The sequence below is a fragment of the Zalophus californianus genome, chromosome 6, assembly GCF_009762305.2.
Source record: "Zalophus californianus isolate mZalCal1 chromosome 6, mZalCal1.pri.v2, whole genome shotgun sequence".
Classification (NCBI taxonomy): Eukaryota; Metazoa; Chordata; class Mammalia; order Carnivora; family Otariidae; genus Zalophus; species Zalophus californianus.
The window spans coordinates 58222000-58294088 of record NC_045600.1 but is presented as its reverse complement, the minus strand read 5'-3'; the positions used below and the strand labels follow the sequence as shown (position 1 = coordinate 58294088).

Here is a 72089-nt window from a genome sequence, read left to right as displayed (position 1 = left end):
CATTCATGATAAAAACCCTCAACAACGTAGGTTTAGAGGGAACATCCTGCCACATGATAAAGGCTGTATATGAAAACCCCAGAGCCAACATCATCCTTAATGGTGAAAAACTGAGAACTTTTCCCCTAAGGTCAGAAACAAGATACAGATGTCCACTCTCACTGCTTTTATTCAACATATGCTGGAAAGCCTAATCACAGCAATGAGACAACAAAAAAATAAAAGTCATCCAAATTGGTAAGGAAGTAGTAAAACTTTCACTATTTGCAGATGGCATGATACTATATATACAAAGCCCAAAAGACTCTACCCAAAAATTACTAGAACTGATACACAAATTCAGTAGAGTTACAGGATACAAAATCAATGTACGGAATCTGTTGCATTTCTATATACCAATAATGAAGCAGTAGAAACAAATTAAGAAAACAATCCCACTTACAACTGCACCAAAAATAATAAGATACATAGGAATAAACTTAACCAAAGAAGTGAAAGACCTCAATTCTGAAAACTATAAAACACCAGTGAAAGAACTTGAGACAGGAGTGCCTGGGTGGCTTAGTCAGTTAGATGTCTACCTTCAGCTCAAGTCATGATCTTAGGGTCCTAAGATAGACCCCTGCATCAGGGCCCCCTGCTCAATGGAGAGTCTGCATCTCCCTCTCCCTCTGCCCCTACCCCCACTCATGCTCTCTCATGTGCTCTCTTGCTCTCTCTCAAATAAATAAAATCTTTTCAAAAAAATGTTTAAAAGAGAACTTGATACAACACAAATGGAGACACCTTCCATGCTCATGGATTAGAAGAACAAATATTGTTAAAATGTCCATATGATCCAAAACAATCTACACATTTAATGCAATCCCTATCAAAATACCATTTTTCACAGAACTAGAACAAACAATTCTAAAAGTTGTATGGAACCACAAAAAAACCTGAATAGCCAAAGCAATCTTGAAAAAGAAAAGCAAAGCCAGAGGCATCACAATTCTGGACTTCAAGTTATACTACAAATCTGTAGTAATAAAAACAGTGTGGTAATGGCACAAAAATAGACACATAGGTCAATAGAACAGAACAGAACAGAGAACCCAGAAGTAAACCCACAACTACATGGTCAATTAATCTTCGACAAAGCAGGAAAGAATATCCAAATGGGAAAAAGACAGTCTCTTCAACAAATGGTATTAGGAAAACTGGACAGGTACATGCAAAAGAATGAAACTAGACCACTTCTTAAACTACACACAAAAATAAATTCAAAATGGATTGAAGATCTAAATGTTAGACCTGAAAGAGACCTCAAAGAGAGCATCGGTAGTAGTTTCTCTGACATCAGCCATAGCAACATTTTTCTAGATATGTCTCCTGAGGCAAGGTAAACAAAAGCAACAATAAACTATTGGGTCTATAGCAAAATAAAAAGCTTCTGCACAGCAAAGGAAACAATCAACAAAACTGAAAGGCAACCTACAGACTGGTAGAAGATCTTTGTAAATGCCATATCCAATAAAGGGTTAATATCCAAAATATATAAAGAACTTACACAATTCAACACCCAAAAACCAAATAATCCAATCAAAAATGGGCAGAAGACATGAACAGACATTTCTCCAAAGAAGACATACAGGTGGCCAACAGACATATAAAAAGATGTTCCTCATCACTTACCATCAGGGAAATGCAAGTCAAAACTACAATGAGAGATCACCTCACACCTGTCAGAATGGTTAAAATCAACAACACAAGAAGAAACAACAGGTGTTGGTGAGTATGTGGAGAAAAAGGAACCCTCATGCACTGTTGGTAGGAATGCAAAATGCCACTGTGGAAAACAGTATGGAAGTTTCTCAGAAAGTTAAAAATAGAACTACCCTACGATCCAGCAATAGCACTATGGGGTAGTTACCCAAAGAATACAGAAATACTAATTCAAAGGAATACATGCACCCTGATGCTTAGAGCAGTATTATCTACAATAGCCAAGATATAGCAGCTGAAGTGTCCCTTGACTGATGAATGGATAAGAAGAGGTAGTGTGTGTGTGTGTGTGTGTGTGTGTGTGTGTGTGTGTGTGTATAATGGAATATTATTCAGCCATAAAAAGAATGAAATCTTCCCATTTGCAATGACATGGATGGAGCTAGATAGTATTATGCTAAGCGACATAAGTCAGAGAAAGACAAATACTATTTGATTTCACTCCTATGTGGAATTTAAGAAACAAAACAAATGAGCAAAGGAGAAAGAAGAGAGAGAGAGAGAGAGAGAGAGAGAGAGAGACAAACCAAGAAACAGACTCTTAACTACAGAGAACAAACTGATGATTACCAGAAGGTATGTGGGTGGGGGGAGATAGGCAAAACAGGAGATGGGGATTAAGGAGTGCACTTGTTGTGATGAGTACCAGGTGTTGTATGGAATTGTTGAATCACTATATTGTACCCCTGAAACTAATATTACACTGTATGTTAACTAACTGGAATTTTTTTTTAAAAAAGGAAAGAAAGATATATACTGGCACAATTTATGCATAGAATTAAAATTAAGTGAGTGATTAATGATAAACAATAGATAGATGAGAAATATTTAGCCGATAATATTTATACAGACATTATATAAATTGAAATTTAAATAAGAAGGAACTAGCTGTGAAAAGATTAGGGATTACAAACATAGGGAACCGAGAGCAGAGATGTGAAGTAGTGAATTCGATATACAAGCCTGGATTTCAGGGCAAAGGCCACAGTTGGAAGTGTAGATTTGTGAGGTATATGGATGGTTTTTAAAGCCATAAGCCTGTTTATGCAGAGTAATTAGAGTACAGAACTGAGTTCTTGGATACTCTAGGTTTTCAAGGTTAAGCATCAGAAATATCTGCAAAGATACCTGAGAAGGAATAGCAAATGAGCTAGAGGAAACTCCATTTTAATTCTACTCAACAGAAGCCTAAAGAAAACATGTTTCAAGAACTGAATCATCAGTGCCACTGAGATGTGAAAGAAGATGAGAACTTAGTATAATGTTATAACTTTAGTTATAATGTTTTGAATCTGGCAACATGATGGTCAAGAGTGACCTTGACTGGAGTGATCTTTGTAGCATAACGAGGACTACAGCCTGAATGCAGTCAGGTATGGAAGAAAGCGAAGTGAGGCTGTAGAGATGGTGACTTGAGAAGTTTTGCTGTGAAAGAGAGTAGAGATGGACAGTGTGGAGTAGAAAGAAATCTATTCGAGTTTAGAAAGCCTCATGGATGAGCAGCACTTGAGTCAGACCAGGTGAGGATTGTATGAGAGAAGACAGAAGACCTACTTGAATACAGCCAGCCCCCCTCTCCCAGCAGTCTCAGGCTGGAGCTTCCTTCCTCTGAAGTGGTAGTGTCCTGTCTTTGAGGGAAGACGTGGGCCATCATGTTCGTTTCTTTATTTACATTGTGGAGAGGGCACCTTCGCTTCTCAACATTAGGAGATCTAAGCAAATGTAATGTAAAATTTGTAGGAACAACCAAAGTTTCATTACTAGCACCAATAAATGATTCCAACATCTAGCTCCAATTCCCATTTGGGGAAATTGGGGGAAATACAGGATGCCATCAGCAGTAGCATAAGAATATAAAGGAAGACCCATTTGCCTTTCTGTAGAAGGTTCCCCCAACCTCTTTCAGCCAAAGAAACATCACAGACTCTCTATTTAATTCCTTGCCTAAACAGGAAAATAGCAGGTAGTAAGGGAATAGTGTCTGCCATGCCCTGAGTTCTTAAACTCAGGAAAAAAATCTCTTCTGCCTCTACAAGCTTTGTCTCTCATAATCTGTATTAGTTAGGGTTCTCCGGGGGTGGGGGGGGGGGAACAATAGGATGTATAAATGTATAAATGGATAGATGATAGATAGATACATAGATAGATAGTGATTTATTTTAAGGAATTAGGTCACATGATTGGGGAAGCTGACAAGTTCAAAATCTGCAGAGTGGGCCAGTAGGCTGGAGACCCAGGGAAGAATTGATTTTGCACTTCAAGTCCAAAGGTGGTCTGCTGGCAGAATTCTCTCTTTTTTTCAGAGTGGTCAGTTCTGTTTCTATTAAGACCTTCAACTAAGTGGATAAGTCACACACATTACTCAAAGCCTAGGGATTTCAATGTTAATCTCAACCAAAAAAATATTTTCATCGACACCTGAAACTAATGAACATTGTGTGTCATCTATACTCAAATTAAAAAAAAATTGAATATTTTCATTGAAACATGTAGAATAATGATTGACTATTTAGGAACCATGACCTAACAAACCTGATACATACAATTACCTACCACAAGTCCACTCCTTGTCAATTTGGCACCATACAGATCTCCTTCAGCCATGCGTAATCTCCAAATAAAGACAACAACAAGGTCGTATTTCCACCTGACATGATACAACTATCCTACATACACCAGAAACGCACTAGCCTTTTCCCCCCAGAAGAGGATGCAAAGTCCTTGGGTGAAGAACTCATTCTGAGGGCAGATTTCAATTCTCAAAACAGTGCCCAGGGAGGATCCTCAATAAAAAGAACAGCAATGAACACATGGTCTCCCACAGAATGTCAATTTTATGGCTGCTATTTTAAGAGGTCTTTTAATTACTTGTTTTCTGGGGCAGTAGGTTTGCCACATAAAACTGTTTTCTTTTAGCTGGTGAGTATTCTAAATTAGATTTTGTTTCTGACTCTGACACAAATACTATGTAAAAGAAAAAAAAACTCATGTATTGGATTCAGAACTCATCTTGCATTTTCTTCCCTTTTCCATGTGATATTTTCTCCCCTAGGGGAAAGCAACAGAAATTTGCATTATACAAAAGATACTTTGTACAAACAGAATTAAGTATTGATAGCTGATTGGAGGCTTGGGAAAAAGCAAAACAGTTGATACCAATGAATTTTCCACCTGAAAGACTTTGGTTTAATTGATAATAAATTCAAAAACCCAGTTTCTTGGAAGAAACTTACCAATAAGAAAGGTAAATTGTTGATAATTTTGCACATTACTGACCATAAGGATATCCAGATCTCTTGCTTGGTAAATGTAGTTCTAATATTGCTTTTATTTTTTTTATTTTTTTCTAATATTGTTTTAAAAAGAGTGTTTAGATATTCCCTATCCCTTGCAAATAGCAGGTGCAGGATCATATTTATAGAATAAATTTAAGAAATAAGGGAATTAGAAATAGCAAGTGTTAGTGAGGATGTGGACAAAAGGAAACCCTTGGGCACTGTTGATGGGAATGTAAATTGGTACAGCCACTCTGGAAAACAGTATGGAGGTTCCTCAAAAAGTTAACAATAGAACTACCATATGATCTAGCAATTCTACTTCTGGGTATTTACCCAAAGAAAATGAAAACATTAACTCAAAAAAAAATCGGTATCCCTTTTTCATTGCAGCATTATTTACAATAGTCAAGATACAGAAATAACCTAAATAACCAATGAATGAAGGAATAAAGAAAATGTGATATATATATAATATATACATATTATATATATATATATAGAGAGAGAGAGAGAATATTATTCAGCCATAAAAAAGAATGAAATCTTGTCATTTGCAACACGGAGGGATTTTAAGGTCATCATGCTAAGTGAAATAAGTCAGACAAAGACAAATACTATATGATCTCAATTATATGTGGAATCTAAAAAAAAAAAAATCATTTTTAAAAAAGCTCATAAATATAGAGAACAGATTGGTGGTCACCAGAGGCAGGAAGTGTGGAATAGGTGAGATGAGTGATTAGAGTCAAAAAATACAAAGTTCTAGTTATAAAATAAATACATCACAGCAATGTCATGCACAGCACGGTGACTATAGTTAATTATACTGTCTTGCATATTTGAAAGTTGCTAACAGTAGATCTTAAAAGTTCTCCTCACAAGAAAAAAAACTTTGGTAACTATGTCTCGTAACAAATGTGAATTAGACTTACTGTGATTATTTTGCAAAATATACAAAGATCGAATCACTATATTGTACATCTGAAACTAATATAATGTTATAGGTCATCTGTATCTCAATTAAGAAAGTAATAACCATAATAAACCTGTAAACATAAATATTTTTATTTTTAAAAACTATATCTAAAGAAAAATAACTACAGATTCCTGTTTCCTAACTCACAATCACTCACAGCATGTGCTTATCAACTGCAATGGCAGGTAACTTGCTCAATTTCTGGTGCTTCCATATCTCATTGAGTCTGAAGACATTAACTGTAAGACATGCAATTTTATTCACCATTAGGAAATTTTAATGCTATCAATTAAACTATGCCACACCATCAACTGTAAGAAAAATCCCAGTTTTAGAAATGTTAAAATGTATCTCTCAGAATTAGTTGAGTACAGTATTGACATTCATAAGCCAAACTACAAGATCCTCAAAAGCAAGGAAATTCATTTTGTGTCCCCTGTGTCCCCCTATGGCCTTGACAATAATAAGGAAGGAAGGAAGGAAGGAAGGAAGGAAGGAAGGAAGGAAGGAAGGAAAGAAGGAAGGAAGGAAGGAAGGAAGGAAGGAAGGAAGGAAGGAAGGAAGGAAGGAATTAAATTTGTAAATTAAGGAAAACCTCATACCAAAAGTAAAAGTAGAGATTAAAAAAGGAACTAAAAGCTGCTTCATCCCAGAACTGGCATGGTAGGGTCAAGTGGATTCTGGTCTAAGGCTAGACGAGTGATGAGTTGAAGGCTTGTTGGGTTCTCCAAACCTGTAGTAGCTGCAATAGCATATGGAATACCCATCCCGCACCAGTCCAACGAGGGACCACAAACTGTACTGGTGACATACCACCCCAGACAACAGTCTTCAGAAAAGATGTTTTAACACGTAAAGCTTGTCGGTTCTGGCCCTTGTTAGTGTTTGTACTGGGGTGAATTGTGTCCCCCCAGAATTCAACTCCAACCAGAACCTCAGAACTTGACCTTACTTGGAAACAGGGTCTTTGCAGACATAATTAGTTTTGTTAAGATAAGGCCATATGGGATTGGGGTGGACCCTAAATCCAATGACTGGTGTCCTTATAAGAAGGATATATAAAGATCTAACAAAGCACAGAGGAAATGCCCATGTGAAAATGGAGACAGAGATTGGAGTGATGTGCCCACAAGCCAAGGAATGCCAAGGATTACTGATAAAGTAATCTTGCTAAAGAGGCAAAGAAGAATTCTTTCCTAGAGCCTTTGGAGGGAGCATGGCTCTATCTCCATTTTAGACTTCTAACCTCCAAAACTATGAAAGAATAAATTTCTCCTTTACTAAACCATCCAGGTTGGGGTAATTTGCCATAGTAGCCCTAGAAAATTAATACAGTGTTATTGTTTTTTTAAATAATAATAATTAGCAACAAGCATTTATAATTTTATGGTTTTTAAAACTGCTTACTGGGTTTTTAGTGTACAGTAGTAATACAGATTCAATCTAACAGATAAAATATAGAAATTTATGAAGTTAAAAGCAAAAGCCCTACCTTTTTACCCTATATCTAGTCCCTGTGTACTTGCACTTTTTTCTTCTCTATGAATATACACATAAGCACTATTTTTTTAAAAAAAAATGGGATCATCCTATGCATAACGTTTTTCAGCTTGCTTTTTTTCAGTAACTATATTATGAAATATATGGGCATCTTTACATGTCAGTATGTAGGCATCAATATCATTCTTTCAATGGTCTGTATAATATTCCATTATGGCCACCATTTCATAATTCACAACAATTTATCAATACATAATTACTGTAAGCTATGAGCTAGGCATGGAATCCCTGTTTTCACAGAGTACAAGAGCTAAATAAGTAAAAAGGATATTCAACAGGCACAAGTAAAGAGGACTGTGAAGGGATGGGAAGGTTCTCCAGGCACACGGGGCAGAGTGTACAAATGACAGGAGATAAAAAGGAATAATCTTTGGGGCAAAACAAGCAGCATCTCATCATCCTCACAAGTAATTGCAAAGAAAAAATCATCCACATGAGAGCTCTGGAAGGTTACACCTGGTCAATTTTCCTGGATTTAGATAGACTCATTTCAAGAAGAGCATGTAAAATTACTTAAAGTTGGCTCAACACAATGCACTATGCGGCCTGAGTCCCTTATCAGTTTAAACAAGTATGATTTGTTCTACTGGTGCTTTAAAAGATGCACACTTCATTATCGTATTGTATGGGTCTTGGCTGCTGGCACAGGGACCCTAATGAATCATTGTTTACATTTCTAGGAAGTTTTTTCAAGGATGTAGCTCTGAGATGGGGCTCCAGACAGGTACCATCCCAGCAAATGAGGCCAAAGAGCATAACCAAAGTGATCTTAATAGTGTTGAAGAATTCTGAAGGCAAAATCCTCAAGCTCTATCTATATGAACCCCATAGAAGGATGATTTATTATCAAAGGATAGAGGAAAATGATTAGCCTTAATGAAGCACCTCATAGTTTATGCAAATTGGATGTGATTCACCACTGATCTTGGACTAAAATTCCCAGTGACTTCTAGCTAATCAACTTGAATCACATGCATGCCTAATGGACCTTTTGTCTGAGGCTTTGATATACTGCCTGGCTTTATTATTAGGTGATGGGGTGGGAGGGCACATGCCTACTATCAGGAATGGAGTGGGACAGACTAGATGCCACGTCAATACCTGAAAGCTTCCTTCCACTTCATCCTGCATTCCAGTTACCACAAGGGGAAGCAGATCTAAGTTCACCACCTTGACGAAGGAAAAAGAGCTCAATCCCATCAGGAAAGATAAGGACAGATCCCCCCAAGTCAGTTCCAGAATGTAAAAGTTACTTGATAATCTAAGTCTTAATACAAATAGGACATCCCATTCCTCATACTGTAGATCTTTGGAGTCCAACTGGCATTATTAGAGACTTAGGCTGGCATAGTGGCAATCCCATAAGGAAAAGGAATAGACAATACCTGGACAATACCTTGCAGAAAATTTTAGCTCACCTGATATTTGTTTTTTAGTCTGAGATAAATATGTAATGGGAGCATTAATTGTGTTATAAAGTATAAATTATCATCAGATTATTCCCTTATGGCTGATGCCTCAGAAGCTATTTGGAACATTCTTGTAATAAGGGTGTCCGCATGAGTCCTGGCTGAATGCTATCTGCTCACCCACATGGCAGTCAGCCTGAAAGTGTCTGCAGCATTGGAGTCCTGGCTAGGACCAACATTTGATCCAGTTACAAAAGCAGTTTATCAGCTGCAGGCACAGAAAACCTTCCTCAGCTAGTTGAGGCTTGCCTCACAATCGCTCATTCCTCATCTTAGAATATTTTCCATTTAGCAGATTCTGCTTGCTGGCTTTATTGCTGAATCAGGCAAGAAGAACTAATTTCATGTCTCCTTTGAATCCTGTCAATCTGACTTATTTTGAGGAAGAGAAAATGGGAGCGTCAGTCAGAGCAGTCACATTTCACAGTCCCTCAGACAGCTTATCAGGAAGAATTCAACTCAATTGCATTCCATTCACTGGGACGGCTATTTAATTTGGAGAGGCAGCAGACAGGGGACCTGGGTCAGTGAAGAGGAGCTGGCCAAGCACAGGCCCAAGGCCTTCCCACACTGCAGGATAAACCTGGCTTTAGATGCAGCTCTGACCTCAGGCTTTGGAGTCTGTGGGGACAAATAAAAATTTAAGTGCCAATGTATATTTAACATTGTTTGTTTGTTTGTTTGGCCTGGTGAACAGATAAAGAAAATCAGCTGCCATCCACTCTTGCTATCATTTCAGAAAAGGACCATTTAAAAACAACAAAACAAGAAGTTCTCAACTAAGAATTTGTTTAAATTGAAGCAGAAAATTAGCATTATGAAAAACTCATTATGTTGTCTTTATTTTTTTCCATTTTTCCTCAAATTGGTGGAAAATTTCTCACACTAAAGTGCCCTAGCAGACAAGAGCAACTGTTTTCCTCCTGATTTGAAGAAGACAAATAAGGAGAGAAATGCAACAAATGAATCAGAATGTAACTTTGTATGCCAGCCTGTCTGTGTCCTTCTCCAGCAAATGCACCCAGACATGACCAGAGAACTTTTCTATGTCCTATGTCCATGTATTATGTCCCAACCCCCACCTCAGGACCCCTTCTGAATGTCCCTAAAAGCCCACATTCCACACTGTCTTTTTAATAAGTACCATTTATGATATTCAAAATAGAAAATGAATTTTGAGAGGAAAAATCTATTTACAAACCAAGGTAGGAGCACCCAGGTGGCTCAGTCGGTTAAGTGTCTGCATTGGGCTCTGGTCATGATCTCAGGGTCCTGGGATCCAGCCCTGCAATCAGGCTCCCTGCTCAGTGGGGAGTCTGCTTCTCCCTCTCCCTTCCCCCCTACTCATGCCTTTTTTTCTCTCTCAAATAAAAAAACAATGTATACAATACACAAAAAGAAACCTTATACTGTTTCTGTTCTAAGAAATAGAAATAACCCAGAAAATGACACAAAGACTGGCAGAACAGACTCTCCAAAGCGAGAGAAGAGGCCAGACTGAAGACGGTAGGAATGGCAGAGACTTGGTGGAGAGTCAAACTGACCCACAGGACTGTCCATGGAAAGGAGGGGACTCTGCAGATACAGAGAAAGGAAAGGAAAAGACCCTGACCAAGTACCCTAGGCACAGAGGATATGCATTGGGAAGACAAATTCCTAGAACATTTGATTTTGAAAACCAGAGGGGCCTAACTTTGTAAGTTCTTACAATCAGTAGGGTTTAACGTTTGGAATTTTAAAAATCAGTGGGCTCAGCTCTGGGAGAGCCAGGAGGATAAGAGGAACCTGAATCCCCACCTTAAAGAAACAGCACAACAAACAGCCCCATGGAACATTTTTAGACAAAATGAGGAGACAGAAGAATATGTCCCAAATGAAAAAATAAGACAAATCACAGCAAGAGAGCTAAATGAAACAGAGGTAAGTAATATGCCTGACAGAGAATTTGAAGTAATGGTCATAAAGATACTCACAAGCCTTGAGAAGAGAGTGGTGGACTTCAGGGACACCCTAAACAGAGACTGAACACATAAAAAAAGACCCAAACATAGATGAAGCACTCAATAACTGAAATTAAAAATACACTAGAGGGAATGAGTAGTAGACTAGAGGAATCAGAAGAATGGATCAGTGACCTGGAGGACAGAGCAATGGAAAGCAATCAAGCTTAACAGGAGACAAAAAAAAAAGACTAAGACAAAATGAAAATAGACTAAGGGAACTCAATAACACCCTCAAGCATAATAACATTCACATTATAGAGATCCCAGAAGAAGAAGAGAGGGAGAAGGCAGCAGAACATTTATTTGAAGAAATAATAGCTAAAAACTTCCTGAATCTGAGGAAGGAAACAGAAATCCAAATCCAGGAGGTACAAAAAGCCCCCAACAAAATCAACCCAAGGAGATCCACAACAAGACACATAGTAATTAAAATGGCAAAAAAAGAATAGTGATAAAGAGAGAATTTTTAAAGCAGCAAGAGAAAAGAAAACAGTTATATACAAGGGAAACTCATAGGGTTATCAGCTGAGTTTTTAGCAGGAACTTTGCAGTCTAGAAGGGAGTGGCATGATATATTCAAAGTGCAGAAAGGGGAAAAAGTCTGCACCAAAAACACTCTAACCAGCAAGGTAATCATTCAGAAAATAAGGGGAGATAAGGAGTTCTCCAGACAAACAAAAGTTAAAGGAATTCATGACCACTAAATCAGCCCTCCAAGAAATGTTAAAGGGCATTCTTTGAGTGGAAAGGAAAGACTGTAAGTAGGAGTAAGTAAAGTAGGAAGTACAAAGGCAATAAAAATTAGTATAGCTATAAAATCAGTCAAGGGATTCACAGAACAAAAGGATATAAATTAGGACACCATATACCTAAAATGTGGGGTGGAGAGGAGTAAAGAATGCTTTCAAATTTAAGTGACCATCAACTTAGTATCGACTGCTTTGTGAATAAGATGTTACATACAAACCTAATGGTAATTGCAAATCAAAAACCAGTAACAGATATGCAAAAAATAAAGAAGTCCAGCAAACATCAAGAGAAGAGAGTAAGAAAAGATAGGAACAGAGAAGAACTACAAAAACAACCACAAAACAATAAACAAAAAAAGCAATAAGTACATACCTATCAATAATTACTCTGAATGTAAATGAACTAAATGCTCCAATCAAAAGTCATAGGGTGACAGAATGAATAAAAAAGCAAGACCCATCTATAAGCTGCCTACAAAAGATTCATTTCAGACCTAAAGACACATGCAGATTGAAAGTGAAAGGATGGAAAAGCATTTAGCATGCAAATGGAAGTGAAAAGAAAGCCAGTATAGCAATACTTATAACAGACAAAATAGACTTTAAAACAGAGACAGTAACAAGAGACAAAGAAGGACACTACATAATCAGGGGACAATCCAACAAGAAGATATAACAATTGTAAATATTTAGGCACCCAAACACATAAAGCAGCTAATAAGAAACGTAAAAGAAGTAATTGATAGTAATATGATAATACTAGGAGACTTTAACACTCCACTTACATCAACGGATAGAGCATCCAAACAAAATCAGCAAGGAAACAGTGGATTTGAATGACATGTTGGATCATGTGGATCTAACAAATATATTCAGAACATTCCATCATAAAACAGCAGAATACACATTCTTTTCAAATGTACATGGAACATTCTCCAAAATAGATAACATATGAGGCCACAAAACAAGTCTCAACAAATACAAAAAGATTGAAGTCATACCATACATCTTTTCCAAATACAATGCCATGAAACTAGACAACCACAAGAATAAAATCTGAAAAGATCACAAATACATGGAAGTTAAATAACATGCTACTAAAAAATGAATGAGTCAACCAAGAAATCAAAAAGGAAATCAAAAAATACATGGAAATAAATGAAAATGAGAGCACAGCAGTCCAAAATCTCTGGGATACAGCAAAAGCTGTTCTAAGAGAGAAGTGTATAGCAATACAGGCCTACCTCAAGAAGCAAGAAAAATCTCAAATAAACAACCTAACTTTACACTTAAAGGATATAGAAAAAGAACAACAACAACAACAACAAAAACCCAAACCAGTAAAAGGAAGAAAATAATAAAGATTGGAGCAGAAATAAATGATATAGAAACTATAAAAACAATGTAACAGATCAATGAAATGAGGAGCTGATTCTCTGAAAAGATCAACAAAATTGATAAACCTTTAGCCAGAGTCATCAAAAAAGAAAAAAAAGGGAGAGGACTCACACAAAATCAGAAATGAAAGAGAAACAACTGACATCACAGAAATACAAAGGATAATAAGAGAATGTTATGAAAAACTATATGCCAATTAATTGGACAATATAGTAGAATTGGATAAATTCCTAGAAATATATAACCTCCCAAAACTGAATCGGGAAAAAACAGAAAACTTGAATAGACCAATTACCAGCAATGAAGTTGAAGCAGTAATAAAAAAACTCCCAACAAAAAAAAGTCCAGGACCAGAGGATGACTTCACAGGAGAATTCTACCAAACATTTAAAGAAGAGTTAATACCTATTCTTCTCAAACTCTTCCAAAAAACAGAAGAGGAAGGAAAGCTTCCAAATTCATTTGATGAAGCCAGCATTACTCTGATACCAAAAGCAGATAAAGACACCACTAAAAAAGGGAACTACAGGCCATTATCTCTGATGAATATAGATGCAAAAATCCTCAACAAAATATTAGCAAAAAGAATCCAATAATACATTTAAAAAGTCATTCACCATGATCAAGTGGGATTTATTCCTGGTTGCAAGGGTTGTTCAATACTTGCAAATCAATCAAACTGATACATCACATCAATAAGAGAAAAGATAGGAACCATATAAGCCTTTCAATAGACACAGAAAAAGTATTTGAAAAAGTACAACATCCATTCATGATAAAAGCCCTGAACAAAGTAGGTTTAGAGGGAACATCCCGCCACATGATAAAGGCTATATATGAAAACCCCACAGCCAACATCATCCTTAATGGTGAAAAACTGAGAACTCTTCCCCTAAGGTCAGGAACAAGACAAGGATGTCCACTGTCACTTTTACTCAACATAGTACTGGAAGTCCTAGCCACAGCACTTAGACAACAAAAAGGAATAAAAGGCAACCAAATTGGTAAGGAAGAAATAAACTTCAACTATTTGCAAATGACATAATACTATATATAGGAAACCCAAAAGACTCCACCATAAAACTACTAGAACTGATAAAAGAATTCAGTAAAGTTGCAGGATACAAAAATCAATGCATAGAAATCCACTGCATTTTATACACTAGTATAAATGAAGCAGCAGAAAGACAAATTAAGAAAACAATCCCATTAACAATTGTACCAAAAATAATAAAATACCTAGGAATAAACTTAACTGAAGATGTGAAAAACCTATACTGTGAAAACTATAAAACATTGATGAAAAAAATTAAGGATGACACAAACAAATGGAAAGATATTCCATGCTCATGGATTGGGAGACAAATATTGTTACACTGTCCATACAATCTAAATCAAGCTATAGAATTCATGCACTCTCTATCAAAATACCAATAGCATTTTTCACAGAAGCAGAACAAAAATATCCTAAAATTTGTATGGAACAACAGAACATCCTGAATAGTCAAAGCAATCTTGAAAAACAAGAACAACACTGGAGGTATCACAATCCCAGATTGCAAGAGATACTGCAAAGCTCTGGTAATAAAAACAGTGTGGTAATGGCACAAAAATAGACACAAAAATCAATGGAACAGAAGAGAGAATCCAGAAAAAAATCCACAATTATATGATCAATTAATCTTTGACAAAGCAAGAAAGAATATCCAATGGGAAAAAGACAGTCTCTTCAATAAATGGTGTTGGGAAAACTGGACAGCTACAGGCAAAAGAATGAAACTAGACCATTTTCTTAAACTACACACAAAAATAAACTCAAAATGGATTGAAGATCTAAATGTGAGACCTGAAAACATAAAAATCCTTGAAGAGAGCATAGGTAGTAGTTTCTCTGATATCAGCCATAGCACATTTTTCTAGATATGTCTCCTGAGGCAAGGGAAACAAAAGCAAAAATAAACTATTGGGACTACATCAAAATAAAAAGTTCTGCACAGGGGCACCTGGGTGGCTCAGTCATTTAAGTGTCTACCTAAGGCTCAGGTCATGATCCTGGGATCCTGGGCTCCCTGCTCCATGGAGGGCCTGCTTCTCCCTCTCCCTCTGTCACTCTGCCCTGCTCGTTCTCTCTCTCTCTCTCTCTCCAATTAAATAAATAAATAAAATATTTTTTAAAAAGCTCTGCGCAGTGAAGGAAACAATCAACAAAACTGAAATACAACCTACTGAATTCAAGAAAATACTTGCAAATGACATCTCTGATAAAGGGTTAGTATCTAAAATCTATAAAAAACTTAACAAAAAAAAATCAAATAATTCAATTAAAAATGGACAGAAAACATGAACAGACATTTCTCCAAAGAAGACATATGGATGGCCAACAGACACATGAAAACATACTCAACATCACTAATCATCAGGGAAATGCAAATCAAAACAGTATGGAAGGACCTCAAAAAATTAACAATAGAATTACCATATGAACCAATAGTTACACTACTGGGTATTTACCCAAAGAATATGAAAACACTGGTGGCTCAGTTGGTTAAGCATCTGACTTAGACTCAGATCATGATATCAGGGTCCTGGGATCAGGCCCCATGTTGGGTTCTGCACTCAGCAGGGAGTCTGCTTGTCCCTTTGCTCCTACCCCACTCCTCCTCTCTCTCTCTCTTTTTCTCTCTCCCTCTCAAATAAATAAAATCTTAAAAAAAGCATATGAAAACACCAATTCAAAAAGACATATGCACCCTATGTTTATTGCAGATTTATTTACAATAGCCAAATTGTAGAAGCAACCCAATGTCTGTTGACAGATGACTGGATAAAGAGGTCATACACACACACGCGCACACACGCACACACACACACACACACACACACACACAGACACGCATGCACACACACGATGGAATATTACTCAGCCAGAGAAAAGAATTAAATCTTGCCATTTGCAACAACACGGATGGATCTAGAGGATATAATGCTAAGTGAAATAAGTCAGTTAGAGAAAGACAAATACCATATGATTTCAATTATATATGGAACTTAAGAAACAAAACAAATGAATAAAGGAAAAAGAGACAAACAAACAAACAAACAAAACACAGACTCTTAACTATTAGAGAACAAATTGATGGTTACCAGAGGGTAGGCGGGGGGTGGGGGGATGAGTTAAATAGGTGAAAGGGCTTAAAGAGAAAACTTACTGTGGTGTGCACTAAGTAAAGTATAGAATTGTTGAATCACTACATCTTACACCTGAAATTAATATGACACTGTATGGTAATGATACTGGAATTAAAATTTTAAAACAATAAAATAATAAAAAATAAAAACATTAAAATGAAATAAAAAAGCTTTGACCTCTCCGTTGCCGATATTTGTCGCAGACAATTCTGTCACAAAGCCACCTGATGTTGTTCGTCACCATGTCATGCTGCTAGCACATGAGTTACTCAATCATTTCTCATGCTGGGTGCTATGGAGTGAGAAAGAAGATTCCCAAGTGAAGTAAGCATTGCTAAGAGAATCATTCAAAATAGGATTGGGAGGATATTAAGGAAGCAAGGCCTATGCAAGTCTCCTGTTTCAAATTTTGGAACACCATAGACTTTTGATTTTTGTCAATTGCAACTTGTCAGTCAATTGCACCTGAATCATCCTCTGGAACATCTTCTTCTACTTTGGACTGAAACAGAGATAATTTAACAGCTAATACCTAAATAGCCAAGAGTGTATTAGATAGTTTAACTCTGTCAGTACCAATCATAATTCTTTCAAAACAAGTTCTGTGACTGTGTAGTTTTTGCCTTTTTAAGCCCACACTGCCCATTTGCAATTTGGAAGACACTTTCTTTCTTTCTTTTTTTTTAATATTTTATTTATTTATTTGAGAGAGAGAGACAGTGAGAGAGAGAACATGAGTGGGGAGAGGAGGGAGAAGCAGGCTCCCCATTGAGCAGGGAGCCTGATGCAGGGCTCAATCCCAGGATTCTGGGATCATGACCTGAGCTGAAGGCAGAAGCTTAACTGACTGAGCCACCCAGGCGCCCCTGGAGGACACTTTCAATTCCAGTCCATTCTGTGTCTCTGAAATTGCAATCCCTAAAACTCCAAATAAATGCTTTTGGTTGCCCTATAACCTCTTCTTCTTGGTCGACAGGGGCTAGGGAAGTGAATGTCACAAGCACCCTGTGTTCACCCTTTGGAGGAGTTACTAAATGTCTCAGAGACTTTCTGATCTGTAATGTGGAGATTCTAATCCTTCTCAACTCAGAGCATTATTATAAAGACTAGATAAGATATGTAAAAATACTGTAAACTGTAAAATTATCTACTCATATGAGGTATTATTGATGTTGTTTTTAATAGAAAGAAGCAATGACAAACCAGTAATAATATTTCAAAAATAACCTCGGTAGCAATGATGATAAAGTTGATGATGGCAACAAAAAGTAACACCAATAAAATAAAAATATTTCTCTAGGGCTTTCTTTGTACCAGGTATTATACTAAGCACTTTTCTTGGTTTTTTTTTTTTTTTTTCATGTAATCCCAAAACAACCACATGAGATAAACACTGATGTTATCCCAACTTAATAAATGAGTAAATTCTAGAGAATTGGATAGCCTTTCCAAATTACCACAGCTAACAGAAAGTAGAGCTGAGATCCAAGCTCTGGTTCTGTCTGATTCATAAACCCTATGGGTGAGACTTAACAAAAAATTCTAAAGCCACCAAAAAGACCTAAAAACAAAAAAACAAACAAACAAAAAACCCTTGACTTAGGGCAAAAAGAAAAAAGTAAGCAGAGCTTGGCCTAAGTTTTAAAGTAGATGGTATAATATTAACTGATGACAGAAAAAGAATAGGAATATTCAACTATTTTGCTTATTTATATGCCATCAAGAAGAATAACTGTCAAACTGGAAAGAGTAGAATAAGTACTATTAAGAGAAAACCAAAACTAAAATAGAACTGATACTGAAAGGAGCCTCAAAAAAACATGGTTTTGGTTTACAGATAAAAAAAGCCAATGGCATTAAGTGTCTTGCTCAAAGTCATAAGTAAGTCCATGGCATTGTTTGGATAGAACTGTCTTCCTGGCTCCCGTTTTAATGCTCTTTCCACCTATTGCATTTGAGGAATAATAATGAAGTGCAAGTCCCTGCATTCTAATGAATCAAATCACACAGGGTACTGAAAAATAGAATTACAGGAGGTCTGAGTTCATAATTCATTTAGATAAATATCAATACCTAAAGAGTTCCTTAAATTTAAGATGCTATAAAAGTTAATTGACAATGGATATTCCTTTATTAAAATTAAAGGTATCCTATATATATATACACACACACATATATATATATATTCTTAGCTGTATTCCCTGCCATGATTAAAAGAATCATCAACCACTTTTAAATAGAGTTTAGTAAAAATAATTAAAAATTAATGTTGATATTTCAGTAATTTCCTATAATTGTAATAATTACTGTATGGTTGAAATAATTTCCAGTTTTGTAATAAATTATTTGGTCCACCATATTTTTTGATGTCCAGGGTACAAATGAATAAACCCATGTTACTGCCTCACCCTGGAAACATTACATACAGCTGCCGCTGTAAGAAGTCACTCAGTGTAAGCATCTGCCTTTTTTACTTCCTGATAGTCATAATAAAGCAGATTCTCTCTAGGATGTGCAGATATTTGCAAGAAACAATGTTCAGTGGAATTGATGTTCTTCAAAGCCAAGCCATCACCAGAACTCATTGAAATGCAGAGGGCTATACCACTGTTGCCTTTTTTAATTGTCTGTAGCATTCTAAATGCTACACTTTTAATAATGATTTCTTTAATCTGTTGTCTCCAATATATTGTATTCCAATGCAATTTTAGCAGTGGAACAGTATGTCCATTTAGGTCCGGTTTTACATCTAAAACCTCATCGGTAGGGGGAAAAGCCCAGAAATAGAATAACATAATTGGTGTAGGTTTCACCATTTGTTTTCTTTGTCAAAGCTTTCTGGAGATATTGTGTGTCTTTATCAACTGACAGTCAAACATCCCTATAGCTGAACTTTATTATACCTGCCTGTGGGAAAGGAAAACCATGCCTCTCTTAAATTTTCAGTTGCAGGCCTCTCTTAACACTCAGTTTCTCCCCAGAGTGAATTCTGGCACGCTGTTTGGCCTCTTTTAAGTCAAACCATTGCAATATTTACAATGGTTATTGTGTAGTTATCCTCCATATTTGGCAAAAAGCCATACAGCTCTTTTGGTATTCTGTGGAAACAGACAATACACTTAATTTTATTTCAGACTACAAAGCATAGGATTAGAGTTCTGCTATAAATGTACAAGTCTTCCTCCTGAAGGGAGGAGAAACTTTTTCTTTGCCCTTCTAGGTTCTTCTGGCTAGTCTAAAAATTAAATTGACATGAGACCAATTAACAGGAGAAAAACATGTACATACGGGGGGGGGTTGCATAAGAAAATTAAATCCACAGGCAGTCAGGCAATTAAGGCCTATATGCCATTCTGAGCTAAGAAAGGGGGAATAGGGAACTGGGACTTCAAAGAGGAGAAAGATAATTTATGGAAAGATGGAAAGAGCAAATGTGTGGTAAACAAATGTTTGTGGTGCCATGCAGAGATGATAGGACAGAGAGGACTTTGAAAAAACTTGCTGAGTTTCCCCCACCCTAATACTCCTAGCCATATTCTTTATAGTTATCTCTGGTGATTGCTCTCTCCCTGAACAAGGCCATCTACCTAAATTCTTGTAGGCAGTTAAGCGGAAGGTAAAAGCTCTTCCTAAGTCTTTTTGGCTTTGATTGTTTTCAGCTTAAAATACTCTGTATCCCAAAGTGGTATATTCTGAGGATGCTCATTCTGAATCCCATTAGGTCCTTCCTCTAAAACTTCCCTGAAAGTTTCACATTATTTTAAAAGCTGTACTGGTTGCTGTGGAAGAAGAATTGGGTTAGTAGCCACGTGGTAATAGATCTGCAAAGGGAAAAGAGATCATAGATTAGAATGAGGATGAACTAACAGAAAAGAGCAAATTGAAGCACATTTTTCCACACCCTATTAAACCAGCCTCCTAAATCCTAGGAATAGATCAGTCCAAAAAAATGGCTGTGCTTCATTTATCTTATGAAAAGCATTAATCTTCTCTTTTAATAGATAGATGTAAGTTAGACAGTATTTGTCCTGTTTGATTTACAAAGAAGCAACATTTTTCATAACTGCACAAGCCCCTCCTTGCTGGGCAGTCAGGGTATCTAGAGCATGACAATTTTGGAGTACAACAGATGTTAAACTGTTAACTTCTGACTGGAGTAGTTCCAAAGTTTGCATAGTGTTGTTGAATTCTTATTTTATTACCATGGAAAAAGATTGCCTTTTCCAATTCATAATTTCCAAAGGTTGGGAATAAGGTCCCCAATGCTGAAAAGAATTTGGAGTGATGACACACAAGTAGATTTTCTATGACTTCTCATCCAAATGTTTATATGGCCCAACTTTTTAAACAAAGGAGCTCAAGTTTGTAATTTGGCTTGCATTTAAGGTGAAGTATCTTATGAAATAAGGAGGCAGGCATCCAAGAAAACATTGTCCCTGATCATTTAGGTGGGAACCCCTTACATACTTTGTCACCACATAATAGAAAAAGGCCAGTGTGATTCAATGATAAGGTCAGAGTGAAATCTATAATTTTCCAGGTCTGGGGCATTCTGTGACTTTTGCTACTATTACTGTTAGTTTGAATGAGAAAAATAGATTGCAAAATATCTGATATAGGAGGCCTGCAATCTGGCTTTGGCAGCTATAAAGCTCAGTTTTGTCACCTGGCCAAGTTAGTTCAGATTTTATGTTAACCCATAAATAGTTTGGGGTACAGGGAAGTCTAATAGGGAAGCAGCTAAGATACCCCAAGTCATTCAGCGATGGCCTGTGAACCATCCAAAACATATGGTGATTTGGCAAACATCTGTGCTATAGAAATTAGTCCTAGAGTCACTTTTAATCTCTTTGACACATTTGAAGATGCCATTTATAGAATCAAACCATGGGTTTGACTGCAATATTGTCGGTTTATGGCCCAGGAAAAGTCCAGTGGCATGTCTGTTTTCAATACAAAGAGGAAAATTTTCATCTATTGTCTTTATCTGGGCAAGAGACAGTCCTTGGGTTTCTATAGAGGTTTTCCTGGGCCTACATAACTCAGCAGAAGGAGAGATAGAGTGATGTTTTTCTAGTCATGGATACCATATCCTGTTGCTCATCCATCTTCCATACTTAGTCCACCAGGTGTTCACATCAGCAGGAACAAAGACTAGTTCAGGTTCTTTTGTACTATCTAGATGTTGACATAACTAACAATCAGATTGATTAGTTAGTGTGGCCAGAGTTTGGTAAACTGTCATAAGGTGGGTGTTTGGTCTGTGCCCAACTTGTTGAAAAGTAATGGTTAATTAGAACAAGACATAGTTGAAAAAGAGCCAACAGAGGAAACCTAGAGAGAGGAAGTAGGTAAGATAGAGACAAGCCCTCTCCAGTCAGCTTTTTAATAAGAGATTAATAAATGTAGGAGAAATGCTCATAAGAGAAGGCAGATTTTTGCTTTTTGGTTTCTGGCTTTGGGTTGTGTGTGTGTGTGTGTGTGTGTGTGTGTGTGTGTTTTGTTTTGTTTTGTTTTTAGTGTATGCATATGCAAAGTCTTTTAAAAGGTGGGAAATAGGTGAAAGCAAAGTTTTTTGATCTGTGATCTTAGAAAAAGCTGTTTACTTTGAGCTGTGGGCTGCTTCTGGGTCCTGGGAATTCGCCTTAGATATCCTTAATTTAAGGTCACCTGTAGGGACTGTCTCCAGTTGTCTTCAGAGTGATGTTCTGGGTCTTTTTCAGCATGGCTTGTGTGAATCCAGGAAGGGTTTTCTTTCTTTCCTTTTTGTTAAAGATTTATTTATTTGTTTGAGAGAGACAGAGCAAGCACACATGTGCATATGAGTAGGGGGAAGGACAGAGGGAGAGAATCTTCAAGCAGACTCCCCACTGAGCACAGAGCCTGATGTGGGGTTCCATCCCACAATCCATGAGATCATGACCTGAGCTGAAACCAAGAAACTGACGCTTAACTAACTGAGCCATTCAGGTGCCCTCCAGGAAGTTTTTTCTTTTTTTTTGATGGCAGTATAGGTGGTTAGCAGTAACTCATAAGATCCTTCCCATTGTGGTGACAGTGAGTGCTTTCTTCTAAAGATCTTGATGTATGCCCAGTCTTCTGGTTGAAAGACATGGCAAGACTTGTCAGTCAGTGGGGGCCATGCCTCTTTTCATCTGTTGGTGATATGCGTAAAGTATACTAGTTCATTCTTGTATATAGTCAGTCATAGCATCAAACTGTTCACTTAAGTTCTCATAATGCTCACTTAACCCACAAATAGAAGGTTAGAGATGCCAGTAGGCATTGGATGACCAAACTTTATTTCAAAAAGGGTCAATCCACGTCTCCTATTTAAAGTATTCCAGAGATTTATAAGGTCATACTTCTGGCTTTAAGTCCAATTCTTAACAGATCTTTCCTAAATTTTTTTTTATGTCTAAAATTTTTATGTTCCACTTCCCCTAATGATTGAGGATGATATGGGGTATGAAGTTTTAATGAGTACCCCAGAGTTTTTGCAAGCAAGTGGTTTATCTCTGCTCTTAAATGAGTTCCTTTGTTTTATTCAAACCATAAAAGAATGCCAAAATGAGGAATAATCTTAGTTATTAATTTCTTTGCCACTGTTGTAGCATTGGCCTGTCTGGTCAGAGACTATTTGGTCCATTCAATAAGCATGCAGACAATAACCAAACAGTGAGAACAGCCTAAGGCTCAGGGCAAATCTATAAAATCCATTTGGAGTACTGCCAAGGACAGTGTGGGCAGATGTATACTTATTTCTTCCAAAAGGTTGGTGAGATTTACAAGTAGTGCACTGGGAAAGAATTTGATTAGAAATATTGTGGATGTCCAAATGGCCAACAGACACATGAAAAGGTGCTCAATAGCACTCGGCATCAGAGAAATCCAAATCAAAACCTCAATGAGATACCACCTCACACCAGTCAGAATGGCTAAAATTAACAAGTCAGGAAATGATGGATGTTGGCGAGGATACGGAGAAAGAGGAACCCTCCTACAGTGTTGGTGGGAATGCAAGCTGGTGCAGCCACTCTGGAAAACAGTATGGAGGTTCCTCAAAAAGTTGAAAATAGAGCTACCATATGATCCAGCAATTGCTCTACTGGGTATTTACCCCAAAGATACAAATGTAGTGATCGAAGGGGCACATGCACCCCCATGTTTATAGCACCAATGTCCATAATAGCCAAACTATGGAAAGAACCTAGATGTCCATCAACAGATGAATGGATAGAGAAGATGTGGTACGTGTGTGTATATATATACACACACACATATATATATATGTATGTGTATACACACACACACACACACACACACACACACACACTGGAATATTATGCAGCCATCAAAAAATGAAATCTTACCATTTGCAATGACGTGGATGGAACTAGAGGGTATTATGCCAAATGAAATAAGTCAATCAGAGAAAGACAAGTATCATATGATCTCACAGATATGAGGAATCTGAGAAACAAGACAGAGAAGCATAGGGGAAGGGAGGGGAAAATGAAACAAGATGAAACCAGAGAGGGAGACAAACCATAAGAGACTCTTAATCTCAGGAAACAAACTGAGGGTTGCTGGAGTGGTGGGGGGGTGGGAGGGATGGGGTGGGTGGGTGATGGACATTGGGGAGGGTATGTGCTATGGTGAGCGCTGTGAACTGTCTAAGACTGATGAATCACAGACCTGTACCCCTGAAACAAATAATACATTAAATGTTAATAAAAAAATAAGAAAAAAGAAATATTGTGGATGTCAGGACAAAACCAACTGTCTTGTAGTTCCTTAACTATCCCCCATTTGGACCTATGTCCCATTTGATGGGATATAAGTGCAAGGCAACAGGTCAAAAAAAGGGGGCTACAGGAAGTCCATTTGGCCCAATGTATAATCCATCTGATAGTTGTTTGGCACCCTTTTGTATCCATTTGTCTTTTTCAGATTGTGAGATATTTGCCTGGTAGTTAACAATGTCAGTCAGGGACAAAGGCAGGTTTAAAAATTGGATAGAGAAAAGACAGGTGGTCCGTTTGGGGCTGCATATTTAGCAGCCTTGTCAGCCCTATCATTTCCTAAGGTATCAGTCTTAGTCTGGGATGAGCAGTGAAGAATAGCAATTTTAGAAAGGAAGTGAATAGCTTGCAATGGGGCAGCAATTATATGTCTATTAGCAATGGGAATTCCCACAGAAGTTAAGGTTTCACAGGACTTCCTAACTGTGCCAAAAGCATGGCAGACTCCAAAAGCATACATGGAGTCTATGTAAATAGTAGCAGTGTTCCCTTTTGCCAAGGTGCAACCTCTAGTAAGAACTATTTTTCAGAAGCTAGGGCCGATTTTACAGTGAGCAAAGAATATGTTTTAAGTGTGTCAAGTGGAGAAATTATGGCTTAACCAGTTATTATGTTTCCCTAGAAATTTGTTTTGCAGGAGCTATGGCAAAATAGAAGTAAATCTGGGTTAGCCAAAGGAGTGTCTAAGAGATCCTCTTGTGGCTTTGAGACCATTTCAATAATTGCCAGGTAATCATGTGGAATGAAGTGGGGCTCTCCACCATCAGGGAGGGGTAGTAAAGTAGTTGGATTGAAAGTGTGACAAGGATGTGAAATGATGGAAGGGTTAGTCAAGAGCCTGTTTGTAAGTGGTCTGTTGCCACATAGAGAGGTGCTATCTTGTGAACTTGGAACTCAGAAGTGAATGTGGGAGCCTAATGTGAGAGTACTGGCTTTGTCAATCAAGGTGGGAGCTATAGCAGCCACACACAGCGTGGGGGCATACCTGATGCCACGGGGTCTACTGGCATGAGAAATATGCTATACAATGTATTTGAAAGGCAAATGTCTGTGCTAGAATACCTGTAGCAATGCATTATTTTCATGGCAGAATAGATGAAAAGGTTTGTCAAAATTAGGTAAGCCAAGAATTGGGGTTGTTGACAATGTTAATTTCAAGGCTTCAAAGGAGTCTAATGCCTCTGAAAGCCAGATAATGGGCTCTGGGATGTTATCTGGGAGATGAGTACACAGATGTTTAGCAAGGATAGCAAAATTAGGAATCCACTGGCGGAAGTAGCCAGCTGTTCCTAGAAATTGACATAACTGTTTTCTCATTTGGGGACGAGGGATTGACAAAGTTGACTCAAATTTTGGGGTGAGCTTTTTAGGGCCCTAAGATACCTCATGTCCTAAGTATGTGCCAGGTGTTGGCATCCATTGACTTAGATCTGGAGGCTTTAATGGCCTTGTTCAGCTAATGTCTTTAGGATAATGAGGGGTTCTGTAAGAGCTCCCTGTTTAGTTTGACTACAAATTGAACAACAGTGGAGCCTTGGTAAAGGCTACAGAATCTGAGTCAGTTTTAAAGACTTGGAAAAAGATTGAGGAATATCTCTGAAGTGTGCGAGTCCATGTTAACTGTCTCCTTCTAAATGTAAATGCAAAAGGAAAGTAAGAGTCAGGATGCAATGGGATAAAAAAAAAAGATGAGCAGAGGTCAATCACTATAAACCAACAGCAGCTTCAGGAATTGAGATAAGAATAGTCGCTGGATTAGGGACTGTGGGGTAGCAAGGAATCACAAGAGTTTATGGCTCTTAGGTCTTACACAGATCAATAGATTTGGTTCCCACCTGAATCAAATTTATCTTCTTTCTTTATTGCCAATATTGGAGAGCTAGAGGGTGAGGAAGAAAGGACAAGTACACCCTGCTGCAAAAGAGTCTATGAGAGGTTCAATTTCTCCTTCTGTATCTCTGGAGAGAGAATATAGGACCACTGATGGAAACAGTTTATTATTTTTCCATGCAAGGCACACAGACTCCACACTCAGTAACAATCCAATTTTATTTGCATGTGTAGCCCAGAGACTAATTGGGACATCTTTTAAAAATTCATCCTCTTCAGAGGAATTTAAATCAAGATGAGCTTCCAATAAGAAAAGTAGAAATTTAAAGTTTGATCTGAGGGCAGGAAAACAAAATGCCTTACTCATTGCAGTTTATAGTGGCATTAAATTTACATTTAAAAAAAATCTCTACCAAAAGGCATGGGGACACTAGAAAGCCATGATGAGTGTTAAGGAGAACCTAAGGATATTGGGGTTCGCTGAGATATGGTCAATGAAATAAGTTGCCCAGACTCCAACAGCTTGAATAGAATCAGAGGTGACAAGTAAAGATAAATCCTGAGCAGATGGTAGAGAAAGTTGCACCAATGTCAATTAAGAAATCATTTCCAATCCTCTATGTTAAGTTTAGTGGTGAGCTCTGGGGTGCTACTGAGGATCAGCTAACCATGTCATTTGAGGGGAATTGTGCCACAGGAGGAGGACAACAAACCTTCTGGGAGTGCTGGAGTCTATGGAGATTGTTCCCTAAACTTTCCTTTCTCTTAAGTGTCAGAAAATTTTTCTTCCAGTGTCCTGATTTTTTGCAATATCTGCAATTGTCTGGAGGCAAATAGGGAGGGGTCCGAGTGGGCCTTAAGTTACTCTCAGAGTCATGCCTTTGCCCTTCTAAAGATTCAAGCTGCAAAGCAAGAATTCTTGCATTCTTCTAATTTTAAAAAACCTGAATAGCTGCCTCTATTATCACACTCAGAGTTGGCTGGACTGCCATTCTATTTTGAATTGAGATATAGATAGATATAGATAGATAGATGATAGATAGATAGATAGATAGATAGATAGATAGATAGATAGATAATGATAGATAGATAGATGATAGATAGATAGATAATAAATAAATGATGATAGATGACAGATAGATGATAGATAGATAGATAGATAGATAGATAGATAGATAGATAGATAGTAGATAGATGATAGATGATAGATAGATGATAGATGATAGATAGACAATAGACAGATGACAGCTAGATAGATGATGATGATAGATAGATAGATAGATAGATAGATAGATAACAGCTAGATAGATGATGATGATGAGAGAGAGAGAGAGATAGAGAGATATCAGGGAGAAAATTCCCACTAGAGCAAAAATTAAAAGATTTTTATGTTCTAGAGCTTCCATGTTCAATGGAATATACCTTTAAGAAGTCTGTATAAGTGCTCAACACAATTACCTTCAGATGCCATCCTTCTTTCTGAGTGCAAAATTTAACTTTAGACCAATTTACTTAAGGGAGGAAAGCCTCTACTATTGCTCCTATCAGACCTTGAATATCAGCCTCCAAGTGAGCTATTTCCTGGTCATTTGTAAGAAGGCCCAGGAGAAATTCTAGCCATCCGTTTCCTCTGTGAAGGGGGTTTTCCCCCAGGGGCCCTCTGACTTTGGTAACCACAGTATAATAATGGACAGAAAGAATACTTCTTTGCAACGAATCTAGGTCCCTGTGAGTGCAGTTGTGAATAGCCACTAATCTTTCTAACTCTTTTCTAAATTTGGTAGGATCTTCTGAAAGTAGAGGTAAAGGGCTTTATAATTTAAAAGCTCTGCTGCTGTCCAGGGGATATGAATTCTTTGTGGTGGAAGTCCAGGATACACCCACAAAGGACATTGCATAGGAATGCCTGAAGCTGGTAGAGCCTGATTGCAGAGCCCTGTAAAGTAAAAAGAATTGTAAGAGACAGTAAAGCAAGCCCTACTGCCTGCCTCAGGTACTTCTGAGTATGAGACTCATTCTGAATTCACTTCCTGGCTTGTAGTATTTATACAAGTAACTTATATATGCCAGGCCTGGAGATCAAGTCTGAGTGCTGTCAGTAAATCTGTTTAAAAAGGGAAGTAAAAACAGGCAGGTGGATGTTTAAGGGATTTTCTGGGGAAGTTGGAAGAGTTCTAGAATCTAAGAGAACTGGCTGAGAAGATGGAGCTGGGTTTTGAGAGGGGGTTTTAGCCAGGGACCCAGAGATCCAAAAGATCTAGACCTTCAGCAGTCCGGTCTGACTTTTCTAGTTTAGTTTAGATTCTTCTTTTTATTGAACATGTTCTACAGATTTTCTTCCACATGTCCTATGCTGCTCTTTCAAGCCATCTGTCTTACGATATTACTTTCTTAGTTTGGGGTGATCACTGCTTTTCAGAAAAACTCACCAACTTTGGCTTATGAACCCATAAAAGCTACTGTTTTACCAACTATCTTCAGGGACAGAGAGTTGGGAGTAAAGGGCACATAAGACGGAGGAAATGGGAATCTATATTAGGTGTGGCTTTAAATTTTTGTTCTAAGTCCAATTTCTTCTGTTCTTTCATCTTATTGAAAGAATAGGGCTAAGGTTGGCTCTTAAGTGCTTGACCTGTGCTCACCAGTTTTGCCACTTTGGCTTCCAAGATGTCCCTTAGCAACAGCCTTCACCTCATGTGCACATTAACCCAGAGCAAAGTTTGTTTAACTAGTTCCACAAATATTTTCTCCCACTAATTTAAATTTAGAAAAGAAAAAAAAGCAACTCTCACCACTCTTGCTTCCACTGGACCCTGCAGGCAGAGACCCAGAAGACTGATAGGGTAAGAATTTTTACCTTCTGCCAGCTTTTTGTCAGATGTCCCAAGATCTCTCAGCTACAGCTGTCTCAGAGCAAGCAATGTCCAAGGTTGATCCTCCTGACTATGCCAGCTGTAGGGGAGGAAAATTTTTCCTCTACCCTTCTAGGTTTTCTTGCTGACCTAATAATTAAGTTGGCATGAGACAGATTAACAGGAAAAAAAATTAATTATGTATGTACAGGGCCCCGTAAGAATATGAGACCCACAGGCAATCAGACCATTGAGGCTTATATGCCATTCTGAGCTAAAAGGGGGGGGATAAGGGTCTAGGATTTCAAAGTGGGGGACTTCAATCTACAGGAAGATGGGAAGAGCAAATGTTTGGTAAATAAATGTTTGTGGTGACATGCAGAGATGATAGGACACAGAGAGGACTTTGAACAAACAGGCCCAACTGAGTTCCCCCCAGTTTACTGCTCCTAGCCCATTTCTTTGTAGTTATCTTTGGTGATATCTCTCTTCCTGGACCAGGCCATCTACCAAAATTCCTTTAGGCAGTTAAGGGGACAGTAAAAGCCCTGTCTGAGTTTTCTGGGCTTTGATTGTCTTAAACTGAAAATAGCATGCGTGCCAAAGTGGCACATTCTTGGAAGGTTCATTCTGAGCCCTGTCACTCCCAAAGGCAGTGGTGATAACCTTCAGCAGTCCGGTCTGACTTTTCTAGTTTAGTTTAGATTCTTCTTTTTATTGAACATGTTCTACAGATTTTCTTCCACATGTCCTATGCTGCTCTTTCAAGCCATCTGTCTTACGATATTACTTTCTTAGTTTGGGGTGATCACTGCTTTTCAGAAAAACTCACCAACTTTGGCTTATGAACCCATAAAAGCTACTGTTTTACCAACTAATTTCTATCAACTTATTTCAGGACATTCTGACATAAACTTCCAAAGCAACTGACCTCTTCCTAACCCCACACCTCATTCTGCAGCTGCTGAGGCCTACAGTAGTGCTTCTTTCAGGCCCAATACTGTGATTTCAACCTGATTTTCAAAAGAAAGGCAATAAACTGACTTGTGATTTTTTTGTTATGGCTATTACACTGATTAAGCAATAATTAACTAACTAATGTGAAAATTAATCAAAAGGCAGGAAAACAGTGTATCTTGATATCAACAAGGCATTTTTTAAAAAGTTTTATATGATAGTCTTAAAAAAAGATAGAAACATTTGGATGATAAAACATTTAGGTAGATTCTTGGCTGGTTGAATGACTCTTCCCAAAGAGTGTTGATTCATAATCTCCAAATTCTGCCATTGACCCAGCTCTATTAACATATTTAATTAATAATAATAGGTAATATATATTGAGTCCTTACTCTGGGCTAGGGGTAGGAATTTTAAGCATGTTGTATATTAATTGACTTATTCCTTACAAAAACCCTATGAAGAGGTACTATGATATCCTTCATTGTAAAGATGAGGAATTAAGGGTGAGAAAGGTAAGGGCCCCCATTCCTGATACACAGCTAGTGTGTAGAGCCAGGATTTTTCTCAGACTGTCTGACTTCAGAGCCCAGACTTATTTCCACTCAGCTTCCCTGCCTCTCTACCAACTACGCATAGACCCAGAAGTCAGTCTTATTAAATCTGTATATAGCATAAAACCAAGAGAACTGGCTAATTTTTGAATGACAGAGTTGAGACAAGTGAAAACTAAGATGAAATGCAAACGGGATAAAAATGTTAAGTCTGCATTTAAATTCAGCAAAATCAATACAATGCATATAAAAGGAAGTCATTTTGTAACAATTTATGTAAAAAAAAAATACTGAGTTGTCTCAGTTGACTAAAAGTTCAAAATAAATCAACAGTTTTCCTATTAAGAAATTTGCCCTACATGTGTTTCCAGACCAAGGGAAACAGCACTGCATATTCCAGTTGTCAGACCATCTCTAGAGGACTGAGTTATATTCTGATACCTCATTTTTAAGAAAGATACTTGGCCATTTGGAATGTGCTCAGAGAAGCATGACTACGATACAAAATCTCATCAGAGACCTGATGACTAAACAAAATATATTATGTTTGATGACAAAAAGTTTTGAGATGGACAGAGTAGAAAGGTAGCTATCATAATTCACACAAACAGAATTTAAACATTTGCTGATTGCAAGATAGTCTTATGAAAGATAGAGAAGTTATTCTGCATTGTTCCAAAAAGACAAACCAGGGTCAATGAGCCAAATTTACTGGAAGCCCATTTTCAGCACAGTATTCAAGGAAGAAGTTTTTCATAAGTAGAGTCATCTAAAAATTAAATGGTTGATAAGTAATGGGTAAAAGTAATCTTTATGTATTAGATACACTTGCTAGAATAGATATGAGCTTAGAAAGTTGATGAATAGGATTTGTTTTAAAATATTGCAGCAAAGAAAATGTGGATGGGAGATAGTTGAAACAAGAATAGAAAAATATTTATTACTGCTTATTCATTATTGCTGAATACTTGGAGCTTATATAATTCTTTCTACACTGTATGCAATTGAAATTTTTACTTACACAAAATGAATACATCGCCTCAGTGGGTAGTGAGGTCCCATTTTTGGATATGTTCATACAAAAACTGGATGTCCACTTGAACAGGATGTGCAGAGTGCACAGAATGTTGGACTTTAAGTGTCTAAGATTCTGATACTGGAAAGGAAGCTAGCAAAGACATGTGAAGTAATTCAGAGAAGAAGATAACCCCTGAGCAGCATCTTTTATCATTAACAGATTTTTGCTGCCTGCTCATCATGTCTCTTACATGCTACCTTGTTTTGCTCTCTGGATTACCTATTCCACTCCCTGGTGGTTTGGATGCTGTCAAGATCCATTACTACACAACAGAAACTCTCATAGTAAATCCTGTAGCTAAAAGGCACAAACTATCAAACAGCCTTCAACTGACAACTTTCTCAAACATGAAACTTTCACATGTTAAAATAGATTATTCTTTGAATACAGAATCAAAATATTTCACCTCCCTTATAACTACCCTTGGAAATCTACGACTACATAATCACGAGAGGTCTCAAAATGGAGCACCAGGGCTATCAAATGTGAATTTCAGAAGATCACATTTGATAAACATTTGATCACATTTGAAAGGGTCATATTTCAGAGGATCTTCCTGAGGAAGATAGCTGAGTACCACCACATCAGCCTACCTGTGACAACCTAGATATATTTTAAATAGATGAAAGCAATTCACCAGATATTTCAGTTTCTTAGGCATTTGGTAGTATTGCACTTCCTGGTCCTCATGCGGTTAGATGTAACCTCATGTAATTCTGGCCAGTAAATTGTGAGTGAGCAAAGAAAGCATTGTCAAGGTAAGACCCTCCAGACCTTTCTTTTCCCACCGGTGTGGCCATCCCCGCAATGTTCAAAAGGCAAGTGTTCCATCTGTATAGGTCTTTGCATGACAATGATGAGCAAAGCCCCTTTGAGATCCCATGACAGACATGTAGCTTGAGTACAACATAAGCCTTCAATGTTGTAAACCACTAATATTTTGGAGGTGCTTGTTACTACAGATGGTGGGTAAACTTTTAAAATGGCCCCCTGATCCCCTCCCCTTGAGTACGGGCAAGACCTGTGAATATGGTGAAATATCATTCTTATGATATGGCCAAAAGAAAGTTTGCAGATATGATTATGGTCTTTAATCAGTTGACTTTAATCAGCTGACTTAATCAAAAGGGAGATTATCCTAGGTGAGCTTAACCTAATCAGGTGAGCCCTTAAGAGACAAAAAGCAGAACCAGACATTCCATCTGGCTTGAAAGAAGCAAACAGCCATGTTATTAATTGTCTATAGACAAGGGCAGCTTCTAGGAGCTGAGAGTAGTCCCCAACTGGTGACTAGCAAGAGATGACTTGCAGCCATACAGCTGCATGGAAATGACCTCTGACAACAACCAGTGAACTTGGAAGAGAACCTCAAACCTCAGATGAGATTACAGTCCCAGCTGATATCTTGATTTTCAGGTTGGTCAGTCTGAAGACAAGACCAGACAAACCCATCCCCAGAATTCTGACCCACAGAAACTGAGAGATAATAAATTTGTGTTGTTTTATGCCGCTGAACTTGTGGTAATTTGTTACCACAATAAAAACGAATACACCACAGCATATCTGAGTCTATCCTGGCTGATAAAAGGGAGAAGTTAACTGCCGTGTTATGATTATTATAGTGCCAGAAATAGGAAAGCAGAAAAAGCATGTTGATGAATAACACATCTATACAGTGGAATTAAAGGTAGCCATGAAATTGAATGAGGTAGGTCTGTATGTGCTGTTATCAAACAATACTTGACATACTTGTCCAGTGAAACCAAGGTCTGGGCCATGTATACAACATGATCTCATTTGCATTTTAATGGATAAATAAAAATTGTATATCCACAGACAATTTCTGGAATAATAAATAAAGAATTATTAACACTGACTATATCAGAAAAGGGGCACTAGAAGCCCAAGGTAAAAGGAAGAATGACCTTTCATTGTATAAACATTTGGACTCCTTGAATTTTTATCATGTGCACATACTGCACTTCCAATTTTTGAAAAATGAATATAAATGAGAAACAAACTAATCAACCTACACTTATTGAATATATACTGAATTCAAATCACTTTCCTCTGTAGGGAGTTGCACAGAAGATCATGGAGTAGCTGCTTGTTTGGCAACGCACTAAATGAGACAATTGTGAAAAAGCTGATGGCAACACAGAGAATTATTTCTGTGTAAAAGTGGGAAAATGGTTGGTAGTTCATGAAGTCCCAAGAGGGCGTATTAAGAAAGAGTATGTAGATGCTGCAAGTATGGAAAAAGGGGGGCTTTGAAGGAAGGGCACCATCTCTGACTTGCCAAATACAGTGCTTTGTCCTCCACCTAAACAAGTCTGAATCTGATGAGTTGATGCTTAGGGAGGTAAATTGGGTTTGTAGCAGATGTTCCTGGAGCCTTGAGTCCATCTGCTCGGCCCACCTCTGATTTTAGCCACATCTGTAGTGGACACTTCCATGTAACCTACAGCTTCCGACTTCAAGAAACCTTTGCTTTTCTGCTTAGGACCTTTTGCCAAATCTGTGGGAACCCAGTGTCTGGAAGTTCTGGGCAGTTAACATCTCTGAGGGTGACCCTCCACCACAGTGGAAGCCAGTGGATAAGTGCTGCCATTTCCCAGGCCTAAGAAAGAATTCTGGAAAGTATTCTGTGAGTTGAACCCTCATTGCCTACAATAGTAGAGAATTCAGAATGCAGCCTTTATTGGCTTTTCTTTCTCCTGTCTTACTCCTCTTTTTCCTCCTACTTCCTGAAATCACTTCCCAAATAAATGATGTGCACTAAATCCTTATTTCAAGCTCCACTTTTGTGGTTACCCAAATCAAGACAGTGGTTTGTTGAAGAAGGGGTGGGGGGGAGCAAGCACGCAATTTTAAATGGTTGAATATGCAAAACAATAGAGAACTGCTTCTTGCAACATTATTTCTAGTGACAGCCTAAAGCAGTCTTAAATCATCGATAAAAGTGCTCACGGTGCCTCTCTGCAAGAAAGGATTCTACAGTGAAATGGATAGCATTCAATCCCAGAGAAAGCACGTTGTGCTAAATTAGGCCTGTTCTAAGAAGGCTAACCTGTAGTTGCTCCTGGCGGGAGGCATTACAAATACTCACTAAATTCTCCTTACTTTCATTTTACCTCGTTACGCTTCATTATGCCCCAAGTAACACAGCAAATAAGTCCCTTTGGCCCTCACTACTTACTGCCTTCCAAATATGGAACAAAATGCTTACCATCCTGTTCCTCACTGTCTAGCCAAACTTAACACTCTTCTTAATCTCGTTTTGCTCCACCATTCTAACTACCCTTCTGTGAATTCCATCTTGCCGTTTACATGTACCAAGCATTCCAAGGGTCTCATCTCAGAAGTAGGGTGCCTAAGACAGGCTTTGGGAAGACTTCAATTCAAACAACAGCAACAAAGAAGAAAGCTCCCTTGTCCACCTTCAAAATCCTTCCTATATTGCAAGAGCGAGTAGAATTTATGACCCATTTAATTTCACAGGGGAAATCTAGGGTTCTCAGATTCCTTTCTATCAGAGCAACTATTTACAGTAGATTTTCCTCAGATATACCTGTTTCCTTTGTGCTACTCCTTTTGTTGTAGGTATAATTAAGCTGATTGCAGCCCCAGGTGGCCACTATATCCAAGGAAAAAACCCAGTAGCAATTCAAATGATTGCTCTAACTGTGCACTTTTCTCTCTGCCTTGTTCACCCTGAGGATGGCTGTATGGCTCCAAGGCTCTCATTGTTAATATGAGATAAATTTCATTCTTGTAAATCTTCATTAGCCTCTTCCTCTTTCTCCAGAATGGCTTCTTCTGGGGCCCAGCTGGTTTCTTGTGACAACCATCTTTCTTGGCTAGAAGTTGCCGAGGATACAGAAAACCTGCCTGTCATCATTCCCCACATTTGTTCCTCTAATCACCTCCCCTTCCATGTGTTTCCTCTCGGAGACCATTTAGCTTCTGAAGCTCACTAAGCAGAGGTCAATTTTACTGTAAATTATGTCCAGATCTGCACATTAAGTAAGTAAAAGAAATTTAAGGGAAAAAAATAAATCTTTAATTCTTTTTAGTAATTTTTAACTTCAGGGAAATAAAAGAACACATTGTGATAAGCGTGACATCACCAGATTTAAACAAAGGACTTAAGATACTTTTTCTGAGTACTTGTTATTAGGCAAATGTTTCACATTAAGACTTCAATCTCTATTTGGAAATTTTAGGGCATTTTATGTGATCATTTCTGAAAGCTCAGTTTGAGACCACTCTGCACACCATATGAAAAGAAGCAGGATACAGAAGTAATGTTTGTGAGGTGTTTAGTTCACACCAGACACATTTCACATGTGTCGGCTCATTTGATTTCACAACCATCTCCATCCTACAGATTATCAAACTAGGATAGGGGACCTGATCAATTTACTAATTACATCGACGGGTGAAAGAAAATCTATCCACTTTCCACTTCATCACACTGCTTTCGAGTAACAGACATACTTTCTCAATTGTTCTATGTGCTCACTCTCATTATTGCAGTCAGTATAAATAATTCAGATAGAGGTAGCCACTCCTTCCTATTCTGTAAATGTTGAGAATATGCATTGTTGAATAGGAAGAAAATCCAGATCTTCAATATTTGTCCTCTTTAGAGGAATGATGGGATATAATCTCTTGTTTCTTGCTAATGTCCCTGTGACATCAGGAACTATTTTTCACAAATCCTATTAGAAAGCTATGGAAGACACTGCTTGTTCCTTGACTGTCCTAACCATGACTCCCAATCCATTATTCCTAACTATATTCCATGAGTGGGCATAGAAAAATCCTGGTGGCTTACATACATGCCAAAGTTGGCTAAGGGATTTCTGGGAAAGCTTTTGCTTTCCTGATACAGATGCCACACATTTCCTCTCACCTTCTTCTTCATTTTTTTTATTTTTTTATGCGTGTGTGTGTGTGTTTTGTTGTTGTTTACTTTTTTTTATTTTTGTTTTTTAGAGAGAGGGAGCCAGTGGGGAAGGGTAGAGGGAGAGAGAGAATCTTAATCTTAAGCTCCACACCCAGTGTGGAGCCCAGCACAAGGCTCAACTTCACGACCTAAGATCATGACCCTGAGACCATAACCTGAGCCAAAATCAAGAGTGGGACACTTAAACAACTGAGCCACCAGATGCCCTGCACCTTCTTCTTATCTTAAATATGGATGAAATGATTGGAGCCAAAGTAACCACCTTTCAACCATGAAGGAAAGACTAAGAAAATCATGGTGATATGAGCCCTGACACGGGTGAAGAGCTGAATTTACAATAGGAATAATAAACTCTTTTTTAAGCCACTATAGTTGAGCTTTTGTTATCTATAGCTGAATGCATTGCTAACTGATACAGGAACAAAATATTTTACAGCGCAAGTTTGGTTCCATTAAACGAGAATGTATTTTATCAATAGGTATCTATGTGAAAAATAATCTAGATCAGTGTTATTCAATAGGCATTCTGTGATAATGGAAATGTTCTATATCTGCACTGTTGTGTATGGTAGCTATCCAGGATTATTGAGCACTTCAAATACGGCCAGTGCAACTGAAGAACTTAATTTATATTTTATTTAATTTTAATCAATTCAACTTTAAATGACTAGTGGCTAATATATTGGACAGTGCAATCTAGACATTTTGTGAGTCATGACATATATGTTATATTATAGGCTGAATTACGTCTCCCTCCAAATTCATAAGTTAAAGAACTTACCCCCAGTACCTCAGAATGTGACTGCATTTGGACACAGTGTCTTTCAAGAGGTAATTAAGTTTAAGTGAAGCAATTAAAGACAAAGAAATAAAAAAACAAGTAATACACAGACCCAGGGGTTAACATATGGGGACACAGTGAGAATGCAGCCATCTGCAAAGCAAGAAGAGAGGCATCAAAAGAAACTAAACCTACCAACACCTTGATCTTGGCTCCTAGCCTCCAGAAGTGTGAAAAAGTAAATTTCTATTAATTTAGCCACTTAGTCTGTGGTATTGTGTTAGAGCAGCCCTAGCGAATTAATACACAGTATCTGCCAACTTTCTCATGATCCCTCAAAAAGAGGCTCTATTTTGGGAATTTCAGGCAACGTTAAATAAGGCAAGAGCATGGTGGCAAGCTCATGGGGGAGATATTTTGGCAGTTGGAATATTGAGGTCTGCACAGTTCACATGTATGAGATTATATCCTCAGTTAGTCAGATGTGTATGGGGGCAGGAGGAATGAGTAGAGATGGGATGGTAAAGGGGAATTAATCGCTTAGAAAAATCTAGAACTTAGATAGTTGAACACCAATTATTTCATACAATGTTAGGTCTGAAAGAGACACCGCAGATAATTTAGTTCAACACTTTGTTTGTATAGGTGATAAAACTAGGCCCTGAAAGAATAACAGCTTGTCCAGAATCACTCAGTTGGTAGGATCCAGGTCTTTGGTCCATTGTTCTTTCTTTGATTCCATCCTATTTTGAGGCAAGAATATATTCAGGTTTTCTAACTTTTTTATTAGAATACCATTGCAAAATGCTTATAAATCAGAACTTGTATTTAAAAAGTTAGCTCAGAGTCCCAGTTTTAAATCCACCAGTTATCAGTTTATGTCCTCAGGCAACCACATAACCTGTTGAGGACTCAGTTTTTTCATCTGTAAAGTGATGGTGATAATGGCTGCTCTTTCTATCTTACAGGATTGTCTTAATAACAACAAGAACAAAAAAGATAATGCATGAAAAGGTGCTTTGAATATCACAGTGCTTTATCATTTTAAGGTAATAATATTATAGCTTATTGTAGCTGAAGGTTAAAGTCCATCGTTTATTACCCATGATGGCTTTACTTTTAAACAAGTCCCCTGTATCAAAATAGATAGCTTAAAAATAACATTTTAGGGGCGTCTAGGTGGCTCAGTCAGTTAAGCATCTACCTTCAGCTCAGGTCATGATCCCAGGGTCCTAGGATTGAGTCCCGCATCAGGCTCCCTGCTCCGCGGGAAGACTGCTTTTCCCTCTCCCTCTGCCTCCAGCTCCCCCTGCTTGTACCTTCTCTCTCTCTCTCTCTCTCTCTCTCTGTCAAATAAATAAATAAAATCTTTAAAAAAAATAGCACTTTAAACCCAACCTGAGCACCGGAACTAGTCATATCAAGGGAAAATATCCATGAACTGTGGAAGAGGTTTAAATGGAATGGTTCCCTGCATCTGTGTTTATGTTACTGGAGGAGTCATTGCCTCTGGCAAAGAAATCAAGAAATCTGTAGCTCATTTCCCCCTTGATTACAAGATGATAGATAAGTGTTCATATACATCTGTCTTTGGGGGCTTCAGATAAACATATACTGTAAATTCAAGCCAAATCCTCGGAAGCCACTTATAAACAAAGTTTAAAAACCTCCTGCACCCAGAAACCCCTCAGCCAACCTGATCTTCCTCACTGAGTGGTTGGCCACAACAATAACACTGTTGTATTAATTCCCCAGCTTCTTTATGAAGGGACTGTCAGAACTGAGCTCTCTATTTCCAAGTGCATTTTTGGTTGTTCACTAAAGAATTTGTATAAGAACTTAAGTGGTTCTTAAGACAATTACGAGAGAAGTCACATAACTAGATGTGCCCTTCGGAGCACCCAACTGCTATATTGTTTATGTTTTAATATTAAGTTATACACGTATAAATTTATGCCACTTATTAAAATAAGTAAGAACAATGAAACCTTACTGATAATCACACAGTTGAAATCAAGATGCAGTTACAGTATTTTATCAGCTTCTGCTTCCAAGTTATTTTTGCACTTAACTTCATAATATTTTTTTAAATCACAATCCACACATATGAATAGTATAAGTGATAAGAATTTGAGTTGCAATATCATGATACACATGAACTAAAATGCCTTCCTAGTGGGGCACCTGGGTGGCTTAGTCGTTAAGCATCTGCCTTCAGCTCAGGTCATGATCCCGGGGTCCTGGGATCGAGACCCGCATCGGGTTCCCTGCTCAGCAAGAAGCCTGCTTCTCCCTCTCCCACTTCCCCTGCTTGTGTTCCTGCTCTCGCTATCTCTCTCTGTCAAATAAACAAATAAAATCTTTAAAAAAAATTTAAAAAAATAAAATGCCTTCCTAGTAAAATGTATTCTCTTGAGGGCAGGGGCCCTTTCTGTTTTATGGGGTGCTGAATCCACAGCATAGAGCACACCACATAAGTCTTTAAAAGAATAATTGTTTATTAAATGAATCCATTGGCTGAAAAAAATATTCTTAGGAAATTATGTGTTCAAAATTTATTTTCTATTAATATCTAAACACTTCTCATATTTCTTCTTATAAATAAATTAGATGGGGAGCCCCAACAATTAACTGTATCACTTACTGCGTTATTATCTCTCTGTTTCAAACTCTCCCTTCTGTACTTATCTTTTGTGCTCCTGGGCCATGACTCTGCAAGCCACATTTCTGAGAGTATGTTGTAGGCTCTTGTAGTCTAGGGCACTAGAGAGAGAATGCAAGTCTAGGGGAGGCGGAAGAGACTTGGCTTTCAGTTCTATGAGCATTCCCCCCAGCCCTGCTTCTTCACTTGGCATTGGATGTGGTGGTTCCTGCCTATAGCAGCAGTGAATCCGTTTGCATACTTGCAGAGCCAGCCCCACTGTCTCCCCCACCCCCAGATAGCAGCACTATTCAGAGAACGTCCCATCTTCAGAGGTGTGGATCCCAAGCCCCTGGGGAAGCTCCTCTGAACTCAGATTCCAACACCACCAAGAAGCACCTCCTCTTCAGAGGTCTGAATGTCAGCTCTGCATGCTCTCCTCCTCTAAGTATCTAAGTATTAATAACTACAACCTCTTCGTTTTATTCTGTCAGCAAACCTAAGGTGTTCCTACTCCTCAAGCTTTAGCATGACTCGAAATCACCTGGAGGGCTTATAAGTCACAGATCCCTGGGTCCCACTCCCACAGATTCTGATTCTGTATGTCTGGGGCAACCAGCTGAGAATTTGCCTTTCTAACATGTTACAAAGCAATATGGAGGCTTCTGGTCTTGAGTTCAGTTTGGATCATGTCTTTAGACTTCAGTGTTGTACTGAATTCCTAGCCAAAGGGAAATGGGATGTGAAAAATCCAAGACATGCAGTGACATTAATGGTTAATCAAATTATCAGCTCTGGATGATTGTGATGGAGTTCCTTGGGGACTCAAGCAGCTGTTAACACTTTACCATTATGTCAGTATGTCAACAGAGATCATCCCAAGGACAGTGGTGTGAGCTGGATTCTTCTGAGTGCACTGACTTGCTTTAAAAAAAAAAAAAAATGAGAACCTTAGGTCCTTAAACTCTCATTTCAAGTCATGTCAGAGAACTGAAAAGTTTTCATGGCAGCCTTAAAAGAATCTCTGTTTCTTTTATCTATAAGACCAATATTGCTGAAAAGCAAATACCAAATTTAATTTTTTGATTGGCAGGATTCACAGCCACTCAAAGTCTCCCCTGAAACTTAGGATGCTGGAGGTCAGAGGACAAATAAGGGCATCTGTTTGCACTTGGATGAAAATCAGAATTTTGAAAACTCAAGTAATTCTGAGCCTCTTTTGCTCAGAATTTGCAAGAAGCTTGCTCTCCTATGATCTGGGGAGACTTCCCTTGCTTAAAAACATTGTATTAACCTCACCTAGAGCAGCTGTCCAGTCAAGGCGCCCAGTTTTTCAAGGCTCATCCCCTCACGCGAGAAGCCCATTACCTCAACGACTTATTGCCATTAGACGCATAACTAGAGTCATATCTCTGCATGGGGAAGGGGGCATCCTTATTTAATTTAGTCTGTTTGTTAATCACAAGGTCAGGATAAGAGGGAGGCAGGAGGACCAGAGTCAGAGAAAGAAAGAAGGTGATATGATGATGAAATCAGAAAGAGAAAGATTGAGAGAGAAGAAGAGAGAGAGAGAAATTTGAAGATGCTATCCTGTTGGTTTTGAAGATGGAGGAGCGGACAACAAGATAAGAAATGCAGGTACCCTAGAGAAGCTGAAAAAAACAAGGAAGTGGGTTTCCCCCTAAAATCTCCAGAAGAAATGTAGCACTTGCCAACACATTAATTTGAGGACTTCTGACCATGGTAACTATAAAATAATAGATTTATATTGTTTTTTAAAAGATTTTATTTATTTCTTTGACAGAGAGAGAGAGAGAGAGGCAGCAAGAGAGGGAACACAAGCAGGGGCAGTGGCAGAGGGAGAAGCAGGCTTCCCGCGGAGCGGGGAGCCCGATGTGGGGCTCGATCCCAGGACCCTGGGATCATGACCTGAGCCGAAGGCAGATGCTTAACGACTGAGCCACCCAGGAGCCCCAATAGATTTGTATTGTTGTAAGACAGCAACTTTGTGGTAATTTGTCACAGTAGCACTAGGAGAGGAATATACTGGTCCTTATATTGATGACATTATGCTGACTGGATCTGATGAGCAAAAAATAGCAAGTTCTTTACCTTTATGAAACATATGTGAATCAGAGGTTTGGAGATAAATCTCATAAAAATTCAGGGACCATCACCTCATAAAGTTTTAGGCAATTCTAAGACCTAATGTGTACCAGATACCATTCTATTAATTGTAGCACTTATTATTTCATCCAGTAGGTCTAGAATGAAGTCTTCTCTAATCTTGATCTCTTTTGAAGTGACCTGTTTTCCAAAGTCTCTTCAATAAAAATCCATTTACTTTATTTCCTCCTTATATAGGAGTTGACATTTTATGTTCAGCAGAATTTTAATTTTAGTATCAAAATGACCATATTTGAACACAGATTCAAGATGTTCTAAAATTTTGAGCTTAGAAACTGTCACCAAAAATAATAATTAATTCTATTTTTCTAATGCTTTTATGTTTAAAATATAAGATAGTCTCTCATGAGAGACTATGGACTCCGAGAAACAAACTGAGGGTTCTAGAGGGGAGGGGGGTGGGGGGATGGGTTAGCCTGGTGATGGGTATTAAAGAGGGCATGTACTGCATGGAGCACTGGGTGTTATATGCAAACAATGAATCATGGAACACTACATCAAAAACTAATGATGTCATGTATGGTAATTACCATAACATAATAAAAAATAAAATATAAGGTAAATTAATAATGGAGATATTAAATTTATAGATGTAATATTATAGATGTATTTTTCACACTAAGAAATAAAAGAGATCCAGTGAAGAAAATAACTAATATGCTGCACTTTAAAAATAAATGTTTTCATGTACACCACCATTTGCCAAGCTTTTGTAAACATGTTTTTGTTAAAAACAAAACAAAACAAAAAACCTATGGCAATATAAAATCAAAATTATAATTATTAGCTAAACATATAATATGTGGTAAACACCCTGAGATGCATTCTGCTAAATGCAAAATTGGAAAGGTCATGGTTTTTACCCTCTAAAAGCAATCTGGAGCTTACATAAGGTATCAAAATGCTAAAGGTCACAAAACAATAAATAACCACAGCGTAAGAAAAATATCATGTAGTAACATTACTTGCCAAAAGAATTGAATAATAATAGAAAGGAGCTGAGAAGATCATGAAACTTGGAGGAATTGGAATTTGAGCTGAGTTTTTCAAAAAAAAGGAAAGATGAAGAAAAGCAGAGTATTCTAAAGAAGTGGAAAGATGAACAAAAAGCTTGGACTCTTATAAGACAAAAGGACAATTTTAATACTCCATTTTAAAGACAGGAGTTTGAGGCTCAAAAAGGTTAACACTGGTATGAGTCTGTATCTGTGTCTTTGCAATGTCAAGAGAGGTTCCTAAAAGGCTTCAAAGATTCAAGGATCCTCAAGTCCACAAGGAGAGGTGCAGAGATGTCCGGTGCAACAATTTCTACATCTGGGTAATAACACATGAATTGACTACAAGATCTGTAGAAGAACCAAAATCTAAATTGGCAAGGATGCGTTTCTTTGGTCATCATATACTTAAATTCCCTAAACTTAACTGACAGCCATTGTATTTTACATTTTGTAAAGAGGTAGAGAGCACAGGATAGTGAGAAAAGCTGACCCAAAGCCAGGAGACTAGAAGTCCTGACCCACCTGGACTACATGATTTCTAAGCCCCATCAGCTCTAAAATCCTATGGCAATGTGGAAGTTTTGTAGGTACTAGGCCAAGATAGAAACAGTTAAGCAGAATATTCTTCCAACTCAAATCCCAATGCTGTACTTAGGTTAACTTCTCTCTCACAACTAATTAAAATCACTGGCGCTTTTAGGACAACTTGATCTGCATGTCTGACTCATTTTCTTGTAGTGCTAGAAATGGGAAGAAACACAAAGGAACACAGTTCTGAGTCCACATGGCCCCATCTGTATGCAAATCACCAAACAGAATGCAAAACACTTAACACCAATAATGTCAGAGTTATTAAAGCAAGTAATTTCCTTTTCCTGACACCATTTTCATGAACCTTGTCAAAACAGTCTCTTGCAACTTATTTAAGGTCTAAGAGGCTTTTCCAAGAAAATAGCCTCCCATGTTAATGCAAATTCCTTCCAATTTTGAGCAGAGAAGAGTTCACAGGGAGAATCTCTGGGTGGGAACCACGACCGTACAAGTGATCCTTACTCACTTCTGAAACTTCACCACCTCTGAGAACCTTCTCACTGCCATTACCTTTCCCTTGCCAGGACCCCAAGGATACACCATTCCCGTTTTTAAATTCTGGCCCATTTTGTTTTTTGTAAAGTACTTCCCCACCGCAAACAAGGTGAGCAGCGTGCCTCCCAGCCCCTGCGTGCTTTCTCAGTCACCTGTACAGATAATGCCAAAGGTGCAAGTTTCTCTTCACCTTAAGACTAAAACATTCATTTTAGTTATCAACCTTTCTTCCAGTCTGATGTTGGGAAGGACATGTGACATTAATCTCCTCTACCCTCTAGGGCTTGCCAAAGACCAAAAAATCTTTTGACTGTAACTGGCTCTCAGCATTGATACATCCGAAACCATCTGTGTACATCAGGAAAGAAGGAAAGCTCACTTGCTTCTAAGAAAAAAAATTCATGTTTTTCATGCTCGAGGCCTTACTCCTGAGAATCAAATTGGAAAACACCATTTCAAAAGGCACATTCAAAGCCAGGGACAATCTGTGAAGGGAAAAATATAGCTGCTAGAAACAAGTAAACAATTCTATACTTTGGATCTTTGAAAACAAGATAAAAGTACTTTACAAAAAACAAAATCTAAGAAACTCAGAAAAACTGACATTACTTGTGAACCTGATTTGCTGATACACTTTTTATAAGAGGAGGCCAGTGTTTTTTGTTTTTTGTTTTTTTTTTAAGGTTGCCTTACCCATTATAGAAGAAGCAGTATTCGAGGCTTTTCCTTCATGATATATTGATAAGAACTTCGTAATATACTGATAGGAATATTTCCTTCATGATATAATTGTAAGCAAGTTCCCATTGCCTATAGAAGAAAGGCCAAACTCCTTGGTATAGTTTACAAAGCTCTTCATGAAACTTGGCCTCAGGTCGGCTTTCTAGCCATATCTCCCCATGACCGCATATTCACCCTTTGTTCCAAAAGTACTGGATATTAGCAATTTCTCACATTCTCTCAGGTCGCTGCACATACATGCCTTGCTATTTTTTGAATGCTCAGCCCTCCCACCCCACTGTCTAGCTAACTTCTATCTTTTCTGCAAGAGTCAGTATGAGTGTCCTCTACTAGAAGTCTCCGATTCCCAAAGGATGAAAAAGGTCTCTCTCTGCTCATATTTGTCCTCTGCATTCATTATGTTAATGCCCAGGGGGGTGAATTTAGGTCAGGAAGTCCTCTAATGGCACAATGATTTTAATCCATTATCCCTCATGGCCTGAACTTATAGAGAGATTTTTAAAAACTATACCCACAATAGGTATTTGACAAATATGAATACCCAGGAATAGCTTAATAAAGAAGATATAATACCAAAGCATTAAATAATAAATTTTATATGTTTGAAATTATACTAAGGCTTATATTCTTCCATGTGTTTGAAGCAATTCATTTTATTTATTTGTAATTATTGATTTATACATACATAGAGATTTCACACTGTTGGAGACAATAGTTTCTAGTTTAAATTTTTATAGCTTCCAAAAAATATAAGCTAACATTTAAATGGATCCAATGGTGAATCAAATTTATAAAAGTAATCATAAACTTATATATATATTTTACATGTTTATACACTATACTTTCTTAAATAAGGCATCTCTGCGTAATCAATTACAACTAAATAACAGCATCACAAAAAGGCTACTGGAATGACTGGAGTAGCATTAAAATGGACATACTTCTTGTCTCAAGTTTGTTTTAAGCAGGGGCTGGGAGGAGAAGAGGATATGCATTTTTATGGATGATAGTAAGTAATAAATACTGCAAAACAGTGTGTCTACATGATCTTCTGTAGACAAATGTCAGTGAATTATACATGGCAGTGAATTTTGCTTTGCTAAAGTAAAGAAATATGAATAGTTTTGTTTTGCTAAAGTAGGAATTGTAAACCAAGAAGTAGTAGGAAAGGAATACAAATTTTGAGTTGGGGGTCTGGGAATAGAATGTGGGCTTAGAGTGGGAGCAAGATTCTAGATGACAATTGAAGACATTTCTTAATTCAGAGTAAAGGCCTATTTCATTGAATTAAACAACTGGTAGTCGTCATGACTCCTAAGAAAAAAATAGACGAAGATAATTTTTGTAACTTTGAGAAGCAATGTGGGGAAGGAGAGAGACTGATATGGAATTGTTTAGAAATAAAGTCCTAATGGAGGAGGAAGGGAAAAAGAAAGAGAAGACCTGAGAAATAGTGCCATAAGGAGAGAGTCAAGGATAATTCCGTAGTTACCCTTGAAGAAGTTCAGGAGTCTAGTGGTCAGCAGCACTAAAAATAGGTCAAAGGGTAGGAGAGCACCTGCGACCTGTATGTTCAGTATTTTAAAATGTCAATCTTTCTCAGAATATTATATGAAGTTATTTCAGATCAAATAAACTCCCGAAGTTTGAAAAAACTCAACTACTCCTTGGGGAAGGGGGTATAGAGGGAACAGAGGTGATGTGACAAAGTGATTCTAATGACCAGCTGGAATGTAAACTGACAGAAATAGCTAATAAAAAAACATTTAAGAAGTAATAAGAGGGTAGGGTTTTTTTTTTTTTTTTCTAGTTACTAAAGGTTTTTATAAATGATCAAATAGGGACGCCTGGGTGGCTCAGTCGTTAAGCATCTGCCTTCGGCTCAGGTCATGATCCCAGGGTCCTGGGATGGAGCCCTGCATTGGGAGCAGGGAGCCTGCTTCTTTCTCTGCCTGCCACTTCCCCTGCTTGTGCTCTCTCTGTCTCTCTCTCTTTCTCTGATAAATAAATACAACCTTAAAATATATATATATGATAAAATAATAAGAAATAAAAGCAGTGTGATATTCATCATAAGAATTGGTAGATATAATTACACAAAATAAGAGAAAGCCTAGAAATAATCCATAGTATATGTAAAAATACAGTGTATAATTAAAGTAAATTTCAAAATCATTTGAGATGGAAAAATTATTCAAAAAGTGGAACTGGAATAACTGGTTAACTATTTTAAAATAAAAAGTAAGATTCCTTCCTTATATCATATATTGAAATGAATTCCAGTTGGATTAAAAAGTTTAATGTAAAACATACACCCACACCCACACACACAGGAACACAAGAAAATACAGGTTAAATTATTTTTATCTGGAAAAGAGAAACAACAAATTTGAGAAAATTTTAGCTAAATTGACCAAAATAGAAAAGACTCGAATTATTAGAATCAGAAATGAAAGCAAACATTACTATCAACTTTAAAGAAATGAAAAGGAGTATAAAGGAATACCATAGACAGTTGTATGCTAATAAATTAGTTAACTTAGATAAAATTGACAAATTATTAGAAGGACACAAACTGTTGAAACTGATTCAAGAAAAATAGATTTTATAAATAAAGCTATCAGAAATAAAAAGCTTGCTTAGTAATCAAAAAGTTACCTACAAATAAAAAACAGCCCCAGATGGCTGCTGAATTCTATTAAACATTTAAAGAAGCATGAATACTAATTCTTCGCAAATTCTTCCAAAAATTAGAAGAGGAGGGAACACTGCCCAACTCATTTTATGAGATCAGTGTTACCCTGGTATCAAAACCAAAGACATCATTTGCAAATCAATTAATGTAATATATTCTATTAATACAATAAAAAAGAACAAAACCTACATGGTCATCTGAATAGAAGTAGAAAAAGAATGTGATTAAATTCAACACCATTTCATGATAGAAACATTCAACAAACAAGGAATGGAAAGGCACTTCCACAACCTGATAAAGGGCATCTACAAAAAACCTACAGTTAACATAATTCTTCATGGTGAGAAACAGGACGCTTTCCTTCTAAGATCAAGAACAAGGTAAGAAAGGCACCTCGTTGGCTCAGTCAGTAGAGTATGCAATTCTTGATCTCAAGGTTGTAAGTTCGAGCCCCATGCTGGGTAAGAGATTCCTTAAAAATTAAGACTTAAAGAAAAAAAAGAACAAGATAAGAATATCTGCTTTCACCACTTCTATTCAACATTTAGCCAGGGCAATTAGGCAAAAATAAATAAATAGATGACAGTTAGATAGACAGATGTTATTCAGATTGAAAAAGAAGTAAAACTATCTCATGTTATTCACACTTAACATGATCTTATATATAGAAGATCCTAAGGAATTCACCAAAAGTTCCACAAGTTTGAAAGATTTAAAATCAATATACAAAAATCATTTATAATTCTACACATTTGTAATAAGCAATCTGAAAATTAATTTTTAAATCTCCATTTATAATAGCATCAAAAAAAGAATAAAATGTTTAAGAATGCATTTAGTAAAAATACAAAACTTATATGCTGAAAACTATAAAACATTATTGAAAGAAATTAAAGAATATTTAAATGAATAGAAAATCATCCCTATGTTCATGAGTTAGAAAACTTAATATTTTTAAGATGGCAATATTCCTCAAATTGACCAACAGATTTAATGCAATGCCCCTTAAAATTTCAGCTGACTCCTCTGTAGAAATTGACAAGTTGATTCTAATATTAAATATGGGATCTTAAGGAAGTCATAATAGCCAAAACAATCTTGAAAAAAAATGAACAAAGTAGGAGAACTCACATTTTGCAATTTCAAAACTTAGTATGGTATGGTACTAGCATAAGGATAAACATATAGACCAATGAAATAGAATTTAGAGTCCAGAAATAAACCCATATGTCTATGGTCAACTAATTTTCAACAAGAGTACCAAGATCATTTAATGGGGAAAGAACAGAATTCTCAACAAATTGTTCCAGGACAATGGGAAAGCCACACTTAAAAGAATAAAGTTAGACTTTACCTCATAGCACTTTCAAATATTGAATCAAGATAGATCAAAGACCTAAATGAAAGAGCTCAAGCTATAAAATTATTAGAAGAAAACACAGGGTGAATCTTCATGGCCTTAAATTTGGGAACATTTTCTTAGATATGACACCAAAAGCACAAGTGATTTAAAAAAAAAACCCAAATAGATAAGTTGAATTTCATCAAATTTTAAAACCTTTTGTACGTCAAAGGATACTGTCACAAAAGTGAAAAGACAATCCACAGAAAGGGAGGAAATTTTTGTTAGTCATATATCTGATAAGATTTTAGTATCCAGAATATATAAAGAACTCCTACAACTCAACAACAAACAACCTGATTAAAAAATGGGCAAAGCACTTGAATAGACATTTTTTTCAAAGAAGATATACAAATAACCAAAAAGTACATAAAAAGATGTTTAACATCATTAGTACTTAGGGAAATGCTAATCGAAGCCACAATGAGATACCGCTTCATACCCAGTAGGATGGCTATACCATTCTTTTTTAAGATTTTATTTATTTATTTATTTATTTATTTATTTACTTGAGAGAGAGGGAGAGAGAGTGGGGGAAAGGACAGATCTCTAGCAGACTCCACACTGAGCGCATAGTCGACTATGGGGCAGGAGCACAATGTGGGGCTCAATCCCATGACCCTGAGATCATGACCTGAGCCAAAATCAAGAGTCAGACAGTCAACTGACAGCTACCCAGGCATCCAAGATGGTTATATATTTTTTTATTTATTTTTATTTTATTATGTTATGTTAGTCACCATACATTACATCATTAGTTTTTGATGTAGTGATCCACGATTCATTGTTTTTGTATAATACCCAGTGCTCCATGCAGTACGTGCCCTCCTTAATACCCATCACCAGGCTAACCCATCCCCCACACCCCTCCCCTCTGAAACCCTCAGATTGTTTCTCAGAGTCCATAGTCTCTCATGGTTCATCTCTCCCTCTGATTTCCTCCCATTCATTTTTCCCTTCCTTCTCCTAATATCCTCCATGCCATTTCTTATGTTCCACAAATAAGTGAAATCATATGATAATTGACTTTCTCTGCTTGAATTATTTCACTTAGCATAATGTCCTCCAGTCTCACCCATATTGATGTAAAAGTTGGGTATTCATCCTTTCTGATGGCTGAGTAATATTCCATTGTATATATGGACCACATCTTCTTTATCCATTCATCTGTTGAAGGGCATCTGGGCTCTTTCCACAGTTTGGCTATTGCCACTATGAACATTGGGGTGCATATGGCCCTTCTTTTCACTACATCTGTGTCTTTGGGGTAAATACCCAGGAGTGCAATTGCTGGGTCATAGGGTAGCTCTATTTTTAATTTTTTGAGGAACCTCTATACTGTTTTCCAAAGTGGCTGCACCAACTTGCATTCCCACCAACAGTGTAACAGGGTTCTCCTTTCTTTCTATATTTTTTTAAACATGAAAAATAGCAAAGTGCTTACAAGAATGTGAATAAATTGTACACTGCTGAGGTAAATATAAAATAATGCAGTCACTGTGGAAATCAGTTTGACAGTTCCTCAAAAAGTTAAACATAGAATTACCATACAACCCAGCAATTTCACTCATAGAGATATCCAAGTAATTAAAAGCAGGTACTCAAATATGTGCGCATGATGTTTACAGCAGTCATATTCACAATGGCCGAAGGTAGAAACCAAACCTCCATTATCAACAACAGATGACTTGATTGAAAATTTTTGATATGTCCATTCAGTTGAACATAATTTGGCCATAAAAAAGAAGAAAGTACTGATAACGGGCTACAGCATGGATGAATCTTAAAAGCGTGATGCTAAGTGAACAAGTCAACCACAAAAGACCATATATTATATGATTCCACTAATATAAAGTGTATGGAGTAGGCAAATCTACAGAGGGAGAAAGTGGATTAGTGGGTGCTTAGAACTAGGCGGGAAGGGAATGATGGGAGTGATAGAGGAGGGTTTGAAGTTCCTGTTGCAGTGATAAAAAAAATATTCTAAAATTGACTGTGGGGATGGTTGCACATATCTGTGACTATGTTAAAAACCACTGAATGACACAACTTAAATGGATGAATTGTATGGTATGTGAATTGTATTTCAAAAAAGCTGTTTAACAAAAAGTGAAAGGGAACTAGAGAAATATACACCAAAATGTTAATAATAGTGAGATTATGAGCAAGCAAATATAATGCCCAAATGGCCAGTGGCTCACATTAGGACTTTATGCAAACTTCAAAATAATTTTAAAATCACTCTAACTATGGCCAAAATGGAGGAAAAGGGACCAAATTTACCTTTCACCTGAAGCAGCAAAAAAGAAAAAAAAAAAGACAAAAACATGTAAAAGTCATTTTCAAGACACTAGGTAACAGACAACAAATGACAGTGAACTCTAAGAAAGCAAACAAGATAAGGCACAAAACTGCCCCAGTTTATTGTATGCTGCCAGGTAGAGAGAAACCAAGAAGTGCCCAACAGACTTCCTGAGTTGAGATCAATGCAGTTAGAATTCTCCGGACAGAGTTCCAGAAAGGAGAAAAGTGCAGAAAAGGGGACCCCAGAGGCCTGCAGAGAGTCTCTCTTAAGTTTTCAACTGATTACTAATCAGGATATGTTCTTGCAGAAATTACCCAAGGACAAGGAAAGAACTACTCCAAAGAATTATAGGTAATAGTGCCTGGTTTTCACACAGGTCCAAGAATAGTGCCTGTTCCCACCAACCAGACAGGAAAACCACATGATTCACAGGACATTGGGTAGAGAGTACAGAAAGGACTTACCTCAGTATTGGGGGATATTTAGCTGGAGACAGAGCACTGCTCTGGTCCCACCTAACAAGCCTTAAAAGAATAGCTACAATATATAAATTATATATTCTCAAAACTCAGTAATAAGAAAACAAACAATCCTATTACAAACAGAAGGAAAAAAAATCTGAACAGATACTTCAGTAAAAAAGACATACAGTGGCCAAATAAGCACATGAAAAGATGCTCAGTATCACTAGTCGTTAGGAAAATGCAAATTAAAACCACAATGAGAGGGGCGCCTGGGTGGCTCAGCTGGTTAAGCATTGGACTCCTGGTTTCCACTCAGGTCGTGATCTCGAGGTCAGATCAAGCCCCACATGGGGCTCTGCACTCAGTGTGGAGTCTGCTTTAGATTCTTTCTCCCTCTGCCCCTCCCCACTCACTCTTGCATGCTCTCTCTCTCTCTAAAATAAATAAATAAAATCTTTAAAAGAAAAGAAAACACAATGAGATACCACCTTACACCCATTAGGTTGGCTAAAATTTAATTAAATGACCATACCAGTCATTGGTGAGGATATGGAAGAACTAGAACTCTCATACACTACTGGTGGGAATATAAAATGGTACAATCACTGCAGAAAATACTTGTGTGTTTTCTTAAAAGGTAAATAGACACCTACCATAAGATCTAACCATTCCCTTCTAGGTATTTTTCCAAAAGAAAGCATAGGACCATACAGGGACATACAGGAATACGCATAGCAGCTTCATTTGTTATGGATACACATTGGAAACAATGCAAATGTGAATCAAGCAGTGAATGGATAAACTGTGACATTCTTACAATGGAGTATTATTCAGTAATATAAAGGGTTACACTACTGATACATGAAATAACACAAGTGATGCTCAAAATAATGATGCTGAGGGGTGCCTGGGTGGCTCAGTCAGTTAAGCGTCTGACTCTTGGTTTCGACTCAGGTCATGATTCCAGGGTCTTGAGATTGAGCCCCATGTCAGGTTCCTTGCTCAGCAGGGAGTCTGCTTCTCTCCCTCTGCGCCCCCCCACTCGTGCTTGCTCTCTCTTTCAAATAAATAAATAAATCTTTAAAAAAATAATTATGCTGAGTAACAGAAGCCAGGCCAAAAATAAAAAGTACATGCACTGTATGATCTCATTTATATAAAATTCTATAAAATGCTAATTAAAGTATATGAACAGAAAGTAGATCAGTGGTTCCCTGGGCACAGGGAGGAGGACAAGGAAGGGGAGAAGGGAGATGTTACACCAAAGGCCTGAGAAAACCTGGGGTGATGCCCTCCCAGATGTATCCAAATGTCAAAACTTTTCCAGTTGTACACTTTAAATATGTACAATTTATTGCATATCAACTGAACTTCAACAACAATATTTTGAAAAGAAAAAAACATGCCAACATGAAGTTCATGATTTCCTATTATACAATGCAATTCATATTTTATACCTTGCATTTTATCTATTCTCTTCTTAAATGAGAAATAAGTTATAAAAAAGAAACCATGGCCATCTGCAATAGAAGAAATCTTAGGGATTATTTAATATGTCCCCTCTTTTTCACCTGAGGAACTTGAACCCCAGCAAGGTCAATCTGCCCAAGGTCACATGGTTGGTAACAACCAGAGAAGGACTTCCGTTAGTGTTCTTTTGCATTCCATGATTCTTTCAGTGTTTCATACCTTATGTTCTCTATGTATATACAGACTATATATGCTATTACAACTACTCCTGCAGCTCATTCTAAGTTTTCATTTGGTAGGTCAGTATATTTATAAATGTATAATTTCTTATCTGAATTGCTTGCTTACTGAAACAGTATTTACTTAGTGACCTTAAGTTTTTAAATGAAATACATTTTTTATATGAATGAGCTTGACATATCTGTCTGGTACCAGGAAGCTTACAAGATAGGTGTCATATTATTTGAATTTCCTTTTTACCATGGTTTGTGTAAAAACCATAGACCACATCTTTACATTGGCTATATAATCAGATGTTTATACAGTATGAATGTTCGATATAGAATCTAGGCTTATTCCCAACTGTGGCCAGTTGAACTAAAAATAATTTGATGCCAGTAACATAAAAATGTATCAAGATTGCAAGTAGTCTTAAAATGTAAAGTAAGGTCTTTTGAAACAATTCTTTACTATAGAAATTTAATAACCAGGATTTTCTTTAGAATACTAGTGTGGTTGTTATTCATTACAGGAATGTGGGAGACACATTCAGAGATCTATTTTTAAATAAGAGGCAAGAAAACTTATGTTTTCTGCTGTAATCAGTAAATACTACAAATCTATACACTGTATTGAACTTTTCACTCCCCATATCTGCCTCCTTTTGTTCTTTCTTCCCAAAAAACAAAACAAATAAATGAAAGAAAAATAACATATAATAGTCTCTCCATGTTTCCTCAATGCCCCCTTTGCTCAGTGACATATTCTAGCAGGGCAGTCAAGAGACTCTGACTTGAAAAACTGAGAGACTCAATATTTATGGGCCAATTTACCCAAATTCAATGGTTTTAAGAGGAAAAAAATGTTCAATATATGTTCAGTACATGTATAAATAGACACAGCTACAACTTTCAGGTACTTCGAGATTCATTCATAAGATATTCTGAAGCATTCCCCAAATATGCTATGCTAAGCAAATATTAAGTAGCAAGAATCCTTTTGCTCTCCCCTTAGGCAGAAATTTTCACATGTTAAGAGAACTGAGTATAATGGCATTAGGCTACTCATGCCTTGGCCTAGCAGATGCATTTGCAGCACTATTTACAATGTGCACATGACAGATTCTACCTAGTAAAAACCTCTGCCTCAGTTCCTGCTAACATTTGACTCTATGTAGTGGAATATAGGTTTTCAAATACTGTCTTGACCCAGTTTGGAGGCCCTGACTAGAGGCTGGTCATTCCACCTTCTTAAGCAGCTAATTAAGTCCACACCCCCCCCAACCACCTCCCATATCAGCTCCCACACTCCGTGTCACTATATACCTGCTCTAACTGCCCAAGGGCCAGGCACCTACAACCAGGGCCAGCCCCTAAGTCCCAGAGCCCACTGATATTATTCAAATTGGCCAATCCTAAACCTGCTTGCCCTGCCTCACCTTTTCCTTCACTCAGAACCAACAATAAAGGCACTTACCCATAGTTCCTCTCTCTCCTCCTTGCCTCCTGACTGATCCGGTGCTTCTCCTGAGTGGCCTTGTGTTGCGTGTGCTGTCTTCTCCCCAGAGAACGGTGAGTACAATAAACTATGAAACTCTTCCTGGTTTCTCTCTCTTGATTTGTTCTGGCCTCCCCATATCTCACCCCAGGTAATATTCTTAAAACGAAGGAAGGAAGGAAGGAAGGAAGGAAGGAAGGAAGGAAGGAAGGAAGGAAGGAAGGAAGGAAGGGAGGGAGGGAGGGAGGGAGGGAGGGAGGGAGGGAGGAGGGAGGGAGGGAGGAAGGAAGGGGAAATTATTTTAATTGGCTCTTAAAAAGTAGCATGTTTCTTTTTGCTAAAATTCAACTCAAATCAATAATATGTGTGTAGAGTATAAACTCTTTATGAGAGGGTAATAAAATGCATGCAGCGACAATTTACAAAATATGATAAGCTACATCATTACATTTTGAACACTTAATGAGTCAGACCATTACATTATTTTGTGTAATTCTGAAAAGAAAATTACTGAGGTGGAACTATTATATCTATATTAAATACAGGAATCTGAAGTACAAAGAAACTTTTTAAAAACTGTCCAAAATGACAGCACTAGAAAATGGTGGATTGGAACTGTGATTGGAACTCAGGATTCTCGGAATCCAGAACCTAAACTCTTAAGCAGTAAGTGATACTACCTCCAAGTAGCTGCTCATCCAAAAATATTTACTGAGCATCTATTATATGACAGACATTGTATTACATTTTAGAGAAAAAGCCACTGAATTGATGCTCAAGATGCTTACTTTCTAGTGACAGATGGGTTGTGTTATCTGTAAGAACAAGATAACTTGGTAGGTATTAGATGGATTTTATCCCGGGAACTACAGAAGTAACACCATTTATTTGATTGAATATCACCTCAATAGCATACAGATTTCTACCACTACTACCCTTTGCCCTCCCCCTCCACACACACACACACACACACACACACACACACACACACACACACACACACACACACACACACACTAAACTTGCTCTTTGGGCTAGTTCTTCCTCTGCCCAAGGAAGAAATCTCAAGAAAATCTCGTAAATTTTTTCAGACTACTCTCAAATACTAAAAAGTCTTCAGGTCACTTTTAGCCAAAAGGTATTTCTCTTTCAGTGTCTGAAATATGTAGTGTCAAGCAATAACCAAACCCTACACATCCTTTAAAACATCCTCACTTTGAGCCTGCCACAGCCCAGGAAACCTGAAGTGAGGGAGGCAAGGGCGGTTGCTCACACCTGCTTCCATTTCTCACCTTGCCCTTCTGCTCCTCCCTCCCAATCTGTGGCTTCTGAGCCCCTGGAGTGGGAGGACAGGTGAGGAAGGCTGTTTTCTGAGCTTGGTGGATGTTTATACTCACAAGGTACTTCTGTGTGTTTCTCAGAAACTCAGCATCCCCCACCAGAAGCTTCCAATTGCATATCCCAGGACAGGCATGACATTTATGTTTCTACCAGCCTTTTCCAGACCCCAACCTCAACCCTCATACTCTGGTAATCCACCCCACACAGACTATCTTGTTGAAAACCTATCAATAGCCACCCACTACCAGCAACTCCTGCACCCCTTTTGAAGACTTGCTCTAATGGTGTTTCCTTCTTCTGCATGGCCCTCAGAGGAAACACCACCACCCCTGCCATTGGTAGATGTGCAGTTTTTCACACACACACACAACCCAGTGACTTCTCATCCTCAGAGCTCTTAGACTTGAGGAAGATACCAGTCTATTGGGCCCCCATTCTTTGTGTCACCCTCTGCCTCTGAGAGGCCTGAGGTGAGCAGAAAGCACCTGGCCATCTTCCTCCATGATGAGGGGAAGGTAGAGAGTACCTCAGGTGCTCACCAATTTGATTCTTCTACTCAGTGTTTTCATACCCTAGGTGACCACATCCTTGGCATGTCTACCACAGGTGGCCTAGCACATCACTTTGGAATACAAGAATGTTCAGCAAATATAGTTTTGTTCTCAGCCTTTGAGGTCTGATACAAAACCAAAACAGAGTCTCATTTAACATCCTGTTTCAGAAACACAAAAAAAGAATGCTCACCAGACTAACACCTTGCAGAGCAAAAACTGTCTATCACTATGTGATCATTTTCCCATTAGGAAAAATGGAATTGTCTTCCAATTATGACTCTGCTCCTAGAAATGCTTTGTGAACCTGAGTAAATTGTTAGTCCTCAGAGCCTTCACCTAAAATTATAAAAAATTATAAAGTTATTTAAAGGGTGTTGAAAAGTCTCTCCAAGAAAATATGGCTCTGTCATTTGAGGTCCACATACATCAGGCTTCCTAGTTCAGACAATGGGAAGAAAACTAAAAATTAGCGAGAGAGCAGCAGAAAAACTACCCTACATAAACCTAAATTCCTGACATCATCCTCTATCTCGCCAGGAATAATGTAAAATTCTTACTTTCCCAATCTCAGAAGAAGGTCACCCTACTCTAGCCTGACCCTATGCCCCAGTTCTGGTCACTGAGCTTCTGCATTGTTTCCTCTGCCCCACCCCTTACCTGACTAACCTGTCTAGTAGACAAGCTTATCTAGGACTGTTCTTTTCCCAAAGACAAGGACCTGCCCCAAATTTAAGCCAAGCATGAGGACCCTAGTTCCTGTTGGCAGACATCTCTGAAGTGAGCACCTCCTGATTTATGAATATCCTGTGCTCCTGGGACCACTGTTCTCTCAGGGACTCCACCACCTCAGGATGAGCTCCCTGTTAGCTGTTCCCTTATCCTAGGGCAAGACACAAATCACTGCCACTTCATCATAGCACCTACCCCATCCCAGGGCCATATATAGAGTATGCAAAGTATCAACACAAATGCCAAATACCTGGGCTAAAATGACGCATCTTTCCAACATACGGTTGTTCACAGTGTTTCCTTTTATACCCTCCTAGTTCTAAAGAATAAATTTTTCTCTAGTGCTTTACATGGCTGCCATACTCTGGTTAAAATTAAAATCACATTATTTTCCTGTCTTTATAGCATAGATTCCTCAAACATAAAGGAGGTACGGAGATTCTCTTAAGAAATTTGCTGTGGAACAATCCATAAAAACAATTAAGTGCTAAGACTCTGGTGCAGATGTCCTGAATCCAATTATTTCTCAAAACATCTTGACAATGTCCAAAGTTGCATGAAAATATTTGGCAGAACATCTCAAAAGTGACATATCCATCTGAGAATGGAAGAGTCTCCATGTAAGATCTAATTGAAAGGCTCTGGAAAGCAAATCTTTAGGTCCCTTTTTCTCTGTTGATGCCTCATCTGAGTGACTGGTATTTGTGAGTCCACAGCTGAGGACTCCAGAGGCTTGGGATCAATGTAATCTTTCCTAATGTTGTGGATGGAATGTCTGTGTCCCCCAAGCCCACCCCCAAAATTCATATGTTGGAGCCCTAACCCCGAGTGGGATTGTATTTGGAGTAAGGAAGTAATTAAGGTTAAATGGGGTCATGGAGTGAGGACCCAATCTGATAGAATTAGTGTCCTCAAAAGAAAAGCATAGAAAATGAAAGGCCTGTAAGGACGTGAGAAAGCTGCCATCTACAAGCTAGAAAAAGGACTCTCACCAGAAACTGAATTGGCTGGAACCCTGATCTCAGACTTCTAGCATCCAAAACTGTGAGAAAATAAATTTCTGTTGCTTAAGCCACTCTGTCTGTGGTATTATTACAGGCAATCTGAGCCAACTAATATACCCAAGAATCTATCAGCAGAGGAGAGGATGAAAAGGCATTTTCTTCCTCTTTCTCAAAATAGAATACCAAAAATTCCCAAGTATAAAATAAATGTTAATGCCTTCACATGCTGTAGTCCTATTTATTCTTCACAATCTTGTAGTTAGGCAGAGCTAGCACTATTAATCCCATTTTACAGATGAGGTGAAATGCAGCTAAGCCAAGATTAGACCTAGAACTTTGGACTCTTAGCCCAGAGTTCTTCTACTCCACCTCATGCCATCTGACTCAGAGTAGCTTCAGAGATCTTTCCACTTCTGAGTCAGCTCATCATTAGAAGATCTCTAGGAAGCCTAGCACTGGTTCAAGGAAAAGAAGCTAGACTCAAAAAGTTACCTCTTAATAGATAAGCAAAATTACCTGTTATTGCTCAGGAGAACCATTAAATCTACAAAAAGTTGAGGAAAAAATTAAAGATAGAGTTGTGCTAATTTTAATGATTAGAGTGATGATAATTTTTATCTTTTAACAAAAGCTTCTCTATATACCACATTTGAACTGTGACCATCTGTGACACAAAGGGATCTTGGCCACTCGTTGCTTTGGGACACACAAGATCCCCTCCTGGGAGAGAGAGCTCAGCCACAACTTGAAGTTCAGTACATCCACCCCTCTGATTAATTTGGAGCAGTGGAGCATTTAAAGAAACAGATGCTATCTGGAGGATTAATGTCCCATACTTCATTGAGAAGCCCTTCTATAGGCCCTGGTGTTACTTTTTAAATCTTTGAGCTCTGAATGTTATTCCATTAATAAGGATTTCAATAGCTTAGTAACTAGCATCAATATGACTTCACCATGAAAACAACATTTACTTTCAGGTTCATCCTTCTGCTGTGCAAATCAATGATAAAAAAAAAAAAACTTTAAAAAGTGATGAATTTTAGATTGTTTAGCATAACTGATTTAGGGCTCATATTCAAAATATTTCATCCATCCATAATGTCCTAAAATGTGTCTCTTTCCTAATAGGCAGTCAAAAACCTCTTTTACTCACTTTTGGTTTCAACTTTCCCTAACAGAAAATGCCTCTCTTTGCTACTGTTTCAACTGTTCTTGAGGATGACTGCCTAATCCTAGTGCTGGGGAAAATTTGGTTGCTTTTAGTGTATGGGCCTCTCAATATCAGCAGTTACGATATTCTCTCCTCTGGGTCTAGTTTGCGTTGTGCTGGAAAATTGAGGCCTATCCTGAGTATTCATATCTCTCTAGACTGACTGTGAAAAGCCCTTTCCACTGAATCATCTCATTATGTGGCCCTCAAAAGAGCCATTCTCTCCTAATTTGTCCTCAAGTGGTTGTCACATTAAAAAGAATGGAATATTTAACTAATGTAGAACGTAAATTTATTCAAGTTAAAATAGTATTTTGCTTGTGGTAATTTCTATGTGTATCCAGAGAAAAGGGAGATTTTAAAATTGGAAACATCAAAAATTATAGACAGCATTTTAAAAAAAATCTTAACCTAAATATCCAGTAATAGGGAGTTGGTATAGATGGAGAGATGAAGATAGATTGATGTAGCTATTTCTATTCAATAAAGTGCTCTGCATCTAATATAAATGATACTGAAGCTTCTGGTCCTACCTGGCAGACTATCAACATAGATGTTTACCTTCCTTCCTCCAAAATTCCTGTAAAAATTACAATAAAGAGATACAGAAGATAGTAAGCTCATAACAGCACCAAAAAGGGAAGAGAGAGAGCTATCAGCAGACCAGAGATTTATTAAAATCTCTAGAAGATGGCAAGTAGATGGATCATATTGTCAGATAAAATAAAAGCAAAGAGGCAAATGTACCAGAATTGAAGACACCTGGCTTCAAACTGAAAGATGTAGATGCTGAGCACAATGAATGAAAAAGACCAGTATCTAGAAATAGCCACATGAAATTTTGTAACACACCAAATATAAAGAGAATATCCTAGAAGCTTCCAGGAAAAGGCGATAGAAACAAATTATATAAGGTCCATGAGGTCTGATAGATTCACTACTGTTTTCTTATAGTCATGAGATTGCATACGGAAGCACAGTTATGCCTCAAAAATATCATTAATGGACTGGCCTCTATAAGATTAGTCCTAACTCAAATACCTATCCCCTGTCACTCTAACATCTGTCCTCATCAATCGCATCACAAACTATTTTGGTCAATCTTTTATTGAGTTTTTAATAAACACATGATAAAATAAATATCTTTTTTTTAAGATTCCATTTGTTTATTTGACAGAGAGAGAGACAGTGAGAGCAGGAACACAAGCAGGGGGAGTGGGAGAGGGAGAAGCAGGCCCCCCGCCAAGCAGGGAGCCCGATGCAGGACTTGATCCCAGGACCCCGGGATCATGACCCGAGCTGAAGGCAGATGCTTAACGACTGAGCCACCCAGGCGCCCAACAAAATAAATATCTTAATAAATGTATGGTAATACATATATAGCATAAGTTGATTTTAAAATAAAATTGCAAATCTTGAGAAGATGTTAGATTTCATAGAGTTAATGAAAGTGTTGGTTACTTCTTGAATCACCAACAAAGTCATTGTTAAATGAGGATTAGTAGAGTAAGATCAGTTAATGATGGATGAGGGGAAAATCAACCAGGAAAATAACAGGAAAGGATTTTCAAAGGAGAATCATTTAAAAATTAAAGAATCTAAGATAAGGTCCTGGAGGGAAGTCTTAAAATATTTTTGTAGAAGTTGCTATCTTTATGACTGTGCTAGAAAGTGAAATATAACTTGGGAGATGTCATATCATACTATCATTTATTTTTATCAGAAAACAGTACACCAAAACAATCCAATTTAAATAGATTTCTATTAAGTGGGGTTTTCTGGTGCTGATTTCCCTAGAAAACAGGAGACTTCCATATATATATATATATATAAACAAAAACAGAATAATGTTAATGTTCTCATCAGGAACAATAAATGCTGAAAATAGTGAAATCATGTCTTGAAAATTTAATATAAAATGACTTTATAACAATTCCATGTATAATCAAACTACTAATCAAATATGAAAGCAAAAGAATGACATTCAAGAACTCTTAAGGTTTATCTTTCATATAATCTTCTGAAAAAAAAAGTACATAAATATTTTAAAAGAGAAGAAAAGAAAAAGAGAGAGAAAGGAGGGAGAGAAATGGATATCAAGAAAATGGAATGGATGCTTGAAATAATTTTTGTTTTGCGTAATGAAAGGCTAAGTAATTTGACCAAAGCCAACCACATTCAGAAATATGTAAATAAATAGATAGATAAATAAATAAATAAATAATCTGGATTAAATATATTATTAAATTTTTTTTTCTTAAAAGTATCAAAGATATATCAAGATCATGAGTAATTACAGGATAAAAATCCAAGGCTTGGGAAAAAGTTTGTCCTCTGAGCAGTTGCTGATCTAGAAGAGGAAGCCAATATGTGCTTTCAAAAGCCTCTTAGAGCAAAAGGGGGAAGTCAGAGTTCAGGGCCCACCCAACACAGGGACTTGGGACCCCAAACGGCTACACCCTAAGAATAGTAGTAAAACAAAAATAAACCAACCTTTGTCCAAATAGTAGACTCACTTCTTTTTTAAATCTCAATAGCCCAGGAAATCTCAGGCTGTGAGTTTGCAAGTATACCCTAGATTGTTAGTACCCCACTTTAGAGGAAGAGAATGTCAACCTGAGCCTCGTATTACTCCAGCAAACACTTTTTTCAAACATAATGCCCAGCACTCACTGAAGCATAAAGAAAAACAATACCATGAACGAGAACCAGCAGTGATAAAAATAATCAAAATAGTGATAGGTATTATCAGACACAGTTCAACTCTGCTTACCATTTTTGAGGAAAAGAAAAGTAAGCTCCAAAAATTTCAGCAGGAAGCTGCCAACTATAAAAAGTGACTTAGAGGATTTGAAAAAGAAATATATTGAAATTTGAGAACTGAAAATTTCACAAACAAAATTAAGAATTTAATGGGAATTCAACAACATATTGGACAGTTGAAGAGAATAAACTGAAAACAGGTCAGAAGACACCCTCCAGAATGTAGTATGCAAGCAGCAAAAACGGTGGAAAACATGGAAGAGAATATAAAAGACAGAGAATCCCATGGGAAATTCCAAGTTCTGGCATCTAGAAGAAGAAAAAAGGCAATATTTGTGGAGATTGGGCTTCGAATTCCCCCCAAACTGAATGAAAAACACCAATCTTTTTTTTTTGATTTTTTTTTTTTTTATTTATTTGACAGAGACACAGCGAGAGAGGGAACACAAGCAGGGGGAGTGGGAGAGGGAGAAGCAGGCTTCCCGCCGAGCAGGGAGCCCGATGCGGGGCTCGATCCCAGGACCCTGAGATCATGACCTGAGCCAAAGGCAGACGCTTAACGACTGAGCCACCCAGGCGCCCCGAAAAACACCAATCTTCAGGAATCCCAATAAATACCAAGCAGATTAAATGAAAGGAAATCTGTACCTAAACACATCATAGTGAAACTGGATAAAATCAAATAAATATTTAATGCAACTAGAGCAACTTGCCTTCAAGGGAGTAACAGACTGACAGGTGACTTCTTCACAGTAGCAGCAGAAGTCAGAAAGAAACCGCTAACCTAGAATCTGTAGTAGTAATAATAATAATAATAATAATAAAATTTCAGATGAATAAAAAATTTAAAGAATTTACCACTGGGAAACCTGTACCCACAGGAATTTGCAAAGGATGTTTTCTAGGAAAAAGGAAAATAATCACTGGAGAAGATCAAGGGGGCAAAAAATATAAAAAGAATAAAGAACAAAGAAAGTTGCTAACGTGAGTTAATCTCAATAAACATTGACTCATAAAAAATATATGTAGCTTGGGAATGATGGAAATATAGGCAAGTGTTTTAAGCTTTCTGTATGAACCAGGAGAAGAGTAAAATTATTGATTAATGTTAGATATTGATCAGTCAATGATAATGTTTTTCATTCCTAAGATGAACACTAAAAGATAAAGACCATAACACTTCTAAATAAAAGATAGGAAGAAAAAAGTAATGATTAAGAAACTCAGTTCAAAGTTAAGAAATCCAAAGGTTGTGAGTCCATAGGACATAAGGTAATTCCTGGCTAAAGGTTCTCTACTAAGGATCTGGGGCCACCATGGTCTCCAGCTATCAGAATTGATACCAAATCAATTTGCTGGAGAAAGCAAGCATTCAAAGAATCTCTTTACTTTTTTAAACACACAGGTGCTGTGATGATATGTGGAATGTCCCAGTTCATTCATTAATCATTTCAACAAGCTCATTACGATAACCACATCACATTCAAGATAGGCATTTCTTATATCCTGGAAAAGACAGCAGATACAGGGACTTCTTAGGAGACCCTGGCAATATTCCTCCTGATTTTAATTCCTCCTCAGAAAGTAAAGATGGAAAATATGAGCCAGTAGCAGCAGCAAATTAAGTTATTCCAGAAGAGATGAAAGATTTAATGACAAAGTTACACGAAGAAGCAACATACAGAAAGTCTGGTGGTAGGATTCTTCACCAAAGTGCTTTGTTACACTCATAGAAGAATCAAGAAAGTTAAAGATAATGAGCAAATGAAATTAAGAATTCAGGCTCTGATTTGTGCATCTAACAACAGGCTTGTGACATCACAGAAGAACCTATAAGGTGCCTCATGCTTTCGATTCTGCAATATTTATTCTGGGTTTTTCTTTGTGATCATGATCAAAGATCTCAATCTTTTACCACCAATTTATGTTGATTATGTGGCTACTTGCTTTTGCCATCAAAATCTCCTTAAACTTTGTTATGTCTTGCGTGTGTGTCAATATTCTGCAATTTCAGCTGTTTCTGCTACAATTTCACTGCCTGAAAGTTACTGAATAATGATAAAATATTTATCCTTTCCACCATCCAGATTATTGGAAGTTGAATTTGAAATTGTAGTAGAAGAATTGCACAGGAAAGTCTCTGACAAGAAACAATATAAAAACCATGCACAATTATTTTTTGTATAGCTAGTTTCTTAGAAGAAATATTTTTAACAAAACATTCTCATTGTGCACTTCTAAGACAATAATTTTTTGAGTTAGTCATTCTATGCATTATATATTTTTTATGCTTTCTAATTTTTTACCAGAAATGGAGAAAAGATAGCAAATTTGTGAGTCACTTTTTAAATAGGATGATTATCTCTCAAAGTGAGGTTTTGGGTTTGATTATAGCAATAGTGCATATTAGTCAAATTGAAGTCCTTTTCATGAGGTGACAGATGTGTGAAATTTGAACACAACTTTAGAAAAACAATATATACCTTGCCAACAGTTAACTTTGACAAGTTAAATAAATAAAACCCCAATTCACTAGTTTGAAACTACTTAGATATAAACAGGTATTTATTTCTCTGCCTGGCATCTATCTATGTTTAGAAAATGTGACCCAAATAAAAATGGTTCATCACTGAGTGACTACAAAATCTCATTTTAAAGGAGCAAAGGAATGTGAGTACAGTAGCCTAGCGGTGTAAGTTTTTCTTCAGAACAATGGTTTTAAGCACTTATTTGTAAAAGCTACAGCCTGAGTTCTTTTGGGAATTTCTCTGAGACTGCTAACTTTCTTATAACAGTTAATGGTGAACTCCAGATATAATTATTTACATTTCAATGAAAAAAATATATTAATATTAGAGATTCTTCTCTAGCAGCTTTCAAATGTAAATTTCTATAAATTCAAAAAAAGAAAATTCTTTGTAATTTTAACATTAAAAGAAATTTAAGGGTTTGTGGTGGTTTTTTTTTTGCCCTTGAGGGTGTTAAAAATCCCTTTAAGTTCTAGCACTGAATAAGAAGAATCTGAGGAATTGCAGCTTCTTTGTTTTTAAAAGTAATTGATAAAACTTGTTTGTGCATGAAAACTTCTATTTATTTCGTATTCTATTTATGCTGTAATACCATCTTAAAAGCTGAGTTTTAAGATACTTGGTGTTTGGCTAATTATTTCTAGACATATTTCATATCCTATATTTTTAGAGCTTTTAAATATGAAAAATATTTCAGTAATCAGTTGTGATTTTTACTTGTAAAAACTTACTTAAGTTTTATAACCTGCTTGCATTTGTGAGTTTTAAATAATATTTAATATTTCATAGCATACTTAAGTTTAATAGAAGTCATTGTTTTAAATATAAGGAAAAAGTGACATTCCAGCAAGCAACATATATCTGAAACATGAATAATTACATATAAGGTGAAAAGGTTCCTTCATTTTTACTTTTCATTTGAATTATTAATACCTTGTTTGGCTCTATTTAAATTGAATTGGTATACTTTGCATTTATATTAATTCTCATTTTATATAAAATTTTATAATAAAATAATTAGCACTTAAAAGTCAAAAAAGAGAAAAAAAGAAATACAGAATAAGTAGAACAAATCGAAAGTACATTAAGACACTAGCTTTAAATTCAGTACATCAGTAATGACAGTTAGTTAATATAAATGGGCTAACTGTTCCAATTAAAAAGTAAAAAGTACCATATCAGAGAGATTTTATATATATATATATGTATATATATAAAAGAATTATCTAAAACATATATTATAGCACATGGTTAAAAGCAACAGAATAAAAAAGGTATGCTATGAAAACAAAAAGTTATATTAATACTAGACAAAATAGACTTCAAGGCAAAAAACATTACTAATCATAAAAATGGTCACTCACATTCCAAAAGTTTCAATCCACCAGGAACACAGGGCAAATATTAAATTTAATAAAAAATAATAACAAAATTTTAATAACTCTAACAACATAAACTCTAAGTTTCTAAAGCAAAATGTTAAAGGATGATAAGAAGAAATAGATAAATTCATAATCATACTATGAATCATAGCACTTCTTTTCAACAATTGATAGAGCAGAGACAAAAGCCATAAAGGCCCTAAAACAAACCTCAACATTTTCAAAACATTTGAAGTAATACAGAATATATTCTCTAATCAGCACAACTTATCAAAACTGTATATTTCTAAAAACAACACAGGTTGTGCTAGTAGCCCAGATGGAATAACATGGACCAGATTTATCTTTATATCATAAACAACTAGAAAATCTGACAAAATATATGAAGTGGCAATTTTTAGACATTGGACAAAAAGCAATATAGGACTATGATCCATGAAAGAAGAGAAACAAGCAAGATAAGCCCTATTATTGCCCAAGTTTATGTCCTGGGAGGCAGTTACCAGGCTGCAGTAGGGAGCTGTGGGGGGAGGGGCTCAACATAGAGCCAGCCAGTCTTGCTAAGTTGAGGCGACAGACAGGAAAGCTCAGGAAAATCAAGACAACCAGAATTTGTAGGTTGGGGTACAAGAGAGGAGGGAGCTACACAAAAAAAGAACTCTAGAAATCTGCAGAGGGGTCCTTTTGAGTCTGAGGCTGAGGAAAAGCCCCTGGAAGGGAGTAGCTGAAACAATTTCCTAAGCATACAAGGCTAGGAATAGTTTGTGTTCCTACCAGCTGGAGTGGAAAGGCTATAATAGATGAGGCATCGAATAAAATTTTTAAAAGTGTATTACCTAAGTAGTAGGGTAATATCAGTCATAGATTAAAAGCTTAACAAAAAACCTCAAAACATTTCAACTGATACAAGGTAACTGTACTGCACACCAAAATAAAATCCAGTAGTATTAAAAGGAAAACAAAATCCAACACCAGAAATGTGCAATTTACAATGTCTAGCATCCAACAGAAAATTACCAGATATGCAAAAACCAGGAAACTATAATTTATAATAAGAGGAAACATCAATCAATAGCAACAGACTCAGAAACAGAGATAATAGAACTAGTGGACAAAGATGTTAAAAATGCTTCATATTTCAAAAAGGGAGAGAAAATGTCAGCATGCTGAGGAGAGAAATTGAAGATATAAAAAAAGAGCCAAACCAAACTTTCAGAGATGAAAAATATATCTGATAGAATATAATAGCTAGATGAAATAATAACAACAATAACTAGATGGAATTGTAACATCATATTTAGATACTATAAAAGAAAAGATCAGCAGATTTGAGGACATAGCCATAGAAACTACAGTGAACATGAAGGAAAAAACATTTTTTTTTAAATCAGTGATCTGGGGGCTGGCTCAAATGTTGGAGCATATGACTCTTGATCTCAGAGTTGTAAGTTTGAGCCCCACATTGGGTGTAGAGATCACTTAAAAATAATAAAAAATTTTTTAAAAAATCAGTGATCTGTAGAATAATATTAGGCATTCTAACATGTATATAACTGGAATACACAGAAAAAGGGCAGTGAAAAGAAAAAAATGAACAAAAAAAAGACCTCTCTGAAACTTAATGAAAAAATATATAAATCCACAGAAACAAGCTCAATGACTGCCAACCAAAAGAAATATAAGAAAAGCAATGCCGTGGCATATCAGAATCAAATTACAAAATGCCCATTGATAAAATCTTAAAAACAGCCAGAAGGAAAAAAGACTCACTATGTGTAAAGGAGCAAAGATTGAAATGACAGCATACTTAGCAAAAACTACTTGAACCAATAATGAAGAGACATTAAAATACTGAAAGAAAAAAAAACACAACTTGTTACTTAGAATTCTTCAGCCAGAAAAAAACTGTATAAAAATAAAGGCAAATAAAAACTTTTCAGAAAAATAAAAGTTGAGAGAATTTATCTCTAGCACCTGCCCTGCAAGAAATGTTAAAGAAAGTTCTTTAAGCAGAAGAAAAATGAGGAAAATTTAACTCTACAGAAAGGAATAAAGAGTGCCAAAGGATAAACATATGAGTTAACAAAAATATATTTTATCTCATTTTTAAATCTCTTTAAAAGGTCATTGACACTTTAAGGCAAAATAGTAACACTGGATTGTGTGGATCATGTGGTTTATAGCCAATGTAAAATTAAAATGTATGACTGTAATAGTACAACAAATGGGAGGGAATAAATGGAAGTATATTTTTGTAAGACTCTTACAATAGAAAGGAAATGTTATAACCATATTTGAAAGTAAACTGTAATAAATTAAAGATGTATATTGTAATCCCTAGAGTAAGTACTATTTAAATACAAAAATAAAACAGAGATTTATCTAAGAGACTGATATGCTATATATATATTTTTTAAAAATTCAACTAATCCAAAGGAAAACATAAAAACAAGAAAAAATGAACAAAGAGCAGAAAAGACAAATAGGAAACAAGTAGCAAGGTTGTTTTAAAATCAGCCCTATACCTATTTATATTAAATGTAAATGGTCTCAATACTGAATTGAAAGGCAAAAATTGTTAAATTGGCTAGAAAATGAAGCCCCAACTATATGACATCTATAAGAAATCCAATTTAAATATAAAAATGCTAATAGATTAAAATTACAAGGATGGAAAAAGATATAACATGTAAAAATTAGTCACAAGAAAAGTGTCATGATTATGCAAATATCAGAAAAGTAGACTTGAGAAAAGAAAATATTACCAGGAATAAAGAGATATCTTTCACATGATAACATTAAGAGAATATAATAGTCCTAAATGCTTATGCATTTAAGTAACAAAGCTTCAAAATGTATGAAGCAAAAACGGATAGAACTTCCAGAAGAAAGAGATAAATTCAAATTAAAATTGGAAATTTCAGTACTCATCTTTCAATTATAGTAGAATAAATAGCAAATGAGCAAAGATGTGGAAGATCTGAATGCTACTATAAACCAACTTGACCTAATTAATATTTTCAGAAAAATTATACCAATAAATAACACATTAACATTCTGTTTAAGTGAATATTCTTTAACAATAAGTAGAAAACAGTATTATTTACCATAGCATCTTGAAAATATTAGAAGACTGAAACCATACAAAGTATTTTTCTGACCACCACAGAATTAAACTAGAAATTTCAATAATACAATTTCTGGGAATCTCCAAGTATTTGTATATTAAACAACATATTTACAAATAAGCCATGGGTCAAAGAGGAAAGCACACACACAAAAAAATTAGTATTTTGAACTGAATGAAAAGTTAAAAAATACAACATATCAAAATTTGTGGAACACATCTAATGAATTGTTGAAAGGAAGAAAATATGTGCTTATAGAAAATAAGAAAGATCTAAAATCCATGATATAAGATTTCACGTTAACAAACTATAAAAAGAAGAGCAAATTAAACCCTAAGTAAGCAAAAGTAAAGACAGAAGAAAGATAAAAACAGACATCAAGAATTAGAAAACAGAAAAATGCTAGAGAAAATTAACAAAGAAAAAGCAATTGTTCTAAAAAGTAAGCTCTTCAGGATGTGATTCTGGCAGTGGATCCCTTACTGGTCAGACAACAGCCAGGCTCCAGGGAGATTAGAAGTGTATGGTGATTTGTAATGCACATAAAACTTGATCTAACTAACCACCCCCCCTCATTTTTTGCCTTTTCAAAAAAAATTATTGAGCCTGAGTAATTTTTTGCACATGATTCTCTCATATTTCCTCCTCAATTAAGTTAGAAATTACTAGAGGGGAGGGACTTTCTCTTAGCTTGATCATTTCCCTGAAAGAATCGTCCATAGACATTCACTTAGTATTTGTTCCTTTGACATCTGTATACAGGCACAGATAGTTAAAAGGAGGAAGTATCAAAGAAATTGTAGAACCATGAGTATTTCCTTTCACTATGTTTCCAACTTTCCTACTAATGTCTCTTGAGAATTATTCTGGATTATGCATTTGAGAGGTAGATAAAACTTTTTGGGAAAACTATGAGTAATACCTCAGGCCTTGGTATCTCTGTGTGTTCTCTGGAAAGAGCACTCTGAGAACATCCATGGGCCCTACATGGCCGTGTTGAGATTTTCCCTCTTTTATACTCTGCCAATAATCCTCTCCACCAAAAGTAATTGAGGGGAATGGTGAGCCCAAATTTATCAGACAGATGCCTAGCATACCGTAGTCCTCAGCAGCATGGCTCACCCACATGCAACTTGCCATTAAACTGTGCAGCCAGCACAAATTCTCACTTTGCTCTTGTTAGTATGCTGGAAAACCACAGTGATCATGATTTACTCAAGCTAAGCCCAACTCTTTCATGAAGAAAAAAGAAAAGGGCCTGGCTAAAGGGAAAAAAGGAAATTTCCCACAAGAATCATTCCAATTTAAATTCTGACTGGATCTTTACAGATCTCAAGTGAAAACATAAAAAGAACTATAAGAAGGGGAACAGACAGCCTTGGACAGAGCACAGCAAATTGGAAAAGAAATCTGAAAGATGGATTCCCCAAAGACAATTAGCTTAATTATTTCCATGGGCATCCACTGCATTCAGTATGTATTGATTGACTTTACTGTTAATTAGACTAAATGACCTTGAGCATTTCTAGAAAATCAGTTACATTCTATAGAGCATTTATTTTCAGTGATATCTGACAGCAACTCAGCTCTTATCTTTTGATATTTAAAGTATGCAAGGGATTTAAAGTATGCAAGGGATTTAAAGTATCTTTAAACATCTGTTGAAATGGGATAAATGAAGAAAATCAAATATAAATTATTATATAATTTCCTCCAATTCTAAAATTCTGTAATCCTATCTTCTGCCACTATTCATTTCTTTATAGCTAAATGTGGACTTTAAATATCAATTTTGTAAATATGCTTGAAGAAAAAGTTTGTGCTGTTCCAGAAAAAATAATTTGAATAAATGAATTTATAAGGAAGCAATTAATTAACTGATAATTAAGAGAACCTAATGTATGGAGAATTAGTCAGGACCTGGGCTCCTGAAATGGGCTGAAATGAAATGAGCTATTGGAAACTCTGAGATAGAAGGCAAGTGATCAATGAAACTAGTAAGGGGATTCCTGCACTGGAAAGGTAGTTGAGCTTAGTGATTCCACAAGTCCCTTCCAAATACAATATTTCTATCATGCACTTGCATTTCTATTCAAGGTAACATGAAAATTAAGATGGAATGTGGCCAAATATTGGGACGTGGCCAAGGCAAGGAAGAACTCTGTGTCTGATTTCCTTTGTGTAGAGCACTGGGTGGTCCTGCAATGGGATAAATCTAAGGAGCCCAAGACACAGACCTCTTTCTGCTACCAACAAACAGACTGTTAAATGACCACTGTGCAAAGACCTGCTCAAAAGTTCCTTTTTGCTCAGTAGCTGACCTACAAACGCTACAGATGGAGGACTACAAACATCAGCTCCCTCTCTAAGAGGTCTCCATACAGAAACCCAAATGGATCTCATCATTATTGCCTGTGGTAACTACATTATACTTCAAGTGTCTTACCTAGTTTTCTACAAGTGACTTCTTGGGGTTAATTTGGAAGATGAAGATGGCAGATGAAACCAGTATGACTGCAGTCTCAATATG

The 72089-nt window shown here is 36.9% G+C and overlaps 1 pseudogene; it reads left to right on the top strand.

Annotated features, from left to right (window-relative positions):
• Positions 1-21151: 21151 nt before the first annotated feature.
• LOC113909292 lies at positions 21152-64563 on the top strand (annotated as a pseudogene).
• The last annotated feature ends 7526 nt before the right edge of the window (positions 64564-72089 follow it).